Source organism: Oryzias latipes, chromosome 3 (assembly GCF_002234675.1).
Source record: "Oryzias latipes chromosome 3, ASM223467v1".
In the NCBI taxonomy this organism is placed as follows: domain Eukaryota; kingdom Metazoa; phylum Chordata; class Actinopteri; order Beloniformes; family Adrianichthyidae; genus Oryzias; species Oryzias latipes.
The window spans coordinates 14,137,472-14,198,475 of NC_019861.2; the positions used below are offsets into that span (position 1 = coordinate 14,137,472).

The 61,004-nt window shown below is 40.4% G+C and overlaps 2 protein-coding genes, 3 long non-coding RNA genes and 1 pseudogene across 5 annotated transcripts; 3 read left to right on the forward strand and 3 right to left on the reverse strand.

Annotated features, from left to right (window-relative positions):
- LOC111946777 overlaps positions 1–2,552 on the reverse strand; it is a 12,396-nt pseudogene extending 9,844 nt beyond the window's left edge.
- A 4,965-nt stretch (positions 2,553–7,517) lies between these two features.
- LOC111947134 lies at positions 7,518–11,797 on the reverse strand. The gene is made up of 3 exons (XR_002872948.1): positions 11,506–11,797; positions 10,935–11,049; positions 7,518–7,972 (listed from the first exon to the last, which is right to left on the reverse strand). It is a non-coding gene; the product is annotated as an uncharacterized LOC111947134 (long non-coding RNA).
- On the forward strand, positions 10,214–35,526 carry LOC105357762 (cell surface A33 antigen). The gene is made up of 9 exons (XM_023953345.1): positions 10,214–10,369; positions 10,681–10,847; positions 10,921–11,140; positions 26,314–26,478; positions 27,408–27,524; positions 32,612–32,776; positions 33,318–33,434; positions 33,535–33,664; positions 34,426–35,526. The coding sequence occupies exons 1-9, from the start codon at positions 10,330–10,332 to the stop codon at positions 34,436–34,438; spliced, it is 1,134 nt and encodes a 377-aa protein (XP_023809113.1). The 5' UTR covers positions 10,214–10,329; the 3' UTR covers positions 34,439–35,526.
- A 7,259-nt stretch (positions 35,527–42,785) lies between these two features.
- On the forward strand, positions 42,786–43,323 carry LOC111947135. The gene is made up of 2 exons (XR_002872950.1): positions 42,786–43,172; positions 43,247–43,323. It is a non-coding gene; the product is annotated as an uncharacterized LOC111947135 (long non-coding RNA).
- Positions 43,324–49,285: 5,962 nt separating this feature from the next.
- On the reverse strand, positions 49,286–49,881 carry LOC101164865 (gastrin-releasing peptide receptor-like; the record flags this gene model as incomplete). Its single annotated transcript, XM_023951084.1, has 2 exons — positions 49,286–49,623; positions 49,810–49,881. Coding segments are annotated over 2 exons (354 nt in total), but the record flags the coding sequence as incomplete, so codon positions are not given.
- A 2,574-nt stretch (positions 49,882–52,455) lies between these two features.
- On the forward strand, positions 52,456–53,382 carry LOC105357763. Its single transcript, XR_002288839.2, has 3 exons — positions 52,456–52,517; positions 52,594–52,650; positions 52,976–53,382. It is a non-coding gene; the product is annotated as an uncharacterized LOC105357763 (long non-coding RNA).
- Positions 53,383–61,004: the final 7,622 nt, after the last annotated feature.

A 61,004-nucleotide genomic window follows, 5' to 3' on the forward strand; every position in this document is an offset into this window, starting at 1 on the left:
AAACAGCACTTTACATTTTTTCAATCTATATTATTGTCATCAAAGTGTGGGTCTCAGAAAAAGGAACAGGTTTGGCTTTAGTCATTTGGTGCACCTGCTTTTCACATGATCAGCAGGTAAATTACAAACAATTGCGTTGGGATTTTAAGAAGATATGGGTCACAATTTTCTTCTTTCACGAAAACCATTGTAGTGCTTCCTGTGCTTAGGGACATAATTCAGAAGTATTTATAATCTATTTCTTTTGCAGTTTATGGAAATCAAACAGTGCAGTCACACATCACTCTCCTCTGTTGAAAGTCTTCCCAAGCAAAAAGGTGCTTACCTGACTTTACAGCTGAAAATATTTTAGCAATAAAACCTGCAGGAATGAGTCTTGTGCAAAACATAGATCAAGAATATCTGAGCAATATCAGAGTTACTACACAAAATAGTAAGCCAGAGCTGTGGCAGAATAGACAAAATGTGAACCAAACAATGAGTTACACAAATGTTCAGAAGACATCTGATACACAAAAAAGCCCCAAAAGCCAAGCTAAGAGGATTCTCATAATGTATAAAAGTTTAGAAATAAACACCTAATTAAGAGAGTTTGAGCTCTGCTAAACTGTGCATTTAGAAACATAAAATCCACAATCTATGGTGAAAAATCCATGATCCTAAAGGACTTTTAGAAAATGTTCCTCAGAGAAGATCAGCACATGAATTTTACAGGTAGTAAAGTGCATGAAGAAAAAAAAAAGGATCCTATGAGGCTGAAGCAGCTGAAATCAGGACCTCTTAACTGCCACAAAAGGCTGGTCTGACAGGAGGTGAAGGCACTTGTCATAAAAAAATAAGAAAAATGAAGGATAAAAAGGAAATTACAAAATATTGTGTAAGATTACAACATGGATATCAAGACAGGTGATGGATAGCTGCAAAGTTGACCCCTTGACACCTATTGATGCAAATGTTCATTTAACCACCTCTGCTACAGATTTACTTTAATTTAGTGTCCAAAAGACAAAACATACGTGATTTTTTTTGTCATATTTCGAAATAAATTCAGATTTTAAGGGGTTAACTAACTCAAAAGAACACAGCCCAACCCACTATCGCCAAGAGCAAAACTATTTACATTAATTTTAATATGTTGTGTGTCAAGTCTGTGCTTCACCAGGAAAGTCTAACATGTCCCAGGAATGGGTGGACCAAAGACCAAGTTTCTAGTATCATTTTATTATATTTTTGGGGTTTTTTTATTTCTCAAATTCATAATCTTTCAGTTATGTTTTAGCATGTTATTTAGGAATTTCCATATATACATTTTTTTATTTTGTTACAGATACCATTGTTAAAAATAAAAGGAAACCACTAAAATTTATCATGTTATGTTTTGATCTATTTTTTAAGACAAGAACTTTTTGTTGGGTATATTATAATGGGTAGAAACTACACGACAAAAGTGATGGTGTAACTTTTTATAGTGAAAGTGGTTTAGGGTTACAAAAAAAGATGTGGAGAAGTGGAGACAAGTGAGGGGTGTGACCTTTCAAGCTAAAAGCGTGGCTCCAGGAACTTCCAGGAACATTGTATTTTTACTCAGAAAAAGGCCATACTGAAATAAAAATCCTAAAAACTCCAAGATAACCCACGTCAGATTGCCAAAAGGATGAGAGGATTTAATTTACAATCAAAACACTCAGAGCTTTTGTTATGCTCTGAGAGTTAAAAGTGAATGAGAGTCAGGGAAATATTTCATTTAAAATAGCCTCTTCTCTAAAACTAGCAGGCGTGGCTTACTGAGCAGGTTATCTAGGAGTCAGTGCCAGCCTGGGGGGCACAGGGAGGTGGCAAAAATGGGTAGCGATAGGAGCACATCAGTACAACTTCTCGATTTTCCTCTAAATCAACCACGTGTATGATGTTCTGTAAATTAAGTTTTACACACATGATTTCCCAGCTGCCTCATTTAGCTGTTTTCCTGGCAACTATTTCATTATTTATATAAGAAAGACATTGTTCTATCATTTTAATGAAGAGGAACTGCTAATGTTGTTGCTTCCAAAGTTGATTGGTTTTACTTGGAACTAAATGGCACTCTACTGTTCCAAAAAATTATGTTTTTGATGAACACTGCAATTTAATAAAGGCCATGTCCTTTCTTCATTTTAAATCAGATTTGGATTATTTTCATGCTCCATCATCCTGCTCCTTTGGTTTTCAGTAAAAATGAAATGATCATTAAACAAAAGGCTTACCTGTCTGCAGAGAGGGCCGTGAGCGTGAAAACAGACACCCCGAACGACGTGAGCTGAATAAACGGGATGACTTTACAGCCCACTCTCCCGAACAGCCACTCATCTGACAGGTAACGGCTCGCATCAACCGGAGCGCAGGTCACCAGCAGCAGCACATCCCCGAGCGCAAGGCTCGACATGAACAGATTCAGCACATTGCGGGCGGACTTAGAGGAACAAAACGTCTTGATAAGAGTAATGTTGCCGACAAGGCCCCAAAACACTGATTACACCGTAAATGGACGCAATGGCCACGCCCGTGCTCCACATTTCTGGTGCTGAGCTGTGGAGAGGAGTGACGTTGCGCGACGCACCGGAGCAGAGAGATGTTCCATCTGTCCCAACGTCAAACCAAGACGTTATGATGTTTGTGAAATCAAACAGGAATGACTTTTATGCTTAAAATTTGGAATACCTTCAATATGAACATAAACCAAGTAAACAACAGGTGAGAGAAAAACTTTGTTGCATGCGCATGAGAGCGACTTTCATATGAGGGGCCGTATAAGACATTATTTATTCTGAACCATTCACATTCATACATTCTTGCTCTCACAGTCATATATACTCTCTTTCGCATACATATATTCTCTTCTGCATACATATATTCTCTCTTGCACATACATATATACTCTCTTTCGCATACATATATTCTCTTACTCATACATATATTCTCACTTGCACAGACATATATTCTCACTTGCACAAACATGTATTCTCACTTGCGCATCCATATACTCTCTCTCTCGCATGCATATATATTACTTTACACATACATACATTCTCACTCTCATTGTCACTCTTAAAAAAGAATATATGTATGTGAAAGACAAGTATATATGTGCGTGTGAGGAAAAGTATATATGTGCGTGTGAGAGAGGAGTATGCATGAAACGGAAGTGACTTTGCATGAAAAGGAAGGCAGGTGATTTCTCGTGCTCTGATTGGACGAGAGGCCGCCACATCCCATTTTGAACAGACGCTAACATGAACCAGCAAGAAGGAGCCACGGGGGTACTGCAGCATGCCATCGGAACCTTAAGAAATATTTTATCTTCACCTCACCATTGCCTTTTTTGAGACATGACAGCTGGTTTTCCCACATTTATATGTAAAACAAGAGGAATTTGTTTTAATGTAAATGCGTGTTCCGGCGTCTACAGGAAGTGTCGCCCATAATTCATGCAATGGCTCATGGGGGCTAGGAATAAGGTGGATACGGGTTTTCTGTTTCGGTGGCGCTTCTATTACCATTATTGGTATTTGAGACATTCCTTTGTGCCTCTAGAGATGCAGACAGATTTGTGACCACTTGCAGTGAAGATAAAATATTTCTTAAGGTTCCGATGGCCTGCTGCAGGACCCCCGTGGCTCCTTCTTGCTGGTTCATGTTAGCGTCTGTTCAAAATGGGAGGGAGCCGCCTCTAGTCCAATCAGAGCACGAAAAATCATCTGCCTTCCGGTTCATGCAAAGTGCCTTCCTTTTCATGTAAAGTGCCTTCCTTTTCATGCAAAGTCACTTCCGTTTCATGCATACTCCTCTCTCACACGCACAAATATACTTTTCCTCACACGCACATATATACTTGTCTTTCACATACATATATTCTTTTTTAAGAGTGACAATGAGAGTGAGAATATATGTATGTGCAAGTGAGAATATATGTTCGCGTAAGAGAATATATGTATGCGAAAGAGAATATATGTATGCGAAAGAGAGTATATATGACTGTGAGAGCAAGAATGTATGAATGTGAATGGTTCAGAATAAATAATGTCTTATACGGCCCCTCATACTTCAATCTGCGCGTAAACTCACACAGTAAGAGATTAACCTGGAATTGTGGCCAAATTCATTTACTAAAAGTTAATTTATATGAAGGATAAATGGCAACAAGCAAAAAGTATATAGAGCATCACGCAAATATTACTAAACATTAAATCTATTTGAAACGCACAAAGGAGAAATGTTCACCAAATGTCTTTATGTTGAGTCTATTCTGTGAGACAATGGAAAAACTAATTAGACCAGCGATCTGCAACCTTGGCTCTGGTGCCACATGGCACTTTGACTCTTCCTGCGAGGCTCTCTGGTTAAAGAATACTACAATGTTTTTGTTTATTTATTTATTTAAAAGTTAACAAATTTTTTGGACAATGAAGTGCATCAAACAAATTGAGCAGTTGACCAAAAAGCGCTGAGTACCACAGAAAATCAAGTTTATTGAGCACAACCAGAAGTCCTATAGGTCGCACCAGATTTCATGGCAGACTGTCTATAATTGAAAAAAATTGAAGGATTTTAAGTGTGCAACATGCAGTAAGGTTACTAAGTCAATTATAAATTGAATTTGACATTGTTATATTTACAAATTTCTGGTCGAGATGAACCAAAAACACTAAAACAAAAATTAAAACGTTTTTTTCTTTTATTTTCTTTTAATCACTGCTGACATCACACCACCTAACTTTTGTTGCATTGAAGTGATCCTCTGTGGTACAGGGAGGTTTTTTATTTTGGAAGAATATCATGTGAACCTCCGTCAAAACTATTTGGTATTGTGGAAAACAAAATTCCCCTTATGGTTGTGTTATATTTATGCAAAAAGCAAACAAACAATTTATTCCAGTTTTTTAGTAGGCGTCACAAAATCTGAATGATTGCCATTTATGTCAGTGGGACATAAATGGCAGTGAGAAATATACTTGAATACCTCTTACGTGTTGAGGGTTGCAGACCCCTATTCTATACAGTTAAAAAGAGTTAAAGACTAATATTTCTCAATATATAATTTAAAAGATTCACATTTTTGTTATAATCTATCACCTTATAAAACATACATGCTTGCCATAGGACTGCATTTTAAACTGCCATCTATGAGTCACTGAAGAAATGTATGCTTGCTGTTTAATGTTTTTATTGCATTTGAAGTGTTAATGTCCAAATTGAAATGCATTCGGTGTGTATTCTTTCTTTTACTTGTGATCTGTGACAAAGGTCACTGTTTGGACATGTCCATCCTTACGCTGCAAAGCCTGCAGCCATCCACCCACGCAGGAGGAAGTTAACTTCGGTAAGCAGCAACCGTTATGGGGGATTCTGCTGACCACAGCAGATTTTGTCATAAACAGATAGGAAACATCTGCCGGGGAGAGGAACAGATGCACTCCACAACTCCACATATGGACTGAATGTCCAGGAAAGGAAGTGAGCCCCAACAATCAGCAACAGAATACAAGCAAGTTCTGCATCAACGGCCGAAGATTCATCCATTGCACACAGAGGGAGGAGGATCGGCAACACAGTATAAACGACCTCATTTTGAGAATGTCTTCTCTTCCTGGACTGTCTGCAAGTGAGACACATGTAGCTGTGTGTATTGTGGAGTCCAAAGTTTAGACCCAGATATCCATTAACCTTTGTTTTAGGAAACTCTGTTAGGGAATAAAGCTTGGTAATCTTTAACCGTCCGAATCCTGGTCATTTTTCTCCTCGATGCCGAACATGTTTTAGGAACCTACCAAAGCGGAGTAAGGTTTCCTTCATCACTCATAGAGCTGTTGCACCTTTGCAGATTCCTTCCATTTGCCTCCATTTCTCTGCTTTTGACAAACACTCAGATAGATGGATTCCTTCCTAGACAGTCACAGACCTCTGGCTGCTGCAGAATAAAGAGACTCCACAGGCAGAGAAAGGACTGCTGTTCCATCAGCCAGTGGTCAAGAAAAGAAATTATCCGTAAAATAACCTCTACTGACTTGCTAAAGCAGCCATTCAGTTGAGATTACACAGGCACAGACAAAGCAACAGCAGTGACCTGTCATCCCGCCAGGTGTTTTAATCCACAAATACAAAAACATGTCTAATCTGGCTATTGATTTGTTTCATGTGTTATATTAACCCTTGTGCTATCCTAGGCACTTTCTAGCATGTGGCTCTCGAGCCGCATGTTCGCCACCCCTGCTCTAAACTGACTCACTTTGTACCTGTAACTGACAAAACTGTCCAAGAGATCATCACCTGTCTTAGTTCGTTTACATGCCGCCTCGATGTGTTACCCACTAGATTTGTCCATACTGAACATTTTCTCAGCACCAATTACTTAAATAGTTAACATGTCGCTTCAATCTGGAACATTTCCTGAAGCCTTAAAAACTGCAGTCATTAAACCTATCCTGAAGAAGAGCAATCTTGATGTCACAGTATTGAACATTTACAGACCCATCTCAAACTTGCTATATTTAGGAAAAGTCCTTGAAAAGTTGTTTACCAACAGCTCACTGACTTTCTCTTACGAAAAAGTTTATTTGATGTTTTCCAGTCAGTTTTAGACCCCATAATGGCACAGAAACTGCTCTTATCAAGGTAACTAACGACATTCGCTTAAGCACCGACGGTGGCAAAGTCACTGTCTTAATCCTGCTAGACCTGAGCGCTGCTTTTGACACTTGATCATAGGATCCTTTTACACAGACTCCAACACTGGGTTGGAATTTCTAGCTCTGCCCTTAGTTGGTCCAAGTGCTATCCAGAAGTAGGGGTGTGTATTAGCAAGAGTCTGGCGATAGGATACGTATCCCGATATTTTGCCGAAACATATTTTCTTTTTCTTTTTTTAACCCTTGTGCAATCCTAGGCATTTTAACATTGGGAGTTGGTTCATCTAAACCCCACCAGACAGTGCGCTAAACCTTTTTTCTTCAAAGATTTGTGATCTTTACTGTTGTTCATGGATTACATGAAATCTTTCCACCTTTATGCACCTTTGTCATGGTAGGAATAACACGTCAAAGTAAGGGTGGGGTCATGGGATAGCACAAGGGTTATACTGAATACCCGTTTGTGCTGTGGGCTCTGAATGCACAAGTAAGGTAAAAAGCCAGGGAAGCAAGTGATCCATTTAGAGAAGAAACTGTGGAAAGGATTATTCCTCACCTTACAGATAGATATAAACTTTATTAGATAAACTTTATTAATCTCCCAAAGGAGAAATTCATGTAAAGATTATAAAGACCTAATGAAATTACATGAAGAACTTTAAACATTTTTTCAACCTAAAGCATCTTGTAAATAAAAACAAAATACTGTGACTCTTTCGGTGCGATCTAACAAATAAAACTTTTTACCGTTCAAATAAAAAAATTCTGCAATCTTGGGAAAAAAATGTTTGGCTTTGGAAGACACAACAAAATGCAGCATTGGATCTTAATTTTGCAAGACATTGCCAAAGTTGTAGGCCTTATTATAGTGGTTCTTAAATGTACAAAATAAAAATCCTGCTAATCTTTAACCTAATCCTTAAAAGAGTTTTACAGCAAACGACTATACAGATTGGATAAAAAACAAGAATAAAAAATACAGTTTTTTTCTAGCGATGACAAATAATTTTGTCATGAGGACAGTGGGCAGACCCAGTCGCTGGAACCCGGAAGAAACTCAGACACGGGGACGTAGTTTAATATTTAATATTTAAGGGCAGAATCCAGGAACTAAGACGTGGTAGCAGGTACAGGGGAGTCGGATCTTGACTTCTGTGGGAATCCAGATGAGCGTCTTGGGAGTAACACCGAAACGCCGGTGAGCGAGAAGGAACACTGTGATAAGCGGTCCGAAGCACAGCGAGGAGGACTGCATGGTCAGAGCAGCAGGAGACAAGGATGGAACCAGCGGCACCCGTGGAGGAAAGGACCTGGAGACGTATGACAAGAGGAGGTAAGTACGAGGCTTGGAAATACGAAGCATGTTACTTAGCTTGAAGCCAGGCATAAGCACCAGAGAGTGTGTAACGGACTGGCGTAGAATGCTGGGGTGGATCTCCTTAAGAAGGTCTGCAGGATGATGATGTGATGAAGGGCAGCTGGTTCCAATCAGAGAGCAGGGAGGGGGAGGCAACTGACGGAGGCACCGTGACATAATTTAATAGTTTTAGTAAAATTATAGTTTTATTTATTTTTTTTTTTTTTCATTTCTCCTTACCTGTTTGCTCCAAATCTTTGCACAGAGCACCACTGTCTAGTCTAGTGAGTTTTAACCCCAATTTTTTTTTTGATCATTTAGTTTTGTTTTGTTGTGGCCATACACAGAATAAGGTTGTAGGAATTATGCAGGAATCCTGTTCAAACACCAGAGTGAGCCTGATGAATTTGGAAATACACATCGCAAAAAAAAATCTATAAACAAAACTAGTCAGCTTTCTAAAATTACGGTAATAACATATGTGCATTTACTGATACTGGTACTGATATTAGTATTGTTATTAATAATATAACAAAGGACAACAAAAAATGTTAGTGCCTTTTTTAGCACTCTTGCCTCATAGCAAGAAGGTCCTGGTTCAAATCCCAGCTAGATCCTTCCTGTGTGGAGTTTGGTGCTTTAAGCCTTTTCTTTGTAGGTTAGAGTAAAGTGATAAGTCCTCAGCTATAAGCTACAATTGAACAATGCTGTATTTGATAGTGATTAAATGTGCAATAGAAAATAGAAATATGTTATGCTTTCAAATCTCCCAACCATATACATACCCAACATAGTGAAACCAAAAAATACAGATAAGATTAAGAATAGACAGGACTATAGAAAGTATTGCTTGAGAATAGCAGCCATCTAATACTTGTAACTAGGAGTGTAACGATTTATTTTAACAATGATTCCATTCATATCATCATTTGCTTTTTTTTACTTAATTCTAAGTCTTTTTTTCCCTCTGCTGTCAGTTGCTATGGTGACAAACAAATGTCCCACGTGTGGGATCAATAAAGTATCTCTGATTCTGATTCTGATTTGTGGTGGCCGAACCGAATCATTGTCAATATTGGTTTCTTTTGAACGATCCAAACTACTGACCTAAAATTGACCCAGAATATCAATTGAATCAGTGTGACTCAGAGATAAATACCTGGTACTGAACAGTACAGGTGAAGTTTTCCAGATTCCTTGTATTTCTTTCAAGATGATCGAGTGTAAATTAAATATGTGTAAAAACAAACAAGTAAACAAGATTTGATGCCATATCCATTCACATTATAGTTTCATAAAGCTCAACCCACTGTTGTTTTTCCACACCAAAATAATCCAAAGGAGACCATTATTAGAACATTCTAGCACACTGTGTGGTCATATTTATTTATTTAATTATGATCAGTAAAGGACTCCATATGTGGTCATGTCTTTGCTAAATTCAAAGTGCTTCACAACTGTACTCGTGACTGTTGTTTTGCATACCTCCTCACAGAATTGCAATCATATTTTCACCAACAGTCATAAACAAGAGACTATTCCTTCAGTGATGCACATGAAGTTGTTTAACTTTGTTTTTTGTTATTTTTCAGTAACATATCAACAATTCAAAGGCCTCTCTAGGACTAAGATATATTTAGTTAGTATACTTCCAAGACCACATGGTGTATGGTCCATGTGCCATACTGTACTTAGCAGGTGTTTGTGATAAAATAAACTACAAATGGAGGCCTACTACTTTTAGCTAATTGTTAGATAGTGTTTTTAAAAAACATTCAACCAAAATTCAACCAAGATTACAAATGTAAAGATAAGTCTAATATATTATATTATTTCTTTATTCGTCTGTGAAAAGTTTACAGGAAGTGTGACACTGACACCCGGCTCTGTGGTTTTCTACTGTGGTTGTGTGCATCTGTTCATATATCTTGTCAAACCAGTGTAAAAAAGAAAAAAAAGAACACTGACTTCCATAGAAATCCCATAAATCTCACTTCCTGTGTGCACTCTCTGAAGAAAAACTATATGTAATACAGTCAAGCACCTGTGCTTGTTCCAACACATTTATCTGGGTTTTTTCATGTTATCACTAAAAATTCTGCTGGATGACTAAAGAGAATCCAACTGAGGTTTTATGACTCTATGAAAGGACAAGCAGAAACACGTTCGATGGGCAGGACCAATGACTCACTAGTGTAATGGCAGGCTCAGTGATTGGTGGCAGGCACTGTCAATCATCTTGATCAAGTAAAAACTCCAGAAGTACTTGAGCAAAAGTTGAATTTGGCAGATTTAACTTCATCCTTTATCATGGAGGGAGGGCTTTTTTCCTTTGTGCTTTTGTGTACTGGTGAGTAGACTATAGAGAATTTTCTCCTTTTTTGATATACTTCGATAAAGACTCGTCCCCTTTGTTTTATGTGGTTTGCTATTTCTAAAATTATTTATTTTTGGACAAATGAACTAATTGTGGCTTTTACACCACACATTTTTTGTTTTAATGTAATGTAGAAAACCAAATGGACAAATAGGCCTATTCAGGTTTTTTTGTTTTTTTTTTTTTATTTAGTGCTTATACTTTTAAGCATAGCATTTGAATTATTGCTTGAAATCAATCTGCTCTATAGTTATTAATGACTTTTTTGTGTCTTGTCCTTACAGTGTGGTTAAATGTTGAAGCCCTTTTTGTAAGTATTCCTCAGAAAGCGTATGATGTTGCCAGAGGAGGCAGCGTCACAATACCCTGCACATTTAAAACACCGGTCCAAAACCCAACAGCAGCAGTTATCATCTGGTCTAGGAAGCCTGACCAACCTGATGCTGAAAATGTCAGTATTAAAATAATATAAGTACACATGGACATAAATGTCTTATTCTAAATTTTTTATTTTTTTCCAACAGGTGGCAATCCTTACCTACTTTTATCCCGACGAAAGCTTTGATTTGGCAGAACGTTTTGATCCAACGCGATTTTCCATTGAGGCAAACGTCCAGACAGGCCAGGCTAATCTTCTGCTCAAATCCCTCAAACTAGAAGATAGCATGCTTTATGAGTGCCAGGTCCAGATTCGAGGGGATACTACAGGGAACAAGGCTGCTATAACAAATGTGATGGTTTGGGGTAAGTATTTTTACATTCACAGAGACAATTGGTTGGTGGGAGATGAGAAAGGCAGGCAATAAGATCAAAATCAGACAGATGACTACAAATCCTGTATTTGTTATCCAATAATGATTCCAGTGGAATAAAAAAAGACTTATTGGCTTGTTTGAAGCCCTTACACCATGCACAGAAACCATTTTACTTAAAAAAGAAAAGAAAACTTTTTTTTTTCTTTGACTAACTTGTTAAAAGGGTCTGTATCATGCGTTTCTTGAGCCTTTCAGAACAAACTATATCCATATATATAATAATGTTACTTTTAGCACACTAAAGGTCAATATTTTGATGAAACATGAAGTATTTACGCAAACTTTTTCTTTTACCTGGAAGTAGGATGACTCAATCTCTGAGGCACCGCCTTTCGCTCCTTGTGGTTACCGCCCATTTCATGACCTTAACCCAGAATTGACCTCGGCAGCGTGTCAGCGTTTCACCCACAAAAACAAAAAACATCCAAACTTTTGCAAAGTTCGTACAAAATAAGAGTTTTTGGCGATCAATGCTTGCTAAGTGTGTGTGTGTGAGGGTGTGTGTGTGTGTGTGTGTGTGTGTGTGTGTGTGTGTGTGTTAGCCTGGGCGTGGTGCTGGCAGCGCAGACTCTTTCTGTAAGAGGCTGTTCTCTACGAAAGTGACAACACGCTCATTTTCGGGAATTAGGAGGAGCCAATTCACACATCAGTCACAAAACCCATGACTTGCACAGATCAGATTTTACCCACAACGATGAAGATGGCTCTTTTAAATGTCAGATCACTTTTAAATAAGTCTTTTATCATTAATGATCTGATTTTAGACCATGATTTAACCTGTTTGTTTTTAACTGAAACTTGGCTTGGCACTGAGGCTGAGGCCTTTTTAATTTTTTTTTTCAATCAGGGGAGGAAAGAAAGGTGGAGGTACAGCATCAATTGCTCACAAAACAATATTATCTGAAAATATTTTACTTAGTAAGTATTGTTCATTTGAGCATCATGCTTTTCTCTTTGGAGACCCACCTGTTTTACCTGTCACAGTATACAGACCACCAACCCCTCCTTCCTGTTTTATTGAAGAATTTTCTGAATTTTTATCATCTCTTCATATTAGGTACAATAGGATTTGAATTACTGGTGATTTTAATTTGCATGTTGACAAGAATGACCATATATATGCCTGTGAGTTTTTAAATCTTCTAAACAGCATTGTAAGGATTCTGTGGTTTTGTTCTTGGTCATGTTTTTGGTTTTCATTTAGTCAGTCACTCCAGTTTTCAGGTTCATAATCCACAGCTGTCTTCAGTTCAGTTAATTACCCTCAGCCTATTTAAGTGTCTTGGTTTCTGGTCATCCTTGTGTCAGGTCATCTGCTCTGTTGTATCACCTTTTTGTTTTGCCCCATAGTTTTGTCATGTTTCAGTTTTTTTAGTAAATGTTTTATTTCCTGTCACCAAGCCTGGTCTCCTGCATTTTGGGTCTTCCACCACCAGTTCCTGACAAGCATGGATTTTCAGCAGCATGTCACACAGCCAACTCACAACAGAGGACACACCCTGGACCTTTTTATTACCTATGGTCTGTCCACCGTGGTGTCCTCTGTTGTTGACTAGGCCATATCAGACCATTATTGTGTGTTTTTTAATGTCACCAGTGAAATCCAGCAGGAAGCCTCAGTGAGAACTGTGAGGAAACGGTATTAAACTCCTGAAGTGGCTGCAAGTTTTATTGATATTTTTAAGCAAACTCCTGCTCAAATTTTACCTGCACCCTGTGATTTTACTGTTGATCATTTTAATAACAGACTTCAGTCTTCCATAGATGCAGTGGCTCCATTTAAAACAAAAACATTAAGAACCACTCCTAAAGTGCCATGGTAGACTGACGCCATTAAGGGTCTGAAGCAGAATTGCAGGAGAGCAGAGAGGAGATACAGGAAGACAAAATTAATGATTCATAAAGACATTTCAAAAAAACAACTCAAAATCTACAATAACTCAGTTAAATGGGCCCGAACCTCCTATTTTTCAAAAAACATTTCAGAAATTAAAAACAACCCCAAATTTTTTTTAAAACAATTAATATTTTAATAAACAAAGACTTCAACAAGTCCTCCATGCCATCATCTAATGCTGCATTTGAGGACTTCGCAGACCACTTCATGGGTAAAATCAATGCTATAAGATCAAACATTTCCTCCATGCAATACACTGATATTAACAGACCACCGGCATTGTTTTTACCAGAAGAAACACTGGGGAGTTTTGTCCTGGTTGATGCGGAGATGCTTGGTCGAGTTGTATCCCAAGTAAACACTACAATCTGCCTTTTAGATCCCATTCCCACTTCACTTTTTAAAACATTTTATGGATTCTTTGAGTCAGAGCTTTTAAACATTGTTAACTGCTCTCTTCAGACGGGGGTTTTCCCCTCTGCCTGTAAGACGGCGGTGGTGAGGCCCCTTCTGAAGAAGAATCAATTAGTTCCAAAAAATCTGGATAACTATAGACCCGTATCCAACTTACCATTTTTTAAGTAAAATTATAGAAAAAACTGTCGCTACTCAACTGCATGAGTTTTTAAATGCCCAAAAACTTTAGAAAAATATCAGTCTGGTTTTAGGACAAACCATAGTACAGATGGCTCTTTTAAAGATCGTTAATGATCTTAGATTAAACTATGTCTCACAGAAATGTTCTGTTCTGGTGCTGCTGGATCTTAGTGCTGCTTTTGATACAGTAGATCACCAGATTTTATTAGACAGACTTAGGAGTCTAGTGGGTCTCTCTGGAAATGTTCTTAAGTGGTTTTACTCTTACCTGACAGATCGACACTTTTATGTAAGTATGGATACGTGCTCTTCAGGAATCCATGAAATAAGTTGTGGGGTTCCCCAAGGGTCGATTTTAGGTCCAATACTTTTTATTTACATATGTTGCCTCTTGGGGAGGTCATCAGGAGACATGGCATTGACTTTCACAGCTATGCTGATGATACACAGCTTTACATCGCAATGTCTCCTGATGACCTTGAACCTGTTAACACTATTTTAAACTGTATTTTAGATATAAAGTCATGGATGGCAGAAAATTTCTTACAGATCAACCAGGACAAAACTCAAGTTTTAATCATCAGTTCTGAAGACAAAAGAGATGATTTCACCACATCTTCATAATTTTAAACCTTCTCAATGTGTGTGAAACCTGGGCGTACTTTTTGACTTTGAGCTAAATTTTATCCCACACATTAAAAATGTCTTTTAGACAGGATTTTATCATCTTAAAAACATTGCCAGAGTCCGCCCATTCCTCTCTCTTGCCAGCACAGAGGTGCTAATGCATGCTTTTATTTTTAGTCGTTTAGATTATTGTAATGCCCTGCTCTCTGGTTTACCCAAAAAGTCTATTTCAAATCTACAACTATTGCAGAACTCTGCGGCACGAGTTCTGACGAAGACCAGAGGGCGGGAACACAATACACCAGTTTTAAAATTGCTGCATTGGCTCCCTGTGAATTTCAGAATTGATTTTAGAATTATTTTAATGGTTTATAAATGTTATATGGTCGTGGGCCTTCTTATTTAAATAATAATATTTTAAAATATGAGCCCTCGCGGACCCTGAGGTCTTCTAATGCTGGCCTTTTAGTTGCTCCGAAGGTGAGGACCAAAACTTATGGTGAGGCTTCGTTCTGCCATTACGGTCCTCGCCTGTGGAACGGCCTGCCGGAGAACCTCAGGGCCGCAGAGACTGTAGAGGTTTTTAAGAAGAGGCTCAAGACCCACCTTTTTAATATAGCTTTTAGTTGATTTTAATTGCTAATTTATTCTATTAGTTTTAGTATAGGCGATTTTATGTATTTATTTTTATTTTATCCATGTCATTCTTAATTTTATGTTTTTATATACATCTTATGTCTTTAATTTTAGCATCTCACCATGATTTTAGCCCCTGTGTTTCTTTTGGGGATCTTTTCCTCCAGGGCTTGCCGGCTCGGTCAGCGGTTGTTGCTGCAGTTCTTGCCCTTGCTGGGGCAGATGGAGTTTAACCTTGCAGCTACACGGCTGTGAAGTGGACCCCGGTGTTGTCCCAGTCTGGGTGGGCGCTGTGGCGATGTTCCAATGGCCAGGCTTGCTCCTGGTATGAAAGGATTCCCAAATGCTGTTTCCTCACAGCAGAGCCAACCCATACTTGTTTGTTTGTTTGCTTATTTATTTATTCATTCATTTATTCAATGTTACATAGTCATTATTCTTTGTACAAGGGCCCATGGGTCATGTGTTTTAACGGAGCGGAGTGGGAAGGGCGGGTTGGGTTTTTACTGTAATATTGTGTTTTCTGTTTTTTTTTTTTTTTTTTTTTTTTTTTTTTTTTTTTTTTTTTTTTTTTTAACTTGTCCTGTCCAACAGCTAGGCAGACAGATGAGAGCTGAGGGCCTCTTGGGTTGGACATATTTTACTTTAACAAGAGGGGTTATTAATCTTCAGACAAACCAAAGGTATGTCTGAATAAACCCCTTTTGTAATTGAGGCCAAACTTTATTAATTTCAAACATGTCTGAAAATCTTTGGTGTTGGACCGGACGGAAAAGGAAAGAGGGGAAGAAGAGAGAGGGATGTTAGAGAGAGGGGGGGTAGGGGGTGATAATAGGAGGGGAAAGGGGATAAGACCATGAAGCAGCATAAAGCAACAAGTTTACTGGTTGTTAATCATTATGGTAAGGTTCAAATGTAAAAAAAAAACAAAAAAAAAAGGGCGGAGCCTGTCCACACACACACTCAAATGTTATAAACACACTTGTTAGTTGCAAAAATGTCCACCTGTCGACATGTACACAAAACAGATAGTGTTCACACGCATACTTATGCCTTAAAACCAACTAGTGTGAAATATTTCAGTCATTCAGTCTGTTGAGCTGACACCTGTGCTCAGGTGAGTGTTTATGTTCTTCTAAAATGGATGGTGGAACGTGAAAAGAAGGAGGGAGAGTGCCCAGCCATCCCCACCCCAAGACCCCCACCGCACCAGCAGCGGCAGCCGGATTCCCCCCACCACCACACGGGAACCGGCAGGGAACAACCGCCGCCCGGGCGACCAAGCCCGCCACCCAGGCCAGGGCCAGCAGGGCCGCCGCAAGGCCCCCAGAGCCAGAGAGCAGGGAGGCACGGAGGGAAAGAGGGCGCCGCCCCAGCCCAACCAGGAGAGCAGCCCCCCCGCCGCGCCGGGAGAACCCAACGCAGGGCCCCACCGGAGAAGGACGCCCACAGCCCCAGACGAGCACCCCACCACCACCCAGGAGTTCCGGGCATCCCCCCGCCCCAACCCCAGGTACGGGCCAGGACCCCCCAAGGGAGACCCACTCCGCACTCCAGGCAGCCATCCGCCCGGCCAACGGTTGGTCCAGGGAGGAGCGAGGCAGGGGCCCGCCGCCCCCGCCCAGGAGGGGGGAACCCCGGGGAAAAAAGAGGGCCCACAAGGGGTGTTGTAAATATGGCCCGACCAGGCTCGGCCACAGTTGGAAATTTGGCGGGGCCCAGCACTCAGGAGCAAGGACCAGAACCCACCCCCCAGGGACACGAACACCCCGGCTCAGATGTAATGTGAACCCCCCCACCGCGCGGAGAGAGCACCGCCGGGCCCAGGAAGCCAGCACCCCGGGGACACAGCCGCCGTTGCAAAGGGGCCCGCACCCCCCACCAGGGAAGAGGCAGGGGACAGATGGTCCTAGGTCCCACCTTCCTTGCAAAATGTGTGTGCGTGTATGTGTGTTTGAGAGAGTGTGTGTGTGCATGTGTGTGTGTTTATGTTGGGATGTATATATTGAGGGGGGAGGGGTGTGTGTACTAAGGGGGGTGCGGTTAAAATTGGCGGGTAGGGCACTAAGGGGACGTCTCCTGATTACTCACAGTGACGTCCCCTCACCCTCCCCACCAAGGGGCCCTAAATGTCTAAGGTGCGGTTAAAATTGGCGGGTAGGGTGCTAGGAGGACATCCGCTGCTTGCTGGCAGTGATGTCCAAGCACCCCCCCTACCAAGGGCCCTACATGTCTAAGGTGCAAATAAAACCGAAAGAGGGGGGGCCCACTCCATACGGCAACCATAGGAGGGGGGTCACTGCCTAGTAAACCCCCCCCCCAAGGCTCATCGCAGGCTAAGCCCCCCACCCCCTCACCCTATTATGAGGTTATATGAGGAAGGGGGTAAGTTGGGGACAGATGATAGACTGTCCCCCGGTGGTCAAACAGCCGTCCCCCGCCCCCCCCCAGCAAGGGGGCCAGGCCCACCCAGCCCCGGGGCCCCACCCCCGGAGGCGCAGACACCCCAGGCCCAGCACCACCACCCCCACACAGAGAGAGGGGAGCCAGAAAGCGCCGGCCCCCCCCGGAGCAAGCCCAGGCCCCCACCCCCAAACGCCGGCCCTAGAAGAGCTCTGGTCAGGCCTCGACGGGACCGAGGCAGCCAACCGGCCGGGGAAACCGCCGATGGCCTCAGCGGAGACCCCGACCCGTCAACCCCCCCTGCCCCGTACCAATAGTGGCCCCCCCCCTCCCCCAGAATGCCCCCCCACAGGACAGGGCCGACAAGACCCCCACCCCACCCCACCCCCAGACCCCGCAGCCGAAGCGGATGACACCCAGAGCGACCGGGGGCCCCAAGAGGGTTGTCCCGTCCCGCCCCAGAGCCAGGGAAGGGCCGATCCCAGCCCCAGGTGTAGACGGGAAGCCCATCCAGCGCCGCTGGGCCCCCCCCCCCCGAGCAGCGCCCCCCGTCAACCCCCCCCAGCACAGGCAAAGGGACCACCCCCCCAAGCCAAGCCAGACCACCACCCCACCCCCCCCACCACGCACCCCCACACCCAAGCCCAGAGGACCACGCAGCGCCCCAGGCCGCCCCACCCAGGCGCCGGACCCGACCCCCCGACCAACGGAGCCCCCACCACCCCCGGCCAGGCACCGGAGGCCCCGACCCCCACCCCGGCCCACGGCAGAAGGGCAAGGAGCAGCGACGACCATGCCCCCCCCACCCCCTAAGTCACGGAGTTAGCTATGGGAGACCAGAGAGACCGAATTCTTTCAAAGTTACTTGAACTTTGGGCTGACATTTTTTCCAAGCTGATATGATCAAGCAGCAGATTTCTGTGTTGACTTATATTTATATTTTTTTTGCTTTTCCAATTTATTAAAATAGTTTTTTTAGCAATGCAAAGAGTTATGAAAATGATAGAGCCTAATCCTCCTTCTACATCGATGGCACTCATGTCACCAAGCACACAAAGTGACGGTGAAGCTGTGATTGAAACCTTAAGCCAGACTGATAGATCGGCACATACCTGCTGCCAGAGAGCCTGGACAGGCGTGCAGAACCATAGTGCATGCATGTAATTGTCGGGTAGATTACTGTCACAGTGCTGACAAATGTCTGAGTTACTGAGACCCATCTTGAACATCCTCTGTCCAGTGTAGTAAATTCTGTGAAGAGTTTTGAAATGGATTAGCTGCAGATTTGGATTTTTTGTCATTTTAAAGGTGTTTAGACAAAGTTCTGACCAAAAACTTTCATCTGTGCTGATGCTCAAATCCGCATCCCATTTTGTTGTCGGAAGTGAAATATTGTTATCTAAATTACATAAAAGTTTGTATATTTTGGAGAGAGTTTTATTCATTGAGAAATTGATCAGAGTGGTAACTACATCTGGTAGCTTTAAATCGTTGTCTCTGTATTTAAACTTTTTAGTAATAATTGATTTAAGTTGCTGATATTCCAAGAAGTTATATATTCCATGTTTGTCTTGAAGTTCCTGGGGAGTTATGAATCTTCTATCAATAATTATGTGCTCTAGTTGTTTTATGCCCCCTGCTTGCCAAGCTGGGAAGTGGATAATTTTTTTGTTTATGAGGATGTCTGGGTTGTTCCAGATGGGTGTCATTTTGCACGGTTGAATTGATGATTTTGATATTTTGAGAAATTCCCACCAGGCTGTTAAAGTGGCATTTATATTAATACTTTTGAAACAATCCTGTTTTTTAACTATTTGACTAATAAATGGAAGATCTGACAGGTTGATCTTTCCACATAACGCCTGTTCCAAGTCTAACCATGAGTTGGTTTCTGGATTATTTTTTAACCATTTTAAGATGTATTGTAATCTATTTGCAAGAAAGTAATTGTGGAAGTTAGGTAATTCTAATCCTCCACAGCTTTTTGCAGATTTTAAAGTTTTTAGACTAATTCTTGCAGGTTTATTGTTCCATAGAAAGCTTGATATGGATGAGTCTAATGTTTTGAACCATTTTAATGGCGGTTGTGTGGGAATCATTGAGAAGAGATAATTAACTTTGGGTAAGATTTTCATTTTAACCGTGGCTACCTTGCCCATAAGGGACAAAGGCAGGTTGGTCCAGCGTGTTAGGTCGTCCTGTATGTTTTTCAGTAATGGGGTGTAGTTTAGCAGCACCAGTTCTGATATTTTGGGGGAAAAATAAATACCTAGATATTTTATATTGCCTGATTTAACTGGTATTGTGAGTCCTTGCTCCGCATTACTGTTCAGTGGTAATAAAACAGATTTATTCCAATTAATGGAATAGTCTGATATAGAAGAGAATTCATTAATGATTGTTGCCGTTTCATTTACAGAATGTATATTACTTAAAAACAGTAATATGTCATCTGCATAGAGACTAATTTTATGATGGCTGTGTTTGGTTTTAATTCCTTTAATACTCTCATTCTGTCTTATTGCTGCAGCTAGAGGCTCGATAAATATTGCAAAAAGCGAGGGGGAGAGTGGGCAACCCTGTCTAGTTCCTCTTCCAAGAAAAAACCTGTTGGAAGTCTGTTTATTAGTTCTAACTGATGCATTGGGGTTGTGATATAATATTTTGATCCAATTGATGAATGATTCTCCAAACCCAAACTTATGGAGGGCAGCAATGAGGAACTTCCAATTTACTCTATCAAAGGCTTTTTCAGCATCCAGTGATAGTATAGTCATTTCCTGGTTTTTGATGGTGGCAAAGTCTATTATGTTAACGAGTCTGCGGACATTGTCATCCGAGTGTCTGCCTTTGATGAATCCAGTTTGATCAAAGTCAATTATGTGAGGAGTGACTTTTTCTATTCTCTGTGCTAGTGCTTTGCAGATAATTTTTACATCTGCATTAATTAAAGAAATGGGGCGATAGCTTGAAGGACTCGTGGGGTCTTTGTCTGGTTTTAGAAGAAGGATAATGTTGGCAGAGTTCATGTTAGGTGGTAGAGATTGGCTTTCATTGATAAATTTTACCGTTTTATAAAACGTTGGTGCCAGTTGTTCCCAGAATTCCTTATAAAACTCTGCAGGAAAGCCGTCAGGCCCTGGTGCTTTACCATTAGGCATAAGTAACAGAGCTTCATGAAGCTCAGACAACGAGAGCGGAGAGTCTAAATTTGTGATTTGATCTTCGTTTAACTTGGGCAGGTTTATATTGTTGAGAAATGAGTTGATGCTTTGTTCTGATGGATTGATCTGTGGAGTGTATAAGTTTTGATAAAAGTCTTTAAACGCATTATTAATTTTTACCGGGTCATGGGTGACATTCCCTGTTTGGTCCATAATCGAAGTGATTGTTGATTTTTCTTTATTAATTTTAAGCTGATTAGCTAGAAATTTGCCAGATTTATTTGAGTTTTCATATCTTTCCAGTCGAAGCCTTTGTATCTGGAATTGTGTTTGTTTATTGATGATGTCATTTAACTGCAGTTTTAAATTTTTTAGGTCGCCCAGTATGTGTTCCTGTGCAGAAGCAGCATAAGCAGTCTCCAGAGTTTTTATTTTATTTCCTAATTCTAAAAAATCTGCTTTCTCCTTGCGTTTTTTATGCGTTGAATAAGAGATGATTTTCCCTCTCATGACTGCTTTTGCTGCTTCCCAAAGAATACTTGGTGATATTTCAGAAGTATCGTTGAATTCTAAGAAGGTTGCCCACTCTTTTTTAAAGAATTCAATAAATTCCTGGTCTTTTAACAGAGACGTATTAAACCTCCAGGTTGAACCCGAGGGTGTGGGTACTTCCCTTGAAATAGTAACAGAAACTGGTGCATGGTCACTGATAATAATTGGATGAATGTTGGAACTTTTAATTTCTTTCAAAAGGGAGTTACTGACTAATAAATAATCTAAACGAGATTGTGAATGGTGAACTGGAGAAAAAAAGGTGAACCCCTTAGTGCTTGGATGACATGAGCGCCAAGCGTCGCAGAGACCCAAATCATTCATGTACTGCTTTAGAATACTTGCAGACTGCCATGTACGCTGGTTTGCTGCTGTGCTGAGTCTGTCAAGTTCAGGGTCCAAAACAAGGTTGACGTCTCCTCCTATAATGATTGTGGAGTCAGAGTGAACTGAGAGTGAGGTGAAGAATCTGTGAAAGAAGGAAGAGTCGTCAGCATTCGGGCCATATATGCTGGCTATGCAAAAGTCTTTATTCTGAATGGATATATTAATGATTACAAATCTGCCTTCTGGGTCAGTAACTGTATCCTTATGAGTAAATGTAACATTTTTATTAATCAAAACTGCAACCCCTCTTTGTTTGGAGTTGAAACTGGCAGAATACATAGCTGGATACTGGGAACAGCACAGGAGATGACCAGCTGATAATGATAAATGGGTCTCCTGCAGCAGAGCTATATCTGCTTTAAGATCATTCAGGTGATTTAACACTTTCAATCTCTTTGGCCCAGAACCAAGTCCACGCACATTCCAGCTAACGATGTTAAGACTGCTCATAGCTGTTCTAACCGGGAGAGTGCAAGGCTAAATAGTGCGTGTGCCCGTCCGTGTGCGCGTGCCCGCTGTGCGTACCTGCTACACTGACAAGCGCTATGCGTTGTGGGTGAACGTGTCTTGGCTGTGAGCTGCATGTTGCGTGCGTCCTGTGTGAGCCTAAGTGAGGTTTTTGCAGTTTATCAACGTGTGTGTGCGGGATCGCGTGTGCATGCTCTTATGCGCGCTAGTATGCGCGCGCGCCCGTTCCGTGCATAAATAAATACTCACCATGGTTGCGTTGACTTTACCTGATTCACATATGAGGACATGGGAAGGGGGGGGGACAAGAGAAAAGAGAGAGGGAAAGAGAAAGAACAAAAAACAAAAACAACGAAACAACAACAGAAATATGAATGTGAGAGAAAGAAAAAACACTTTTCCTGAGAGGTGTGGATTATTGATGATCCGATTATTTCCTAGTTAAATAAGTTTGCGGGTTTCTTCTGGGCAGCGCAGATGTCAGTGCGCCTCTGAAAGCCTTCAGCACAGCCAGGGTGTTACCTCTGGGTCCCGGAACAGCTTGCCATTCACAAAAAGTTTATCAACAGCAACCACCGCGCGTGCTCCAGCAGACAGGTGCTTCCTCCTCAGCGGGAAGAGGATTTTCCGACGGCGGAGGATCTCGCCTGGGAACTGATCATTCACGCTGTAATGTGTGTCTTTCAGCTCGCGCCCTCTGCTTTTTACCTGCATCTTTTGTTTATAATGTTCAAATTTAGCAACAATAGGACGGGGACGCTGATTGTCCGGCCTTTTTCCTCCGAGCCGGTGAACCCTGTGGAAGGAGATCTTCTGGACTTCTTCCTTGGGGAGTTTCAGGTGGACCTCTATAAAGGACTTAACAATGTTCTCCGGGACTTCCCCTGCCTCTTCTGGAATCCCTGCGAACACTAGATTGTCCCTCATGCTCCTCGCCTGAAGATCCAGGAGGGTTTCTTTGATGGATCGGTTTTCCTCAGAGAGACGGGCGGTGTCGTGGCCCAAGATCTTCACGGTCTCTCTGAGGGCCTGGTTCTCCGCTGCGAGCTCCTGCACCTGCTGTTGGCTGAACTCCAGAGACTCTCGCAGACCTTGGAATTCCTTATGGAGGATCTCCAGCAGATTTAAACGGCAATCAAGGCTGGAGAGCCTTTTATCAATTGAATCCAGGATGTCACTCATGTTGCTGCCTGGGGAGGAGGCAGCCCCCGGGGAGTCTTCGGGACGGTTGCGTTTGGTGGACGGAGTGGCGGTGTTGGATTTCTTCATGAGGCAGGTATTGAAACACTCGTCGATGTAATTCTCCAGATCCTCCAGGTCCTCCAGGTCATCCAGGCTGGCAAATGCTTGACAAACTTTTTCAGATTTTTATTTTTTAAACTTTCTGGATTATTTAAATATGGCGGTGTAATTAAATAAATCAAAAATGTTTGTTCACAACTTACGCGCCGCCAAGTAAACTCACCACACTCCTCTCGTCGGCTCTCGCGATACTACAGCATCACGTGCTCCTACAGCATCACGTGCTCCTACACATTTGATGAGCACTTGTGCAAGTGGCTTGCCATTGGCTTCAAGGGTGGTTTTCCATTGAGTTTCCTATGAAGGCTCTTATAGTCCTGTTGATGTTGTACAGCTCCAAGTATTCAGTGATCCACGTACAGTGTTTTCTGTTTTTAATGTTAAAGCGCTTCGAGCTGCACAAATGCATGAGAAGCGCTATTTTATAAATAACGTTTGATATGATTTGATTTGGTGTTCAGAGTGCAGGGTTTAAAAGGAATACTCAGTAATGCATGAATGGATCAAAATACCACTTTGGGGTTATTTTTTGCGAGGAATTAATATAATACCATTAAAAGCTCCAAAGTTGGTTTTAAATGGTATTTGGCATAGGCTCTTTGAAGTCCCACTCCAATCATTTTTGTAATCTATTTTTGAAGCACTTCTGTTGGTAATTTAATTATGATATGAAGTTTTAAACAAAATTAAAGAAAACTATCATTTTCTATGACACTGTTTCTGCAGATCAGAATAATTTAAAGATACATTTTCCACCAATAGTTGACTTTGAAATATTTTTTTCATGTCAATTATAGCTGCATTTGAAATCTGTGGACCAGATGTTAAAGTCTCATGTGGGTTCATTGTAAATATACCAAACTCTTCTGAGTTGATACTTAGATCACTAGTTACCCTTTGTTTTAAAAGTGTGTATGTGTACTTTGAATCATTTCATTAATGCAACAATTAACAGGAGGGTGTGCAACTTTTAATGCTAAAAGAACCAAAGAACTTTGCTATTGAACAGACAGTAGGTACTGCTGTGCAGCAGAAGATAAGAAGATGTAATTTATTAAATTATGAACAGTTCTGGCAATAGATTGAATCATCCTTAGACATGGTCATTTGACATTTTGGAAGACTGATAAACCATGTCATGAATGGTTAATAACAAGTTAATCTTACAGTTATAGCATCACCTAATTTAAAAAAATAAACTTAAATGATGAAATGTGACAAACAAATCAGTTATTTATGCACATTTAAAACAACAAATCGGGATACTTTGAAGCACCATTTTAAAAGCTTGTGGAAAAACATTTTAACACAAGAACCTTTCTTACCAAATATACAGTACAGACCAAAGGTTTGGACACACTTTTCCTTTCAAATTAATGAGAAGATGTGTCTAAACTTTTGGTCTGTGCTGTATATATATATATATATATATATATATATATATATATATATATATATATATATATATATATATATATATATATATATATATATATATATATATGTGTATGTATGTATGTATGTATGTATGTATGTATGTATGTATGTATGTATGTATGTATGTATGTATGTATATATGTATATGTATGTATATATATATATATATATATATATATATATATATATATATATATATATGTATATGTATGTATATATATATATATGTATGTATATGCAGAACAGCAGTGGGGACAGAGAATCACTTTTGTATATCTCACATTTGATGAGCACTTGTGCAAGTGGCTTGCCATTGGCTTCAAGGGTGGTTTTCCATTGAGTTTCCTATGAAGGCTCTTATAGTCCTGTTGATGTTGTACAGCTCCAAGTATTCAGTGATCCACATCTGTGGCATTGAGTCATAGGCTTTCTTGTAATCAATCCAGGCTCTGCACAGGTTGGTGTGTCGTGACCTGCAAACCCACCCAGAGGGGTTACATGCAGGGAATGGGGAATGAATGTATATAACTAATTACAAAAGATCAAAACTGAATATACATCAATTTTATGACATTTATATTAATAATGGCGAAATAAAATAAGAAAAAGGGCAACGTTTTAAAAACTCTAAAATGTTAGTTTATAAGCACCACAAACAAATGAAAAGTTCTAAAAAAAAAAAAAACCTCAACCGGAGAAGACTTCTGGTTTGACGACGTTTTGCCTCTCAACCAAGCGGCTTCTTCAGTTCTGTGTGACTCGTGTTGAGCTAGAGATATATATGACATATAGAGAGCTTGCTGGACCCCATACAGTTGCGGGTGCTATTCTTCTGCCTGGGCTTGAGCTTGCACTCTCTTGTGCTTCTGCGCTTCCTTGATCTTTGACATCTGGGGTCCCTGTGGCGGTAATGCTGGCCCTGGTTTTGATAGATGACGTGATTGCCTGATTGCCTGGCCGGCGGATTTCCTCTATCTGCTTTACCATGCGAGTGTTGGAGGAGCCCTGGCTATCACTTCTGATTCTGCTTGGGTCTTGGTGTGGAGATGACTGGGCACTCTCCCTCCCCACTCTCCCCCTAACCCTTAATCCCTGTCCCCATCTCAAACATCCCTCTCTCTTCTTCCCTGTTATTCTTTTCCCGTCCGGTCCGACAAAATGTTATAAATATAATTAATATAAGCAATGTTTTGCCTTAATTACCAAAGGGATTCACACAGATATACACCTTGGCAATCAGAATATGCATAACCCCCTATTGTAACAGTGAAACCTGTCCAACACTAGAGGCCTTCGGCTTTCATCTGTTTGCTCAGCTGTTGAACAGGACAAGTTAAAAAAAAATCTTTATACATGTCTTCCATCATGAGAACAATCCTACAAGAACATGTTAAAACACCAAAACCACAGTTTTCATTGGAGTGGGTCTTTAAAGCCTTTCATATCTTTAGGATGATACTAGTTTAAAGGTATATTCTTTGGAATGATCATATATACAATTGCGTTGGTTTAACAATCATTTGCTTTATTTTAGTTATCTCCAAAAAGATTCAACTTTAATACTGTGTAGAAAACAGACTTTAGTCACTTGATTCCTAAAGAACCTGTTTTTTTTTTGTTCCTTTTCCTAAGTGCCTCCAACCAAGCCCATCTGTAATGTGCAGGGAAAGCCTGAGTACGGCCAGAACATCAATCTCACCTGTGTGTCTGAGGAAGCTTCTCCCTCTCCCACATACAAGTGGGAAAGTTATGATGTCCAGAACAATCTTCGTCCTCTAGACCCCCAATCTACTGTCAGTAAGTGCTGGAGAAAAATGGATACCTCTCTGGAACAACTACGGCTGTGATTATGGTGAAATTGGCATTTTGCTAACATTAGAGCTTACAGTTTGTGAAAAGGAGTCACTTCTTTGTCAGACTGGGCAGTTTTAGGGAACCTCACATGTCCCTAACCTGCATGACAGCATTGTTTCACCACAGAAAAGTTATGAGGAAGAAAAGGAAAACGCTCTGTATGCTACAATGTGTTGTATGATATTTACTTTAAATTTCAACACTATTGATAAAATATAAACATCATTAACATTTACAGGAACTTGTACTTGATATCATTACATGGACTAAAAATGGTTTAGTCTGTATTTTAGACAGATTTTCATATTGTAGTTGTGTGTGTTGCTTGAAGAGCTTAATGCTTTATTGAAATAAAACAGCAATTTCCAAACAAACAAAATTATAAATAGTTTAAAACAATGTTTTTCTGTATTTTATTTTTATAATATGAAAATAAAGCAATCTTCTGCCCTCAGCCAAATGTAATGATTCAGCTTATGCAGCGAGCTAAACACAAAGGGCTTCAAAAAACTCCACAGACTTGCTTTTCTTGAGCCACTTTTAATTTTGTAAAAAGATCATCGCTTCTCACAGGGTTCTGAATACTGTACATCAAAGAGCTTTACTTTTCACGCATGCGCACCACTCTCGAACACGCAGCACGTGCCTCTCTTCCCAAACCAAGCTTCCCACGTTACGTACCGCATGTGGCCACTAGATGGCAGCGTAAGACATTACCTTTTGACTATACAATGAACTTTTTAATCTTACTGTCCCAAATAAGAGAAAATAACAATTAAACCCATTTAACCAATAACAAAAACATAAAACACTGGGGGAGACAGAACAAGAAATAATTAAAATACTTACATGTTCATTTTTGTCCTTTACAGATGGAGGAATTTTGAGTCTTTTTGATGTCACCAAAGAGATGTCGGGATACTACGTCTGCACATCCACCAACAAAGTTGGTTCTGCTTCAAGCAACTTCACACTCTCTATTGTGTCACGTATGTTGTCTTATGAATTTCTTTGCAGCATAACTTATATTTGTCTCTTGTTCCTTGACTCTAAATGCCCTTTGATCTTGTAGCATCCATGAACATTGGCAGTACTGCAGGAATCATTTGTGGAGTTGCTGCCTTCTTGACTTTATGGGCTATCATCATCCTTTGCTGCTACAGATTGAATCATCATTAGACTTGGTCATTTGACGTGTGCAGGTTGGAAGATTAATAAACCATGTCATGAATTGTTAAAAAACAAATTTATCTTACAATTATAATATGCCCTCATTTAAAAAATAAACTTAAATGAAAAAATACGACAAACAAACCCATTATTTATACGCATTTTAAACAACAAATCAGCTACTTTGAAGCTCCATTCAAAAGCTTGTGGGAAAGCATTTTAACACAAGAACATTTTATAGCAAAACAGAAAAACTCAGTCATGACTACAACTCCAGAACGACTGACCCTACCGTGGGCGGCTGGGGAGCCGGTCTCTCGGAGGAGACTTATTCCCCTGTTTGTGCCCATCCGCCTGCTCCTCCGCGCTCCCGCCCAAACAAATGTTGCACACAGGCACATAGGGCCCCGGGAACTGGATGGGTGGGGTATGCTGGCGGGGCTCACTGGGGATGTCTCTCTCTGGGGTTGCATCGGCACCCGCCCTCCCTCCCGCTTTTACTTGCATATTAGACACCCTGATTCATCTAGGGCCTTGTGGGGAGGGTCTGGTGGAGGGGGGTACGGTGAAACTTCCGTACTAATCTTTCACTGGTCCCCCCCACAATTTTAACTTCCACTTTAGACACACGCACTGCATGTTAGCAGCACACACACAGCAAATACACACCACTCACAGAGGGACCCCGGAGTGGGGGGGCTCTGCGGCCTGGCAGCGGTGGGGTCCACCACACTGGAGACCTCCTATTTTACTGCTGAACACACACAGCACACCCACACCTCCATACATGGGTGGGGTCTGGGGGTCGCCTGGTCCTCACAGGGCGGCCAGGCTTGTGGGTATCCTGTGTGCTGCGGTGATGGTCGGGCATGCAGGGCTGGGGGGGTCCGTCGGCCGGAGGGGGTTACTGCGTGGCGGCGGGGGGTAAGCAGAAGATTGTGAGTATCTGTGCGAGAGTGCATGGGTGGGACGGACCTGGGGGCTGGCTCGCTGGGATCCTTCGGGGCTTTCCCTCCCCATCACATAGGGGGGAGGGCATTGAGGGGGTTGGGGAGGGGGGCTAAGATAATATGGCGGGGGAGGAGGGTTGTAGTGGGTAGGGTTATGGGGGTGGCTGTGGGTGCGCGATGATCTCTGGGTTGCTCAGGTCGGGTGCCAGGGCTGGCTCATGGAGACGGGGTGCCGGTCGGGTGGTGGCCGGCTCATGGGTTCTCGGGGCCCTGGCTTCGTCCTTTGCCCTTGTCTCGGTGTCCGGCGCCCGGTGTCCCCCATGGCTGCGGCCTGGTACGGCTAAGCGTTCTTGTCCTGTGGCCTGGGGGCTGGACGCCGGGTTCGCTTATGCCTCTGGATGTAGGGGGGCCCCTGTAGGGGGGCCTTTTCTGCGCCTGGCTGGGTAGGTGGGCGATCCCCTCCTCCCCCCTCCCAGGCTGCCTGGTCTTGCTGGGGAGGATCTGGTTCACCTTATGAACACACGGTTCACTTCGGCAGCATGCATGTATCTCCACCCCCATGTGCACGTGTACACTGCCACACTGCTCCCTGTCTGCTTCATCCCTCCTCCTTACCCACAGTGTATTGATGGACAGATATTTTCCGCTCATCTTCGTGTCAGATTCTCACCTTTGATGTAATATTTGTCTTTCCAGCAGATCTGGTATATTTGTTACAGCTTAAAATAATAATTTATTCAAATCAATACTTGTATCCCCCACTTTCTCACCTCTCTTCCTTTACTCTCTTCCACCACCACCCCCCCTCACATTCTTCCCCTCACCCTCCCCACACACACTAAATGTAACAAATAAATAAAAAATAATACAACAAAAAGCGGTTTATACAAATCTACACTCTGGTTTCTTGAAGCTATACAACCTCTTTTTGTGATAATAAAACCTGTCCAACACAAGAGGCCTGCAGCTCTAATCTGTGTGCTCAGCTGTTGGACAGGACAAGTTAATAAGAAGAAAAAAAAGCTTGTGGGAAAATATTTGAACACAAGAACAATTTTAACAAAACAGAAAAACTCAGTCATGACTACAACTCCAGAACGACTGAGCCTACCGCGGCCGGCTGGGGAGCCTCCCCCCTCCCCCAATTCCACCACAAGTGCTGTTGCTGACTGCAATAGCTGCAGCTCTGAGGCGGTCTTAAACTTTTTTCATTAACGGAGGTAGTCATGCGAATCAGATTTGCACAACTCATGTAATATTTACATCTAAAAATAGAACGATGAGCTTGTTGGAGCATTTATTTACAACATGTGAAACTCCAGGGGTCCGAAAAAAAAATCATTCATGCCTCAATTTCCATCATTCGTGTTCATGAGCTGTTCAAAAGATTCGGTTCATTCATGAACGTCACATCTCCATTCATTGAAATTCACCTCTGAGTTGTGGGCGCGACCGTTGGTGCAGAGTAAGCTTGGGCTGATATCCCATCAACCCTTTGTTTTACGCTTTCCTGCTAGCTCACAACCCCATGCTAACATTAGCAGCCACCAAAAATGGTGACTAATTTCAGAGCTATTCAGCAGTACACTATAGCCAGATTCTAGAAAAACTCAGATACCAGCGAGACTTTTTTTCTTGAAATGCTGGGTTATAGAATAATTTCAGAAATATATATATTTTCAAAAAATTAAACATAATAAAAAACACGACAGACTTTTGGCAAATGAAAATGTTAACTAATTACAAAAATCAGAACTGAGCATACATCAATTGTAGGACACGTATATTAATAATGGCAAAATAAAATAAGAAAAAAAAGTGCAAAATTTAAAAAAATTAACATTATTGTATTTCAAAAATAAAATAAAAAAGTTAGTATAAAAGCACCACAAACAAGTGAAAAGTTCTAAAAAACTCAACTTGAGAAAACTTCTGGTTTGAAAACATTTCCTCTATCTGTTGTACAATGCATGTGTTGATGGGGGCCCCGGGTACTGCTGCTGATTCTGCTTGGGTCTTGGTGTGGGGATGACTGGGCACTCTCCCTCTTTTTTTTACATTCCATCATCCACCTCAGCAGAACATAAACACTGGCGTGAGCACAGATGTCAGCTCACCTTTGCTCCAAAAGGATGTGTGACAGAAGGAAATGCGCTATATGTGTTGGTTGTATGCACAATTATGTGCGTGTGAGCTGTAGTTGTATTGTTTACATGTTGACATGTTCATAGGTTAAGATGTTGAGAACCTACAGGTATGTTGGTAACATTTGAGTGTGTGTGTGCTGACAGGTTCCACCCCTGTAGACGAACATTTATACCTGAAAGCAAGTTGACTTATCTCCCATCTTCCCCCGAACCCTTGACCCCCTATCCCCATCTCAAACATCCCTCTCTCTTCTTCCCTGTTATTTTTTTTCCGTCTCGTCTGACGAAATGTTATAAATATAATTAATATAAATAATGTTTTGCCTTAATTACCAAAAGGATTCACACAGAAATATACACCTTGGCCATCAGAAGATGCATAACCCCCTATTGTAACAGTAAAATCTGTCCAACACTAGAGGCCTTCAGCTCTCTGTTTGCTCACCTGTTGAACAGGACAAGTTAAAAAATCTTTATATATGTCCTCCATCATAAGCACAATTCTACAACAACATGTTAAAACACCAAGCACTTTGTGTTATTCTTCTATATGAAAAGTGCTTTATAAATACAGTTTGATTGATTGATTGATTGATTGATTGATTGATTGATTGATTGATTGATTGATTGATTGATTGATTGATTGATTGATTGATTGATTGATTGATTGATCAAAACCACAGTTTTCATTGGAGTGGGTCTTTAAAGTATTTCATATCATTAGGATGATAATATTGTATAGGTACATAATTTTGGAATGATCAGTTAACCCTTGTGCTATCCTAGGCACTTTACCGTTGGGAGTTGGGTCATCCAGACCCACTAGACAGTGCCCTGAACCTTTTTTCTTCACTGTGATCACTGTGATCTTCACTGGTGTCCATGGATTACATGAAATCTTTCGACCTTTATCCACCTTTATCATGGTAGGGATAACACGTCAATGTAAAGGCCTGTTCACACCGGGACGAATTTCGCCGGCGATTTTCGCCGACGTTTAACGCCTCGTGACTAAACTAAGGGCACCAATGAGAGTGTGCACACCGACGCGAAAAAACGCCACGCGACAAAGCGTCAAAAAAAAAAAACGCCTCGGGTTCGTTTTTTTTTTTCGACGCGTCGCGTCGAAATCTATTCGACCAATGAGAATGGCGCTTTTGCACACGTGTCTGGAGCTTCTGAAGTTACAGTAAGACACAACTTGGGGGCGCTCAAACACAAAACTGCCTTGCTGAGCACACATACCAGCGAAGAAGATAGACGCCAAGTAGCGTCAACACTGCCGCAAAGAAATAATGACGGACATTCTTAAATATCCCCTTACCAAGTACCAGTTGGAGCTACTGATGCTTGAAATATTCATGTTTTCTTTGTATTATTCTGACAAGCGCGTAAATACTTGCTATCTTCTTCTGAGTGAAAAAAGACTTTAAGAAGCGTAAAGTTGCGCAGCGCCACCTTGTGTACAGGAGTATTTCTGTTTACATTAAGCGCCATCTAATGTCAGGGAATGAAATTGCATGTTCGCTCGGCTCACCGTCAGCGAAAATCGCCTGGGTGTGAACACAAAAAACGTGGCGAAAAACGCTGGCGAATAACGCCTGGCGAATATTCGTCCCGGTGTGTACGGGCCTTAAGGGTGGGGTCATCTTAGATAGCACAAGGGATATACCAATGCGTTGGTTTAACAATTATTTACTTTATTTTAGTAATCTCCAAAAAGATTCAGCTTTAATACTGATGTGTAGCGAACAAACTCTAGTCACTTGATTCCTAAAGAACCTGTTTGTTTTTGTTCCTTTTCCTAAGTGCCTCCAACCAAGCCCATCCTCAATGTGCAGGGAAAGCCTGAGTACGGCCAGAACATCAATCTCACCTGTGTGTCTGAGGAAGCTTCTCCCTCTCCCACATACAAGTGGGAAAGTTATGATGTTCTGAACAATCTTCGTCCTCTAGACCCCAAATCTACTGTCAGTAAGTGCTGGAGAAGAATGGATACATACCTCTCTGGAACAACTACGGCTGTGATTATGGTGAAATTGGCACTTTGCTAACATTAGAGCTTATTGTTTGTGAAAAGGAGTCACTTCTTTGTCAGACTGGGCAGTTTTAGTGAACCTCACATGTCCCTAACCTGCATGACAGCATTGTTTCACCACAGAAAAGTTATGAGGAAGAAAAGAAAAACGCTCTGTATGGCACAATGTGTTGTATGATATTTACTTTGAATTTCAACACTATTGACAAAATGTAAACATCATTGACATTCACAGCAACTTGTAGTTGATATCATTACATGGACTAAACATGGTTTAGTCTCTATTTTAGACAGATTTTTATATTGTAGTTGTGTGTGTTGCTTGAAGAGCTTAATGCTTTATTGAAATAAAACAGCAATTTCCAAACAAACAAAATTATAAATAGTTTAACACAATGTTTTTCTGTATTTTATTTTTAAAATATGAAAATAAAGCAAAATTTAAAATACTTACATGTTCATTTTTGTCCTTCGCAGATGGAGGAATTTTGAGTCTTTTTAACGTAACCAAAGAGACGTTGGGATACTACGTCTGCACATCCACCAACAAAGTTGGCTCTGCTTCAAGCAACTTCACACTTTCTATATTGTCACGTATGTTGTCTTATGAATTTCATTTTAGGACATACTTCTTTGCAGCATAGCTCATATTTGTCTCTAGTTTCTTGACTCTAAATGTATTTCGATCTTGTAGCATCCATGAACGTGAACAGTATTGCAGGAATCATTGGTGGAGTTGCTGCCGTTTTGATTTTACTGGTAATCATCATCTGTTGCTGCTACTGGAGAAAGAAAAAACAACAGGAGGAGGCTTATGTGATGGGGTAATGTTAAAAATCAATTCACACACTTAAACTTTTGTACATTTAATGGTAAACGGTGGGAGCAGAGCGTGTTGTAGTGTTGTAGTGTTGACAATAGAACATTAACAGTTTCCTGCAATAATGCCTAAATTATGTGGTCGGTTCAAATTTGAATGGACCTACATAAATATGGGACATGATATTTGACATACATTTTTTGCTAGGGATTTAAAACTTAAGACCTAACATGCATTACTTCTCAGACAAATTAGAGACTTGGACTTAAGTCTTCTACAGAAAGCCATGTGAATCAAAAAGAGAATTTAAAAAAGCTATCACACAAAAAGTTATTCAATTATGTTAAAGAAAGCATTATTTGACATAACAGCAAATAGTCCAATGTGTTTCATATTTTCTTTAGATTTAAAGAAAACATAATTTAATTGTCTAATCCAGTTACCGGTGAGGTTTGGTTGATATAAGATCTTCAAACTTAAATATTTTAGACAAAATATTGATTGCTGATTACTTTTGATGTTTCTATAAAGTAAAAGTACAGCACAAGAACCAGCAAATGACTGAATGAAGTAGAGATTTAAACTGTCATGAAGTACCATCCATACACATTAGAGAAAATATTTATTTGCAACACAGAAATACATTTATCTTTGTAGTTGTGTTGCACAAATTTAACATGTACTTGGTTTGAAGCATTGCTCTAGCATTTTTTCCTATTTCAAATTAGTTCACTATTACCTAACCCTTGTTAATGTGTTTTACAGAGTTCGTGACTAAAACCCAGATGGTAATGAGGAAAATCACCACCCTGAGAGAGAAGAGCTTACTGGATTATAGTGATACCAAGGGCCCCATATGGATCAATATGAGGAAAAGAGAGAACACAATATTGACCACTGCAGTGACTTTGATGACCAACAGAGAAACTTGCAAGGGCAGATGCGACCAAAACTCTCAAAGCTTAAAAGTGGACTGTTAGCTCAGCAGACTGTGTTACTATATATTTTCCTGACTTTTAATGTAAAGAACCCAGAAAGGTTTTTTTTAATTGATTTAAAAATAATGTTATTAAATATTTGCTGATTGTTGTTATTAATTTTTTTGGTAAAGAACCCAATGAGTATTATTTGGGTAGTATTAGATCGGGTTATATATATCTGGTTATTTATGGCTTTCTGAGAAACAATAAATGTTTACATTTAGACACCCTTACGATCGTCACACTTTTTCTGTTTCAAACTGACCCTGGCCCCCGATCAGAGAATGGAAACGTCATGTGGCCCTCACTGGAAAAAGTTTGGGGACCCCTGAACTAAAGCGACCGTTGTGACAGTGAGCGTTATATGACGACCGCCATTATGATGATGAGCGCCGTTATGACGATCGTAGACGGCAGCGCTGAGACAATGACTGCTGAAAAGTAAAACAGATCATTAGTGCAACTTTAGAGGTCATCAAGCAAGGTTAGAGTAAGACTATCCAGCAGATTAAAGATGTATTAAAACCACCTCTGTCTTGTATTCACTGGTTGTGCGGATGATGACCGTGATCAATCTATTGATCACAACTGAAAAAGTAAAAATAATGTTTTTTTCTCTTTTGTGCTTTGAGTTTTATGTAATGTCACAGCAGTTCTGGCATGATTGTATTTCAGTCTTACACATTACTTGACACAAGCAATACGACAAAATAGGTGACTCAGATGCTGCAATTTAATGTGGAAGTTGTGTTTTTAACACAAAATATTGGTTGTGTCTCATTTGCATGTAAGTATTGATATTCTCATGTCTGATAACCTCTGGGGTTGGTAACAGGGTCATTTTAGTTTCATTGTTTTAATAAAGCTTCTTATGTATGAATTTAAAGCATTTATCTGAAGGTTTGTTACCCTTTAGAATTACTGAAAATTAGAGTAGCTAATATTCATTTGACCCTCATTTTCTCTGGGTCATGATTTACCTATTTTCAAGTACAAGTATGAAAAAAGTACCATCTACTTCAGACTTAACTATGTAATGCAACTTCATTTTAGTTAATTGAAAAGGTCTCAAAAAGATGACATCTGAGGTGTTTTGGGTCAAATATGGCCAGCAGAGAATAGGCTACAGGCTATTGTATGCATCACTTCAAAGCTGTGTGTTGCCTTGTGGGTCAAATATGACTCAATGTGCCTCACAACACACAAACACACCCGGACACACAGGGTCTTTTCATTACACCTATCCCACATAAACTCAATCATTCATGTTTAATCGCACACACTAAAACAATCATATCGTGTTTCATGCATGCTAACAACACAAATATACCTCATCTTAATAGTTTTAAATAAAATAAAAAGCCAGATTGTTTTAGGGTTAAGTGTACTCTTATAAGACATTCTATCCATCCATCCATCCGGTATGTGGTTCTGTTTTGTGTTAGAGAGATTCAGGTAAATGAAGAAAAGTTTTCACCCAAAACAAATCAACTTCTAAAGGTTTGGCTCTGCCCAATCCTGTGTTGCTTTTTTTCGTGTGCTGTTGAAAATTTGTTGTTTTTCAGGAAATCCTAAGAACTTTGTGCCTCAGAAAAAATTGAAATCTGATGTAAATTACTTCAACTAGCATACACTTACAACAGCACAGACAAATTTTGGCTCTGTTAGAAACAGAACTACATGGAGCCCGTGACCTGACATGGGTGAAAAAATGATTGAATCATTCCCACAAATTATTCCTCTACCACGAATTATTTTGTTTCCACCAGTTATTGTGTTAACACGAAATAATTTGTTCCCGTGTAATGACTTACAGATTTTTAGGGGCCAGTTTACAAACACTTTTTTTGTATTTTGTTACTTTAAATTTGTAATTTATGCGGGGGAAAAACTGTTAATAAATTTACGAGAAAAAAATTTGAAATTTTACTACTTTAAATCTCATAAATGTATTACTTTTTTCACATAAATTTACAAATTTGATCTCAAATAACAAAAACAAAACTCCAAAGTTGTTTATCAGAGCCTTGCTTGAAGATGAAAGATGTGGAGCATTTTGGGAAGCTTTATTTCCGCATAAGTTTCAGAAACAAAGAAATTGTGAACCTTTTGGCGATTCCAAATCAAAATTATTGTTAGTGTAGCCAGCTTTCCGGGTTTGGTGTTGGTAAAATGGAGTTTCATATGTAAAATAAGGAGCTCAGAGACATGTTTGGGTGAAGACAACCAATACTTTATTCACCCCTGTTCATTCATGTACCCAGAAGCCCATTTGTCACCTGATTTACCATCTTCAGGATATCAGCTCTTTGTTCATCCAAACATGCCCTAATAAAACACTGAGAAATTAGGAATATGAAAGATTATAAAATACTTTTTTCTTCACTGTTACGCCCCCTTCCGAGTCTAGGGGTGACTGGAGGCATAACGAAAAAGTAAAGGTTTGGCTACCAAAGTTGACTGTAACAAAAAAATAAAAAAAAACGAATGTCTCAATAAAATATGACCAAATTTATTTACAAATAAATAAACAACCACCAACAACTAAAAGTGAAGCAAAAAAGCTTCAGGGTGAACCCAGGCCAAAACAAACAAAAACCCCAACTAACTGAAACATGTAGTCTTACCTGCAAATGAAAGAAAAGGGAAATCAATTACAAAACACTAACCTCCCTAGACTAACAAAAACAGGAGAAAACATGTACTAAAGAAAATGGCGGTTCACCCCTACAGCTTGACTCAACATAACTATAAACCAAAAGACTAATCAGAGTGGGCACAAAACTACAAAGAACTAATACAATACTAAAACACAACACTAAAGTGCAACACACAACTAAACAGTTGGTGAAATACAAAACAAAACAAAAAACAAAAACAAAAACAAAAACAAAAACAAAAACAAAAACAAAACAAAACAAAACAAAACAAAACAAAACAAAACAAAACAAAACAAAACAAAACAAAACAAAATGGAGAAGCAGGTCAAGCTGCAATGGAGACTGTTGCAGCCAAACTCCCCTCTCACCAGCTGGAGGTCCAAATGGTGCTTTTAAGGCTGCGTCCTCCAGCTCTGGACCAATTGGAGGCCACACCTTCATGCACCACACCTGAAAATAATCAGACAAAGCCAGACACACAAAGATGCACAAAAACACAGAAGTCCCACTCTAATAAAGAAATAATACACACATCACAGAACAAACAGAACCAAACAAAACCAAATAGAACCAAATACGGCCACAGCCGTAACATTCACGCACATCAAACAGTTTTTAAATCTTCTAATTCAAATTTTATTACATCTTTTAGAAAAAACAGCTGCAGCTTCCAGCTTTTTCTGGCACAATTATCACAAAAACTGCATGTGAGATTGCGAAGGGGCTGTAGATCAATACAGACTATGATTTTCTCCTTTTTTTTTACATCGTTGGATGCTGGTGCGGTTTTTGTCAAGGTTAAAGTGTGCCGTGGCTCAAAAAAGGTTGAAAAACACTGCTATATAGTGCACTATATAGGGCAGTGTCTCTTGTACACAGTGCCGTGTCTCCTGTACAGCGGAACGGGAACGCAGAGTTCTTCAGATCTACAGAAATCTGTGATCGAGCAGATCTTTGTTTTTTAATTCTAGGATCTTGGACCTAATTTCTATGAAGGTTTGAGAATTTAACCCTTGTGCTATCTTAGATGACCCCACCCTTACATTGACGTGTTCTCCCTACCATGACAAAGGTGGATGAAGGTGGAAAGATTTCATGTAATCCATGGACACCAGTGAAGATCACAAATCATTGAAGAAAAAAGGTTCAGAGCACTGTCTAGTCGGTCCAGATGACCCAACTCCAAATGGTAAAGTGACTAGGATAGCACAAGGGTTACACAAGAGAAAATGGTGAAAATGTTCATGTATATCTGAGAAAAGTGCAGTGTGCAGTGAGGAGTTTTGATCCTATAAAAAACGTCTTCAGACTGAGACTCCGTGGATTTCACCGATCACTGTTATTTTTTGATCGTAACTCCTGCACTAAACAAAGGAACTGTATACTGGTGAAAAGGTAACACAGATATATGCGTAGCTGCAGCAGAAGACATAAAAATATGTTTTTTTCATTATTACTGGATGAGGAGCAGATGAGGGAGCCAGTTTAGCTCGTGCTGGTTTGTGGCACCTTCCATCCATGAAACCAGGGTTCGAATCCAGGCTGCTCCCTGTTCCTTCTCTACTGCTGTGCCGGTCCGAGAAGTTTGCATCAGGAAGGGCATCCGGCGAAAAACATTGCCAAGTTTACCATGCAACTTGTTCACTGGCGACCCCTGATGGGAAAAGCCAAAAGAGAAAGAAGACTGGATGAGGAGCAGATGCGCAGGACACAGCGCAGGTGCTCAATTTTAGCACAAACTGTTAGACGAGTGATGAGCTGCAGCCCTCAAAGTCTTTATTAGGAGTCTGACGGGAGAGGATCGATTATTTATTGTTTTTGTGTGTGTGTTTTTTCAAATATATCAGTATATTTTCCTGAATTTTTGTCTTTGAAAAATATAGTGTTATCTGGTCATTGTTTTGTTTCATAAATAATTTTGTTTATTTTATTAAAAAAATCATGAATGAATGAAACTTTATTCATTTAGCACTTTACAACTCATTGAATGTACCAAAGGACTTTACAATAAAAAGAGATCTAAAATGGGAACAAAAGTTTTGAACTTAAAACTAGAACATTCTGTTTTAGAATATAATTTTCAATCCAAATGCTACATTCCATGTTATATCATTCTCACTCCACACATCTGCTCGTGGTCCGGCCCTTCTATCCAATTTTAGAACCCAATGTGGCCCGCGAGTTAAAATAATTGCCCTCCCCTGATGAGTAGGAATTTGGACACAGCCCTTGTCTTTTTTGGAGGAAGTCAGGATTGAAGTGGACAGCTGCAAGAATACTGATGGCTTCATCAATGCGCTGCAGAAATCCTGCAAGCCACCAATAAATAAATAACAATATAATAAAACGTAAATTAAACAAATACGTTTCCAAACATTTATAAAGTTATCAATATACTTTCAGCTTACCTGTTAATAGGGTTGAGTTGGTCTGCTCTGCTGCTGCATGGCATTCACTTGCTGCATTGTATGCTCGTGTGCTCACTTCGACTTTAAATCTCGTAAATTTAAGAGTTTTTTCCCATAATTTACAACTTTAAACTATATGTAAATCTTTTTTTGGTGGCCCTAAAACGAAGAAGTGTAAATGAAGAAAATCCTAAAAGCTGACTATTTTCTCTCGCATGAACCAGAGTTATTTGTTAGTCTCTTTTCTAGTTAGCCCCAATTTTTGTGGAAAATGAAGCAAATCTTCTCATCTTTGTTAGATATGCTAAGTTTCACTTTGCAAAAGGTAGAATTACACTGCTTTATTTCTTCATCCACATAACAAAAGCAAATATACTTGCAAATATACTTGTATATTGAGAATTTTAACAAAAACACAGGAATTTTAAGTATGCACAAACTACTTATAGAAAATGTAAAAAATAATAACTTTGAAAATACACAACAATTATTAAAAATTTTAGAGTAAAGAGAAATTGGTTAACGCATTCGCTTTAACCCTTGTGCTATCCTATGGGGTCCAGATGACCCAATCCTTACATTGATGTTAGTACAAGGGTTAAAACATGTGTTTGGTTGTCATGTTCTTTTCTTACTTGCTTTCTAATTTCAAAATTTTACTTGATGCTGTTTTAATAAAATCAAATAAAATGAAAGGCACAAAATAATCAACTTTTTTGAATGAACACTGCAGCCCTCTTTTGTGCATTTTTTATTAAAAATAAAGAGCTTCAAAAGGTTTACAGTTGGATTAAAGGTTTGAACAGTGCAGCCTTTTTGTGTATTAAGCGGTAACTTTTCCATCATCTTTCTTGTTCATATAATCCTAGAATGAACTTTATTTTCCAATATCAGATTAAAGAGTATTTCATGTTTTCACAAAAAGTGTTATTATCCATCAGGTCTTTGCATCAAACACAATTCTCACAATTTATTTATTCAACAAACTCTGAATTGTGAACTCTGTTAATAGTAATGTTTAGACTTCTAAAGATTTAACATACAATCTGTCAGAAAAAAACAGAACTAAAACTATTGTCATCTGTTGCAAATGAGATATTTTGTTTTACCACCAGATGGCAGAAAAACGTTGAAGCAACATTATGAAAGAGCAGAGCAAGCAAATAAAAACACAGTTTCTGTGGTACCTAAAGTGTAATGACACTTCTTGGTTGTTTTCTCAATACAAATACAAATGTCTGCGCCCATATCTGTGCAGATTCTAAAACAAAAACCTCATTTAATTTGAAGGGCTTTTGCTACAACAAATTTGCAATATTTTGCTTGGTAGATGAAAAAAAGGTAATTGAAGAAAATTGCGGACAAACGTTACTCTTATTATAAGAAGGATGAAGTGGATGGAAACATGAATGTAAAACTGCTGTTTTGCTTCAGAAAGGCAGAGCAGGAAGTCAACGTTTTCAGTATATATATGTATTTTTTTTTTTTTAAATCCTAGATTTAAAGAGAGGACAAAGTGTGGGGCAACATAGAGAGTTTTAAGACTTAGAATGAAAAAGAAAGCAAAAGATTTGGCTTGTGATTTCACCACTTTTACTAACCACAAGTTCATAAACACACCTCTGAAAATAGGTGGAACGACAGCTGACAAAGTCTGTAAAACATCAATGCTCAACACATAGAATTCATAATCTCAACACTCATCATTGAATTTGGGAAGACCAAATAAATAATACATGAATAATTCAGTCATAAAGATTTATACCTCAACCATGTCCAGCAAAAATATCAAAGAATGTCTTGAAAAAGGACGTATGAATGGGCTTGATAGGAAGAAAGCAAAATTATTCTAATGAAAAATAATGGAAAACAGCTTTGTGATGGCTGCCTACGCTGCCACACCATCAGGGCAGTAACCTCCTGCACCACACCCTACATATATCTGTTCACTTTATTTGTTTGCATATACTTTTAGATTTCTTTTTCAAAAATAACACACATTTGATCATAAAATTTATTAACATGTTTCAGTTTACTGTATTATAATTTGCTTTATTAATTTGATGTTATGCTTTGAGTTACCAGTGCTAAAGGGAACCATTGTTGCTGCTGCTGCCATCTGCTGCTGGAACCATCAAGTCAGGCCTGAGACAACAATGCATGCCAGTCAGCAGAGGCCTTATATTCAGCAGGAGGCTAATTGGACTGAACAATCACTCAGTGGACAAGGAACTCTTTTTGTGTTTCTTTACTTTAGTTTCCATTTTGATGGTCCTTACTTTCATTCATTGTGTATGTTAATTTATCACATGTTGGACATTAGTTTAGTTTGTTCTCTGTATTTTGTCTTAGTCTTTTTAAGTTCCCCCTTGTGTGTCTAGTTGGTTTGATCAGCCAATATATATGTTCCCTTGTGTTTGCAATTAGGGAGGTCAGTTTAATTATGTTGGTTTGTCTGTTCAGTTGTCCTCTGTTACATTTAAAAGCTTGATTTAATTTTGTTACTTTGACCTCTTTTAAGGGCCCATTTTTGCCCATTTACACATTTTGAAAAATAAATTTAAATATTTTTGATAAAATTGTTTGCTGTCCTTGCCTTCTACTGCTCGGTCCACCACGTAATGGTGTCAGAAGTGGGGTCAGCAGTTTAAGGACAGTTTTTTTTTTCCTTCCCCCCCGGCAATCCCCTGAAATTTTTTTTTGTGAGCCATGCAAGGAGGAGGAATGACTACAAGAACACGCATTGAACATAAGGACTACAGCACCGCCAAAATGGAGAATGGAGAGGAGGAGGAGGCTGGAGCTTCAGGAGCTGGTACAGGTACTGAGGGTGAAGAGCCAACATTGCAACATCTCACTAGTATTCTCCAGGCCTTCATGGGACAACAGAAAGCCCGAGAAATGAGACTCCAGGAGGAAGCAAAGCAACAGGAACACAGGCTAAAAAGCCTGCAGCATCAGTTCCAACTTTTGCAGATGGAGGTGCAGGCCCGGACGTCACCTGTTCCTGATTACACCTCATCAGCCCCTGATACAACGGAGGAGTCTGGTTCAGACGATCGGTTGCCACAGGCCGTACATCAGACAGCAGGGGCACAGCAAGTAACCACTCACCCTCGCTTCTCTATGGATCCCAGGTTAGAAAAGCTAACAGAAAACGATGACATTGAACATTTCCTAATAACTTTTGAACGCATAGCAACAGCGTGCAAGTGGGTGGAGTCAGACTGGGTTTTCCGCCTCATCCCACTGCTCACCGGTAAGGCCAGAAGTGCCTATGTTAACATGGATGTCGATGATTCTTTGAACTATGAAAAAGTTAAAACTGCAATCTTGCATAAGTATGACATCAGCCCTGAGCCTTACCGACAGATTTCGTTCCTTGGAAGTGGGCCCCGACGAAAGTCCCAAGGAGCTTTATGCCCGTCTCAAAGAACTCTATGATAAGTGGATTCAACCCAGAGGTAAAACGGTGAAAGAAATTTGTGAAATCATCATTATGGAACAATACTTAAGAATGATGTCTCCTGAGCTTCAGGTCTGGATAAAAGAACATGGGCCTAAATCAGCAGCTGAAGCCGCAACACTGGCAGAGGTGTTTGTGGCTGCTCGCAAGAAAAATGTACCATGGAGCAACCTGCAATGGAAGGGTATAAAAGACTCACGCAGGCCAACAGCCCCACAACACCACCACCACAGACTGGCTCAGGAGCACAGAGAATGCCTGTGCATGATGATCAGATGAGTAAACCAGCAAAATCTTCCAATAAACCACCAATCTGCTATTTGTGTGGGCAGGAAGGACATATTAAACCCCTTTGCCCAAGAAATTCAGCCAAGCTCACTCAGATGTGTTTTGTTCCATTATCAGAGCCATGCTTTGGAAAGTCGAGCTAAACAGCCTATTAAAATAACCACTGTTAAAGTGAATGGGAAATGTTTCAATGCACTGATTGACACTGGCAGTACACAGACTTTAATTCATCGACAATATGTACCAGTCAACCTTGTTTCCACTCAAGAGACAGTTTCCATCTGCTGTGTACATGGTGATAAAAGACTTTATCCTACTGCTGATCTCTTCTTGGAAATTCAAGGACAGATGTATCTTCTGAAAGTAGGAGTTGTTGATGACCTTCCTTTCCCAGTTGTTTTGGGTCATGACCGGCCAGTTCTTTATGGCCTGTTGGACACAAGAGAAAGTGCTGTTGCGGTTACGAGAGCTCAAGCTAAAAATACAGATGCGAATCTGCCACTTCTCTGTGCTTTACCTTTCTATGATGCTGAGCTTGAGACAAAACCCGGGAAGTCTCGCAAAACACGTAGTCAGAAAAGGCAAGAGAAATTTAAACACACTGTGGTAGATCTGCCTGTTAAAGCAACTCCAGAAGTGGGTTTAGGGTTCAAGTTGCCATCTAACATTGTTGAAATGCAACAAAATTATCCAACTTTGTCGTCTTTTGTAAAAGCAGCAGAAATGGCTGAGGAGTCGAAGAGGGAGTATCTGGTGGAGAATGGAGTTCTTTATCACCAGCAAGGTAAACTGAAGCAACTGGTGGTTCCTCTGTTGGTTCGAGATGTAGTACTCAGCCTAGGCCACACCATACCTTGGGCTGGCCACCTAGGGAAGCAAAAAAACAACTGTACATGTGATTAAACACTTCTACTGGCCTGGCTTACGTACAGACATCAAACATTACTGTCAGAGTTGCCCTCAGTGCCAGAAAACCTCACTGAAATGTACCACCAAAGCTCCACTCCAGCCTCTCCCAATTATTGGCACTCCATTTGAATGCCTTGGCATGGATGTAGTGGGACCAGTGGAGAAAAGTAAAGCTGGAAACCGCTACATGCTAGTCATCACTGATTATGCCACCAAGTACCCAGAGGTATTTCCACTGAAATGTGTGAAGGCAAAAGCTGTGGCATTCTCTCTGGTTCCGTTTTTCTCCAGAGTGGGTTTCCCCCGAGAAATTTTGATAGACTGAGGTACTAACTTCATGTCTAACTTGCTTAAGCAGGTTTATCAGCTCCTGGGTGTGAGGAATCTGCGGACCACTCCTTATCATCCACAGACGGACGGGTTGACTGAACGCTTTAATCAGACTCTTAAGCAAATGCTTCGTAAGTTCGTCAATGAAACTGGGTCTGATTGGGATCAGTGGCTGCCTTATCTCCTCTTCGCCTACAGAGAGGTACCCCAGGCTTCAACAGGGTTCTCCCCCTTTGAATTACTTTATGGACATGAAGTAAGGGGACCCCTGACCCTCTTAAGAGAAACCTGGGAAGGAAAGCAGGGCAGAGAAGAACCTGTTAATGCCATTCAGTATGTTCTTCAAATGAGAGAGAAGCTGCAGAGGATGAGCGAGTTGGCACAGGCCCACATGGCTGATGCACAGAGACGCCAGAAGAGCTGGTATGATCAAACAGCACGCCAAAGAAGTTTCCTGCCAGGTCAAAATGTCCTAGTAATGTGACCTACAAGTGACAGTAAACTACTAGCCAAATGGCAAGGCCCTTTTGTGGTCCAAAAGAAACTTGGGGCTACAACATATCAGGTTTCCACCCCAGGTCACAAACAGTCCAGTCGTGTACAGCATGTTAACCTTCTCAAAGAATGGGTTTCCAGGACTGCAGACGATGCCATGGGACTGCTGATCAGAGATGTCAGTGAGGACGACGAAGTGGATGAATTCCTGCCATCATCAATGCCCACCACCTTGGATTTAAACCATCTTTCTGAAAACCAACAAGCTGAGGTGAAAGCATTGATTCCAGAGTCTTCCAGGAATCTCCAGGACGCACAAACTTGGTGCACCATGACATTGTGCTAAAGGAGCAGGCTACAGTTAGGCACATGAGTTATAGAGTACCAGAGCATCTACTGGGTCCGCTAAAGGAAGAGGTTGATCACATGCTGTCCCTAGGGATCATCAAGCCTTCGAAAAGCGAGTGGTGTCATCCAGTTGTGTTGGTCCCCATGAAGGATGGAACCATCAGATTTTGCATAGATTTTCGCTATCTAAAGTCTGTGTCAAAATTTGATTCCTACACAACCCCCAGAATTGACAATCTCATTGAGTGCCTGGGAAAGGCAAAGTTTTTAACAACTATTGACCTTTGTAAGGGTTATTGGCAGGTTCCCCTTACAGAGCGGTCCCAGGAACTGACTGCTTTTCGGACACCCTGAGGGCTCTTTCAGGTTACAGTTCTTCCGTTTGGGTTGCACGGTGCCCCTGCAACTTTTCAGCGACTTATGGATCAGGTACTCGGTGGCCTAAAGGACTGTGCTTGTGTATATCTTGATGATATTGTGGTTTACAGTGCCACCTGGGAGGAACATCTAAGACATCTGAAGAAGGTTCTGGAGTGCCTGCATGCTGCGGGGTTAACCATCAATCCAGCAAAGTGTGCTTTTGCCCGGAGTGAAACGGAGTACCTTGGTTACACTATTGGAGGTGGGTTGATCAAACCGCAAGTCAACAAAGTACAGGCGATTGAATCCTGCCCTCTACCACAGACAAGAAAGCAGCTAAGGTCTTTTCTTGGATTAGCTGGATTTTATCACAAATTTCTTCCAAGCTTTTCAGCCCGTGTAGCTCCGTTGACCGACATGACCAGCTCAAGATGTCCAAACAAGATCAGGTGGACTACGGAGTCTGTGACAGCGTTTCAGGACATTCAGCAATCATTGAGTAAGGACCCCATACTGCACAGTCCAGATTTTAATCTCAAAGATGCATTGGAGCTGTGCTTCTACAGTGCACGTCTGACGATCGACATCCTGTGGCTTATGTGACAGACAGGGCTGCGGGTGGTAATTTGTCCCTCATGGTGTTCCATAGATGAACATTCACGGCCAGCACCTGTCTGTTGAGCTGTGATTGGCTCACAAGGCTGATAAATAGCAGCAGTGGGAGTTCCATCTAGGTGCTGGTTTCCTGGTAAAAAGGGGGGGTAAATGTGACAGACAGGGCTGCGGGTGGTAATTTGTCCCTCATGGTGTTCCATAGATGAACATTCATGGCCAGCACCTGTCTGTTGAGCTGTGATTGGCTCACAAGGCTGATAAATAGCAGCAGTGGGAGTTCCATCTAGGTGCTGGTTTCCTGGTTTGGCCTTGGTGGGTGAGCTTGACATGTGGACCTTTTTTACTAAAGCTTTTAATCATTTGAGTCCTTTTACTAAAGCTACTCCCCAGAGAAATCCACTACTCCACTGTCAAAAAAGAGGCGCTGGCAGTCAAATGGGCTATAGACTCTTTTAAATACTACCTCTTAGGTAGAGAGTTCACCTTGGAGACCGACCACAGGGCTCTACAATGGCTGGAGAAGATGAAGGACACTAATGCCCGGATAACGAGATGGTACCTCGCCATGCAGCCCTACAGATTCAAGGTGAACTACATCCCAGGAATAGGAAACATCACTGCGGACTTCCCCTCTCGTGTTCCTGATGAAGGCTCCGAAGGGGAGGGGAGTGTGATGGCTGCCTACGCTGCCACACCATCAGGGCAGTAACCTCCTGCACCACACCCTACATATATTTGTTCACTTTATTTGTTTGCATATACTTTTAGATTTCTTTTTCAAAAATAACACATTTGATCATAAAATTTAACATGTTTCAGTTTACTGTATTATAATTTGCTTTATTAATTTGATGTTATGCTTTGAGTTACCAGTGCTAAAGGGAACCATTGTTGCTGCTGCTGCCATCTGCTGCTGGAACCATCAAGTCAGGCCTGAGACAACAATGCATGCCAGTCAGCAGAGGCCTTATATTCAGCAGGAGGCTAATTGGACTGAACAATCACCCAGTGGACAAGGTCAGTTTAATTATGTTGGTTTGTCTGTTCAGTTGTCCTGTTACATTTAAAAGCTTGAGTTAATTTTGTTTGACCTCTTTTAAGGGCCCATTTTTGCCCATTTACACATTTTGAAAAATAAATGTAAATATTTTTGATAAAATTGTTAGCTGTCCTTGCCTCCTACTGCTCAGTCCACCACAAACTTTTTGAGCAGTCATTGAGTGTAACAGGACTACTAGATTATTGTTTATTATACTATCATACTTTTCAAATATAATTTCATTTAAATTGGAAGGAAATCAGGTGTTCAGGACATTTTTAGAGTCCTATTTCGCAACATATATCTATTTTTTATACAAAAGTTTTAACTGAAATTCCTTTAAGTACTCAATTTAATTCATTTGTTTTTGTAGTCGATTTGTACTTTAACAGGAAGTACAGCAGAAAGAACTACAAAAAATCTTTACTTATTGAGACATTCAATAACTGCTTTTTTTTTTTTTTTAGAAATGTTTGCCTGCAGTTATCATCCTACTGAAACTGAAAACTGAACGTTAATAGGTTTCTTTCTTTGTTTGGACACGTTGAGTGGATTAACAGTGATTGTGTGGTCCAAGGATGCTGAGGTTGGAGCTACCAGGAATGAAAAGGATGGATGGATGTATTCAAGGAGGACATGAAGGCAGTTGATGTGAGTGAGGAGGATGCAGAGGAGAGGGTTAGATGGAAGTAGATGTTTCACTTGAAGACCCCTTATGTGGGTTGAAAGGCTGTTTTGTTTCTCATTAAGCATGTCACATGACTTGAAGGTGCATTTTGTAAAAATTTAAAATCATATCTAGAATTTTCAAACCTAAACACAAATTTCATCACTTTTAATGCAATTAAAACCAATAAATGTAACAAACAAGAAGCCACACAGAGGAGAGTTAAATATTGAGGGACTCTGAAAAACAGTGTGGAAAACGTTGCCAAAGTCATTGCAATGATAACTTTTACCATTTATTACTACCATCGATGTTTTTATCTATAAGCATAAGCACCAAACTACACTGTTTTGAACTGCAAACCGGTTAATATAGCACACACTAACAAGTGTTTAGGTCAATAAAGCTGTTGATCATGACTAGTAAGGCGAGCCAGACCCAGGTGCTGGAACCCGGAAGGAAAACACAGGTAAGTAAGATGGTAAGTATTCAGATTTTACTGTTAGCGTGGCTTGGAGTCGTGGCGTGCCTGGAGGACCTGGCGTGATTAGGATTCGTGGCGTGGCTGGAGTTCTTGGTGTGGTTAAGAGTTCCTAGGATTTTCAGTGAAGTAGAAGCTGCTCTAGGAGATTTCTGACTCCGGTGACACTTGTGGTTTGAAGTGCTGAGGCAACAAAAAACAAAGTTAGTGAGGAGCAAAAATACATGAGCAAAGCATAAGCTCTAGTGAACAGACTAAGCATCATCAGGGGCAACGAACTGGCAATGAATGCTGGAACTGGATCTCCTTATGTAGGGCTGGTGGATGATGAGGTGAGTGGTCAAAGCTAGTCCGAGTTATGGAGCAGAGCAGAGAGGGGAGGAGAGGAGAGACTGCCAGAGGCACCATGACAGCTTTAGTTTATTAAAAGCAGCATAGATTTTTAAAAGCCTATCCATAAAAAAAGCCTGAAAATACAAACTGACATTAGTGAAAATCTTTTACACACTTTTACAATCACTTTAGAAATAAACGCCATCTTCATGTCAATAATCTTTTGCTGAGACATGTATTTTTTGACAACATTAAACGATGTTGTGAGCAGAAATATGGACATGTGCAGTCCATACTAGACTTTACACACTGTCTTCCTGGTAGATCTGCTTGCCATTAACTGTGGTCAGGCTGGCTATGGAGTGATGCGTGCTGTGGATGGAGGTCACACGTATGTTAAAATGGGTTGGGCTCCGTGGGGAGTGTTTGAGGATGCAATGACAGCAGCAGCACAGCTGCTGGTTAAACTGCCTCTTGAAGGTCTCGCTGAGCAGGTAAAGGGCAAATGGGTTGATGCAGGAGTTGGTGAAAGCCAGAATCCGAGCCCCGACGCTGCATCCAAAATGAACCATGGAGGTGTCCACCTGACAACAAGACAATGGGTAAGGAGATGAACAATCAGTTTTAATGCCAATCCAATTAACGTTAACTCATTAAGAGGTTCACAGTTTTTGTCACTACCTTTCTCATAATTCATGACGAAGTCAGGCATGTCGGGTGTTTATCCAAGCACACATAAAATACAGATAAAGATTTTCTTCTCTCGTTACCTGTGAATAATGGTAGGAACGATACAAGTAGATGATGTGACTGGGAAGCCAACAAATGGCAAAGAGACCAACATGTCACGGGGCCTGTGTCAGTTACCTTCCCCCTCCGTGCTCTGCTCATTGGAACCAGCTGCCCTTCATCATCTCATCACCTGCTGACTTTCTTAAGGAGATCCACCCCATTCGACGCCAGTCTGTTACACTCTTTCCGGTGCCTATACCTGGCCTCAAGCTAAGTCTCGTCTTTCCTAGTCAAGTCACGTACTTACCTTACCTTACCTCGGGATCGCTCGCCGCTGAGCTTCCTCTCGCTCACTGGCTTTTCGGCACAGATCCCCAGATGCTATTGTGGATTTCCCACCGAAGCTACATACAATACTCACCTGCTTCCAACCTCTGTGCTTCATTCCTTGGACATTTATTATTATTAAAACTACAACCAAGCTTCCTGAGTCTGAGTTGGCTTCCGGGTTTCAGCAACTGGGTCTGTTACGTCCTCGACACCATGACACAACAAACACCAGGACTGTCTTAGCCAGACACTTCCTTGATTCAATCTGTGGGTGAGAAAAGAACATCTTCAAATGAGAACAAAGAAGAAACAAGCACTGAATGTGTTTTCTCCATTAAAAATAAAAGCAAATAGCTTTGGTGTTAGTTTCCACTCCACTCTTTTGTGATATACACGGAAAAAGCTGTAGTTGTAAAAATACTCATAGAAAAAGTAATAAATGGATTCTGCATGTTAAAAAAACCAAAGGTTCAGGTTTGAAGATATATTGGAAAGAAGGTAAGTGACAAGCTTGGGCTGAACAATTGTTTGTAACATCAAAACTAGGCCACATTGAACTGACATCTTTTCAAGGAATATCTGCACATATTTCCACAAATCTGAGTTTACAAAGGTTATGAAGAAGATTGTTGACACTAAGACCATGCAAAGGTTGAAATGACTTAATGTGCCGACGACCACCAAGAAGGGTTGCACACAAAGATTTTATTTTTTCTCAATCACTGTTTATGAGAATTGGACCGAGAGAGGGTGATGTCACCCAAAGAAAATGGTTTACTTCCAGCAAAATGAAGCCAATTCAGTCGTCTTTTTTTTGCAATACGGACACCACCGTGTTGGAACCAGTAAATAGTGATTGGTCTAAGTCAACGTTTCTATGGCAACAACTCTCACCAATCCAGAGTAAGTTTGTCTAAAGCTCCACTGAAAGCCGACTTTGGTGAATCTGTCAAACATTCTGATCACAAGAGGTGGGGGCCAGCGAGCACCACACGCTTTATTGAGGAATCTGATCGGTCAGTTTATAGCTTAAAAAATCTTGCAATTTAGAAAACTATTTAAAAAAATCAGGGTTAGCAAGAAACATGTAAAAGAATATGTAAAAAAAATTAAAGTAAGAATAGTTGTTCTGAAAGATAAATGACTGAATAATAACTGAGTGTTGATTAATGATATTTATAGGATTTTGGCTTCTTTGGAACCAACGGTACTTCCTGTTTTGAGCATGCAGGGGGATGGGTTACTCAGTCCATTTCTCTAGTAAAGTCAATGATCTTAACTCAATTTTTCCAGCCCCAGAACTGAGAAATGAAAACACGGTGAAGTGCTTGATGTGGTTGTGACTCACAGCCCAACCCTGCATACTTGATGACATCAGATGAGATTGGCAGTGCACATGTGGCACAGCCATACTCACATATTTTGATGTGAGATGAGTATTTTTTATAGCAACTGAAGTTGCACATTTCAGTTGCATTCAGACATTTCCTCTTACATTAAGCTCAAAATGATTGTGATAAATGTAAAAAGGGGCCAGTGTATCACCTGTTAGATGTGTTAGAATTGTCACCTACAATCATTCATGTAGTTTGCATGGCTCAAAAAGGACTGCCTGATGTAAATTTTGTACTAACCTACTGAGCCCGTGTCCTGACATTAAGATATAAAAATATATATTGTTCCCACAGATTAATATCTTGTTCCCACAGATTATTATCTAGTTCGCACGAAATACTATTCCGTTCCCACAAGATACTATTGCGTTCCCTCAAAATACTATTCCGTTCCCTCGAAATAATTAATCCATTCGAACGCAATAATTATTCACGTCATAAGTCATTCACGCGGATATGCTCTCTGTACGCCGGCAAAAGCCGCTTTCAGCGGTAACTTCCGTGTCTCTGTGACCCATATTCGTTCAAAAAAGGAACATGAAAAACAAAAATGATCACTTTATTACCGTCTCAATGAATATAAGAAAAATATCAAAAGATTTATGACAACTACTAGGCTGCTTTGTCATACGATAGCTCCTGTTAGGCTACTACTAGCTCCGCCACAGAGCTCTTTGATGTATGCCGGCATTTGGGCAACTGGCTGGTCGATTGACAGACAGCTGATATTGTAGTTTAGGGTCGAATAGGAACAATAATATTCAGGACTTGTGTAACCCAGGTGATGTCTACTGGCTTTGTTTTGCCTGCCTTGCCCCTGTATTTTTCTCCTTTCTAGTCACTCTGTATTTCCTGCGGCGGTGACGTCATTTGGTCACATGGGGCGGTCGGCCAATCATGAGCGTTTATTCCGTGACGTCACAGCATCACGTGACACGGTGCAGCCAATCACGAACGCATATAAGGGTACAGGAAGTCAGCGGTGTTAGATGCAGTGGGAGGCCAGATGAGACAAGGCACAGGTATGATTTAAGTTAGTTTCCTACTTTACTGCTCTATTTTCACTGGATGTTTATTTTGATGCATGGTATGTCACAGGGGCCCTCTATCCGGTTCAAAACAAAGAACATTGCAAGTGATTTTTGGTGGAATTTGGTGAGTCAAAAGTTTGTTATGCTAATGTAGCTTAGCCACTGTCACTCATTAACATGGAAGCTATAAGCATGGCTTTTCATCAAGCTTTTTGCCTGTTTCACCTAAACCTGAAAAGGGGCAACTACCCATATGTAAAGAATGTGTTGAATTAGTGATGTATTTGCTATTGCTAATTTAATGTTTGGAATTGAATGTGGTGCAATTAGTACTATATTTTTTTATGAATTGTGTGCACACTGGATTGTGTTAACTGGCAAGGGAATGTTTTCCTGCTTGTTGATGTGAAGACAACAGATTTAATTGAGACTCTGGTCCCGTTACCCAGGCCAGGTCCATGATGGCGAGCTAGACCCTGGAACCTGAACCATCAAAAGAGCCGCATCCTCCCGCCAAGCCGGTAGGGGGCTCCTAGTAGCCCAGTTGAAAACAAAGACCTATGACCCAGCTTATGCCCACACCATCGCTTTAATGAACTATATTCATAGAAACTGAATTCACGCTTCCCAGTGCACTTACCTTCCTCTGAACTGTGGGCGGGTTGGTTTTTCTTTGTGTTTTTGTTTCTATGGTGCAACTAAAAGTTGCTGGACTCGAGGACATGCTACAACAGTCATGCCTTTGTAAATGTGAAACATTTTGAAGTACTTTTGTGTATATATCTGAATGGCCATTCATTGTTTCTCTGCATTAATGTCTATCACTGTAAATAAATTGCCCCACACCAAACAACAACTTCAGTTTCCTGCCATTCCCTCCGAGAGTCGAATTTCAGTCTTCTGGTCATTAGCCCATTTAGTTCTTTCTTTTTTTTTGTTTTTGTGTGACACAGTTGCTACACTTGTCTTTTATTAACTTTAGCAGTCAGTCACTTTACATTCGAAGGCTATAAGGATACATGCTAACTGACTAGCCAATCATTTATCCTGTTATTAATTTACGTCATAGATTTACAGCAGATACCTTCACATTTCTGTCTGTGTGTGTCTCATTACATTGCATTGAAGACACGGAGGATGTTTAGAGAACAGATTTATTCATTTCAAAAAGCACAAAAGCATCCATCGTATTCACGTTCATTCGCATGATGATGATGATCTGGGGTACGCCCTCAGTCATCTTGCTGCAAAAGCCGCTTCCTGCCGCTACTTCTGTGTCTCTGTGAGCATTCAATAGGGGTAAAAATAAAAGCAAGAATGGTCGATCTGTTATTTTCTCGATGAAAATCTGAAAAATATCATATTAAGGTGGCTGCTTCGCCTGAAGCACTTACCTTTAGCTCGTAGCATAACAACAATAGCAGTACGTCACGTTTCCCAGCATGCTTTGCTGCCAATCATTGGTCTTGTTGTTAGACCTTGGTCACAGGGACACGGTGATTGGCCAATGATCCTTTTTTGAACGAATATGGGTCACAGAGACACGGAAGTTACCGCTGAAAGCGGCTTAGTTTTGCCGGCGTACAGAGAGCATATCCGCGTTTATGACTTATGATGTGAATAATTGAGTTCGAACGGATTAATTATTGCGTTCGAACGACATAATTATTACGTTCGCACAAATTAATCATTTCGAGGGAACGGAATAGTATTTTGAGGGAACGCAATAGTATCTTGTGGGAACGGAATAGTATTTCGTGCGAACGACATAATAACCTGTGGGAACAAGATATTAATCTGTGGGAAAAAGATATATTTTTATATCTTAATGTCAGGACACGGGCTACGTACTAACCTGACGTCTCATGTGCACATTTCCCTCCACAGGGAGAGTTGAAGCGCTCCTTATAAGGCTTTGTGCAATGACAGTGTAGTACATGGATATTACCAGCAGGGGGATGACATAGAAAATGAGAAAGGAGGCCATGGAGTGTATTTGAGGGTGCAGTTTTCCAGCATGGGGATAGGGAGCACAGGTGACAAAGCTCTCATTCGTGGAGGGGATGTTAAAGGTGTGGAGGTCAGAATACACAGCCTCAGGAATGGCCAGAATCAAAGAGAAGACCCAAATGGAGGCCGCCCGCAGGATGATGCTGGTCGTGGTGACAGAGGTTTGGATGTCCAAGGGTTTCACTATGGCCCTGTACCTGTAATGGACAAATGTAAAAAGAGACATACAAACATGGCTGGCTCATTAGCTGAATAGTGAAGTGGTGTGAAGCTAAGCATGTGTGTTCTTGTCGCCTCGTTGCAACGTCAGTTTCCAGCTTAACCGTTTTTCAGGACCAGTTTTCCTTTCAGAAACCAAAGACTGATCCACAAAGATCAAGTATTTTTACCTGCCCCGTATCAGTGCTGCAGGTCAAATTAGCCGAGGGCATCAACTAACAGTTTAGTGAACATCATTCACACAGGTTTTCAGAATGTGTCATTTAACAGTTCCCTCTTAAAAAGAATGAAAAGATAAACACAGATGGAGTTTTTTTTACAGACTGTTTCTCTGCTGCAGTGACAGATGCTCTGTGTCATACTACACACTTTTCTCTTGTTCAGCATCACAACCCCCCCTTTGGTCCTGCACTAATCACGTCCTTGACCAGCCACAATAGTTTTCACAAGGGTGAGACAGAAGATTGACTGAGATTCTCTTTCAGCCACTTGTAGATGAATGAAACTTATGGCTGCACAATGAAACTCTAATTTTGTCTCTCAGTCCTGCTTGCGAGGCCAAATGGATCAGTTTTTATGCATCGCACGCTTTGATCACTTAGGGTTCCATTGTTATGCTCCTTTTGGTTCTGCTATACTTTAATGCTATGCGACAGAGCCCATGAGGATGAGAATGATCCATCCTTATGGATGATGTTTAAACTGACACAACTGAGCTGCCATAAAGACACACCTATCACGCAGTATTATGGGGCAAAACTGATAGACGGCAGTTTCATATATCAATTTACTCATGAATTATTCATTCAATTATTTTTTCCTCTTTATATTTTGCACACAGGCCACCTACAAGAACAATTCTAAATTTCTAAAGCAAAAATGTTCACGATCAAAATTGTCAAACATTGGGTTGGACAAATTGGGTTAGACGAGTGAGCCTGTTAATCTACCTAAAACATAACTTATTTTATAACAAAAGAGTTAATCACAGAGTATATGGAGAATATACCATGATCAAAGCAATGTCTATCTGTCATATTTCATATTTCTATGTCAACAAATTTTGGAGCAGCCACACACAGATTGATTGCATCTCTATATTAAAGTTTTCAGCCACTGGATTAACCAGACAACATATCACGCATCTGTAATGGAATAACTTCTGGGGATAAACAAACTACACAAAGGCACTTTAGGCCAAAATTGTCAAAAATATATTTTCACTTTTTGATCCAAAAACTTATCAAAAACATGCTTCAGAGACTGAATGCCTTGTCTTGTTGGGGTATCCTTTATTTTTCTTGTAAAGCTGTAAAACATGCCTAAAGGCAGAAGGAAAATATGGACTTTTTTGTTTTGTTTAAAGTTGAAGTCCTAAAAACTGTTAGAAATGTTTTTTCAGTCTTCCATTTTCTCTTTCTGTCTGTGTCTGACTCTTCTTTGTCCTTTGACTGCTCCTTTCAAGGCTTGCCTCAGCCAATCATCCGCCTCCATCCAGCTCTATCCTCTGCATCCTCTTGACTCTCATTAACTGCTCTCATGTCCGTCACTACATCCATGAACCTCCTCTTTGATCTTCAGCTAGGTCTCTTTCCTGGTAGCTCCAACCTCTCTCACATAATCACTGTCCCTCCTCTGAATGTATCCAAACCTTGAATTTATCTCCAAAACATCTAACATGAGCTGTTCATAGGATGTTTTTATTCCTGATCCTTTCCATGTCTGTCAGTCCCCAAAGAGAGCATCAACATCTTCAGCTCTGCTACCTCCAGCTCCGCCTCCTGTTTCTTTCTCAGAGTCTCCAGAACAACATCGTTGCTCTCACCACAGTCTTTCACTTTCATTCTTGCTAACACTGTCATTACACGTCACACCTGAAACCTTCCTCCAACCGTTCCAAGCTGCTTGCACAGGCCTCTCCACCTCTTTCCAACACTCTACCTAAAATATCTGCTGACTGTCCAACTCAAGTCTTTCCCATTTACTCACATTGACTCTGCCTTGGTGCAGTTCCTGTCAGTCTAATGCATTAGTGCTTAAAAGCTAAAATGGAAAGAAAACTAGTAAAAATTACCATGCCCTAATGTAGTTCATGTAACTCAGGACTACAGTTGGACCAATAATGGCAAAGACTGATAGAACCGAGACAGAACTTCAAGTGACAAAATCACTAATAAGTGGCAGAGATGGAAATCCAGGCAATTTGTTGATTGTACAAATGAAAAAATCAATAATGAAAAGTAACAAATGGGTCCAAAAATAGAATTTACATTAAACCGCAAAATGGCAACAGTATCTTGGCAACACCACTCAAATCATGGAGACACCAACGGCTAAAAGTCAATTAGGACAACCGTAATAAATAACAAATTTAAAAAACATCCACTATGCAGAGTAAAACTTACACTCTAATGTTTATTTTCATGGTTGTTGATATAATATTTAATTTATTTATTTTTTTCTTTTTCTTCACCCTGTGTTGGAGTTTTTCTCCACCTTCTGAACATGAGTGTGGAAGAACAGTCCCATCAACAAAGACAACTTCATAAAAGGGTCAACACTTCCTGGATGTGCAGGAGAACATAAGCCCCATCTTTGCATGCAGTTCAGAGATATAAACTTCCATGATTGCAGTTACAAGAACTGCTGCCTTTAAACCACTTGAATGGTCAAACAGGCACTCACCAAAAGATGACAAGAAACGGTTTCAAAACTCATTAAAACAGCACTGTAGTAGGTTTAGGGGATGTCATCTGGACTTGGTTTTTGAAGTTAGAAGACGTTTCGCCTCTTATCCAAGAGGCTTTGTTAATTCTGAATTAGCTGGTCTAAGAGCTGGTATATATATATATATATATATATAAAAACCAAGTCCAGATGACATCCCCTAAACCTACTACAACCAACCTGGATGAATGAGAGTCTTGATAGACATTAAAACAGCACGTTAATATTTTTTCAATCAAAATTATTGTCATCAAAGTGTGGGTCTCAGAAAAAGGAACAGGTTTGGCTTTAGTCATTTTGTGCACCTGCTTTTCACATGATCAGCAGGTAAACTACAAACAATTGTGTTGAGATGTAAGCAGATATGGGTCACAATTTTCTTCTTTTATGAAAACCATTTTAGTGCTTCCTGTGCTTAGGGACATAATACAGAAGCATTCATAACCCCTTTGCAGTTTATGGAAATCAAACAGTGCAGTCACACATCACTCTCCTCTGTTGAAAGTCTTCCCAAGTAAGAAGGTTTTTGCCTGACTTTACAGCTTAAAATATTTTGGCAATAAAACTTGCAGGAATGAGTCTTGTGCAAAACAAAGATCAAGAATATCTGAGCAATATCAGAGTCACGAAACAAAATAGTAAGCCAGAGCTGTGGCAGAATACATAAAATGTGAACCAACCAATGATTTACACAAATGTTTAGAAGATATCTGATCCACCAAAAAAACCCAAAAGCCAAGCTAAGAGGATTCTCATAAATATATAGAAGTTTAGAAAAAAACACCTAATTTAGAGAGTTTGAGCTCAGCTAAACTGTGCATTTAAAAACATTAAATTCACAATCTATGGTGAAAAAGCCATGATCCTAAAGGACCTTTAGAAAATGTTCCTCAGAGAAGATCAGCACATGAATTTTACAGGTAGTAAAGTGCATGAAGAAAAGAAAAAAAAGGATCTTATGAGGCTGAAGCAGCTGAAATCAGGACCTCTTAACTGCCACAAAAGGCTGGTCTGACAGGAGGAGGAGGCACTGGTCATAAAAGAAGTAAGAAAATGTAATTTATGAGTGTATGTATGTGAGTATGTGCTGCTGCATCCGGCAAGTTACAGCAGGCTTCATTCCTCAGGACAGCATAAAATAGTCCCACGCTGGCTGACAAAGTGCACATATCAAGCATGTCCAAAGTCCGGCCCATGGGCCAATTTACACCTTCATTCAAATTTCCACTGGCCCGCAGGCCCCTGTTATAAAATCAATAATATGTGGCCTCCAGCACTTTCTAAAAACTGTGTGTACGATTTTTTGATCGTGATTGGCTACATTAGGTTATAAGCTGTTGTAGTCCTGTGTACATGATCTTTAAAACCTCAAGGGCCAAACCAGAAGTAAAAATATATTTCTTTTTCCAATCAAAACCACATTGGCTTGTAGTTTAGAATAAATTAACTTTGTTATTTCCCTCTTCACATGATTTAACTTTAGAACTTTACAGTAATAGTGAAAAATATGTAACATTTCATGTGAACCCAGATTTAATGTTGACTAAAGCTTTTTTTTTTTAAATACTACATTTATTGTATTTCTGGTCTTCAAATATTAAATTTAAAGTAATTTTGATCACATTTATTTAGAGATATTTATGTTCTATGTGAAGAAATGAAAGTATCCCAATGTAACAAATGTCATTAGTTCCTTTGCATTTAATGTTATTATAAGGGTTCAAAGAATGCAGGCTGATTGGTTGGCTCTCACCACACAAAATAGTTACTTTAAACACGATATAAAAAGGAAATTACAAAATATTGTGTAAGATTAAAACATAGATATCAAGATAGGTAATAGATAGCTGCAAAGTTGACCCATTGACACCTATTGATGCAAATGTGCATCAAACCACCTCTGTTCCAAAATTACTTTAATTTAGCGTCTAAAAGACAAAACATAAGTGATTTTTTGTCATATTTCGAAATAAATTCAGATTTTAAGGGGTTAACTAACTCAAAAGAACACAGCAAGTAGAAGGACAGCTCAACCCACTATCGCCAAGAGCAAAACTATTTACATGAATTTTAAATGGTAAATGGTGTGCATATAGCGCTTTTCTACCTACAAGGCCCAAAGCGCTTTACAGTCACAGACCCATTCACCCAGTCACACACACATTCACACACTGGTGGCAGCTCGCTGGCAAACAAGGGCGCCCGCCTACCACCAGAGGCAAGGCGGGGTTCAGTGTCTTGCCCAAGGACACATCGACTCATGGGCGTGCCAGGTGGGGTTTGAGCCTGCAATATTACGATCGCGGGTCTACCGGCCTACCGCTGCACCACGGCCACCCGTGCATGTTGTATGTCAAGGAGTCTGTGCTTAACCAGGGACATCTCACATGTCCCAGGAATGGGTGGACCAAAGACCAAGTTTCAAGTATCATTTGATCATTTTTTTAGGAAATTTTTGTTCTCAGATTTCTAATTCTTCAGTTGATTTTCAGCCTGTTATTTAGGAACTTCCTATGTTTTTCTTTTTCTTTTTCTTACACACCATTGTTGAGAATAAAAGGAAACCACTCTAATTTATCATGTGTTGTCATGTTTTGATCTATTTTTTATGACAAGAACCTCTTGTTGGTTAAATTAAATCAGGTAAAAATGATGGTTTAACTTTTTATAATGAAAGTGGTCTAGGGTTAAAAAAAGATGTGGAGATGTGGAGACAAGTGAGGGGTGTGACCTTTCAAGCTAAAAGCATGGTTCCAGGAACTTCCAGGAACAATATTTTCTTACTCAGAAAAATGCAATACTGAAAAAAAAAACTGAAAAAAAAAATCCTAAAAACTCCAAGAAAACCCACGTCAGATTGCCAAAAGGATGAGAGGATTTTAAATTTCAAATCACAGCAACCAGAACTTTTGCTATGCTCTGAGAGTTAAAAGGTGAATGAGAGTCCAGGAAATATTTCATTTAAAATAGCGTCTTCTCTAAAATTAGCAGGCGGGGCTTACTGAGCAGGTTATCTAGGAGTCAGTGCCAGCCTGGGGGGCACGGGGAGGTGGCAAAAATGGGTAGAGACAAGAGCACATAAGAACAACTTCTGGATTTTCCTCTAAATCAACCACGTGTATGATGTTCTGTAAATTAAGTTTTACACACATGATTTCCCAGCTGCCTCATTTACCTGTTTTCCTGGCAACTATTTCATTATTTATATAAGAAAGACGATGTTTATCATTTTAATGAAGAGGAACTGCTCATGTTGTTTCTTCCAAATTTGATTGGTTTTACTTGGATTCATTTATTAGATGTTAATTTATCTGAAGGAAATCTATAAGCAAAAAGTATAGAGCATCACGCAAATATTACTAAACATTAAATCTATTTTAAACGCATAAAGGAGAAATGTTCACCAAAAGTCTTTATGTTTATTCTACCTTCAGTCTATTCTGTGCGACACTAGAAAAACTAATTCTAGACCAGCCATCTGCAACCTTGGCTCTGGAGCCTCACGGCTCTTTGACTCTTCCT

What these genes read in the sequence shown, in the direction of transcription:
- LOC105357762 (XM_023953345.1), top strand. Translation starts at nt 10,330, where the DNA reads ATGGAGGGAGGGCTTTTTTCCTTTGTGCTTTTGTGTACTG. An exon ending in AACAAATGTGATGGTTTGGG is followed by an intron (nt 11,141 to 26,313) that starts GTAAGTATTTTT and finishes CCTTTTCCTAAG; the next exon opens with TGCCTCCAACCAAGCCCATC. An exon ending in AGACCCCAAATCTACTGTCA is followed by an intron (nt 32,777 to 33,317) that starts GTAAGTGCTGGA and finishes TGTCCTTCGCAG; the next exon opens with ATGGAGGAATTTTGAGTCTT.